The sequence below is a fragment of the Trachurus trachurus genome (genome assembly GCF_905171665.1).
Source record: "Trachurus trachurus genome assembly, chromosome: 13".
In the NCBI taxonomy this organism is placed as follows: Eukaryota; Metazoa; Chordata; class Actinopteri; order Carangiformes; family Carangidae; genus Trachurus; species Trachurus trachurus.
Window position 1 is genome coordinate 29256801 of NC_139892.1, and position 72089 is coordinate 29328889.

At 41.1% G+C, this 72089-nt stretch overlaps 3 protein-coding genes and 1 long non-coding RNA gene across 8 annotated transcripts in view; 2 read left to right on the forward strand and 2 right to left on the reverse strand.

The window, feature by feature from the left end:
• Positions 1-2647, forward strand: part of dusp14 (dual specificity phosphatase 14) — a 15577-nt gene extending 12930 nt beyond the window's left edge. The window contains exon 2 of the mRNA XM_083985858.1: positions 1502-2647. Coding sequence (XP_083841984.1) covers positions 1610-2239 — 630 coding nt within the window. The 5' untranslated portion in view covers positions 1502-1609 and the 3' untranslated portion in view covers positions 2240-2647. The remainder of the gene's footprint in view (positions 1-1501) is intronic.
• An 8728-nt stretch (positions 2648-11375) lies between these two features.
• synrg (synergin, gamma) lies at positions 11376-50003 on the reverse strand. Of its 3 annotated transcripts, none has more exons than XM_083985061.1 (22): positions 49958-50003; positions 44113-44153; positions 42744-42880; positions 42290-42417; positions 41934-42039; positions 41728-41839; positions 40401-40817; positions 38651-38929; positions 37380-37457; positions 37028-37224; positions 35729-35974; positions 35480-35619; positions 33634-33758; positions 32998-33060; positions 30839-31807; positions 23520-24074; positions 20998-21161; positions 20801-20854; positions 20288-20384; positions 19786-19934; positions 19048-19158; positions 11376-12634 (listed from the first exon to the last, which is right to left on the reverse strand). In XM_083985061.1, the coding sequence occupies exons 1-22, from the start codon at positions 49990-49992 to the stop codon at positions 12503-12505; spliced, it is 4335 nt and encodes a 1444-aa protein (XP_083841187.1). In that variant the 5' UTR covers positions 49993-50003; the 3' UTR covers positions 11376-12502. The 3 variants fall into 3 exon arrangements, with proteins under 3 accessions (XP_083841187.1, XP_083841186.1, XP_083841188.1); XM_083985060.1 differs by having other exon boundaries at positions 37380-37460; XM_083985062.1 differs by lacking the exon at positions 38651-38929 and having other exon boundaries at positions 37380-37460.
• Positions 50004-59191: 9188 nt separating this feature from the next.
• Positions 59192-72089, reverse strand: part of hnf1ba (HNF1 homeobox Ba) — a 17376-nt gene continuing 4478 nt past the window's right edge. The window contains exons 4-10 of one of the 2 annotated variants that reach the window (XM_083985281.1): positions 72021-72089; positions 66593-66747; positions 65278-65395; positions 65002-65184; positions 64233-64351; positions 63815-63859; positions 59192-61617 (exon numbers count right to left, since the gene is read on the reverse strand). The exon at positions 72021-72089 is cut by the window's right edge and continues 155 nt beyond it. In XM_083985281.1, coding sequence (XP_083841407.1) covers positions 61597-61617; positions 63815-63859; positions 64233-64351; positions 65002-65184; positions 65278-65395; positions 66593-66747; positions 72021-72089 — 710 coding nt within the window. In that variant the 3' untranslated portion in view covers positions 59192-61596. Of the gene's footprint in view, positions 64352-65001; positions 65185-65277; positions 65396-66592; positions 66748-72020 lie in introns of both variants that reach the window. The other variant, XM_083985280.1, reaches the window with a different exon arrangement.
• LOC310996021 overlaps positions 66675-72089 on the forward strand; it is a 6216-nt gene continuing 801 nt past the window's right edge. The window contains exon 1 of one of the 2 annotated variants that reach the window (XR_014595874.1): positions 66675-67137. This is a non-coding gene — a long non-coding RNA (uncharacterized lncRNA). The remainder of the gene's footprint in view (positions 67138-72089) is intronic. The other variant, XR_014595875.1, reaches the window with a different exon arrangement.

Here is a 72089-nt window from a genome sequence, read left to right on the forward strand (position 1 = left end):
ATGGCTAGCATGTGAGGAAATGAAAATCAACTATGTTGAAGCCTCAATCAGAATCACACTCAGATGATGACTTATTTGTGACCATGTATCAGAATAGTGAACTGAGGTAAATGTTAGCTGGATTAGGGTATTACTGTATGAGACTGTCATTGGTTCCTGGGTAGAAATACACAGCTTCACTCATGATTTGTTTATGATATAAAAAGCGTCACGTTCAGGCGGTTAAAAATTTGATTGTCATTGCAGGAGGTCGTTAAAGGATAAAGTGGTAGGATTGGCTTTCATCACAAAGCTTCCATCAGACTTCCATTGTGCTGTCAGTCATGCAGATGTATTTCAATTCATGTCTTTCTGCTCGAGTTTTTGATTTAAATCCAATCAATGAGAAGAATCCTCCATCTGTTCTTGTGCGGTCTTTGCAGGTGACAGCGGGCGATCGGGTGTTTTTTCTCCCCTTGCGGGTTGAATTCCAGTTTAAAGCAGTTGACCCGTGTGTCTTGTTAACCAGACTGTAGCTGAACATGAAAGAAAAAGACCTGGCGGCCAGACTGCTGCACAAGGTGTGGATGACGCACAACAAGTGCAACAGTGTGTGAAGTAGCGCCTGGAGCTGTGGGCTCTCTGCTGATAACTTCAGTATTAGTACAGGAGGCTGTTTTTATCATATACAGCAGAACTAAGAATGGCACATTAGAGTTCTTCTAATGTCTTTTTCTCCATGCCATGTCTTGTGCATCTTGATGTTCAGGTTACAGCTCATAAGATCAGGCATGGGAGATCATTGTAATGATCCTTTTTGGAAAAACCAAATGAATTTGGAATAATTAACTTTAGCAAATTTGATGCTTAAATGAAGTGTATTATCGGCACACTTTGGTAGGATACAGTATATGATGACTTTCCACCCCACCATTTGCTGCCATCCAAAATGACATTAAAAGCAGCAATAGCCAGAGACGAGAGATGTAATCTGTATGTGGGGGCTGTGGATGGATGAACATGAGATGAGGTGAGTGTATGCCTCCAGGGGGTCTGTGCTCACATGGCAGAGGGAGGCACGTCTCAGTGTGCAGCATGGAGGCTATTGGACCAGAATGTCGAGGCACAAACAGAACGTAGCAGAGATACAGCAGCCTCTGAGAGCAGCTCAGATATTAACCCGATGAATTCATGAAAAAACACTTCGATATTATAGTCATTTGAAGACTGGATCAGTAGGTCGCAGCCTCGCAGCAGCATGTGTCTGCCTGGGCTTGTAACGTTAAAAGACAGAATCAGACTGAAGGAATCGTTTCCTGAAAACACCGTTCTCATCACCGGGCCATCAAAGACGGAAAAAAAGGAATAAGGATTATAGTGCCCTTGTTTTGTCTTTACAAACAGCAGTGATGTTGTTTGTCCTTGTGAAGTGTTTGAATGTTTGTCAGTCTGAGTGCTCAGCCTTCATCGAAATAGAAAAGTGTTTAATTTAGATTGAAAGTGAAATCTGTTTGTGTTACAGGAACTGTCTGGTTGGACCCAATTCTCTGCTATGACTCGGAGCTGCTGAAGATTTTTCTCTTTTTTTTTTCCAATTCACCGTCCTTCTCGAAGCCCTCTTCATTCCTCAATGGGGTCCCGCAGCCAAGGCTTCTTCCACAACCACCACCACCATCGTAGCTCCATGGTGCCTACAGCAGTGCCGAGGCTGCTGGCTGAGAATGGCAGCCTGTTGGGGGGCATCGCGCAAATCACCCCCAACCTCTTCCTCAGCAGAGGAAACGTGGCCTCCAACCGCAGCCTGCTGCTGTCGAAAGGCATCACCTGCGTGGTCAACGCCACCATCGAGCTCCCAAACTTCAACTGGCCTCACATGGAGTACGTGAAGGTCCCGCTGGCAGATATGCCCCATTCCCCTATTTCCTTATATTTCGACAGCGTGGCCGATAAGATCCACAGTGTGGGACGTAAACGAGGGGCGGTCCTGGTGCACTGCGCAGCGGGGGTGAGCCGCTCGGCCTCTCTGTGCCTGGCCTACCTCATGAAGTATCACCGCGTGTCTCTGGCTGAGGCCCACGCCTGGGTCAAAGCCCGCCGCCCCGTCATAAGGCCCAACGGCGGCTTCTGGCGCCAACTCATCGAGTATGAGAGAAAGCTGTTCGGTAGAAACTCTGTTAAGATGGTGCAGACGCCCTACGGGGTCATACCAGATGTTTATGAGAGGGACCGCAGGAGCCTGGCTCCATACTGGGGCCTGTGAGTGAGGCTGTGCCAACTGTCCACAGCAATGGATGGAGTAGGGGAAGCGAAGATGAGCCCCTTTGCCCTTCTGGACTGCAGGTTCGCGCCTCTTCTGGACAGGCGAAGTGAGATGTGTGTGTGTAGATCTGTGTGAAGCTTATTTAATGAATATTGATGCGCTTGGACAGGGGGAGTCTAACCAAACACTGGTTGTTGATGGTGCTGTCACTCATCTAACCAGTTGCTTCTATTTAGTCTTTGATCGGGAGCAAGGCTACTTCAAACCCAGAATCCTTCGGACCAAAGGATCGATTGGGACCATGATTATGTCAGACACCAAAATGAAGAAGAAACGTTCGATATCAGGAAGCCGGTGCCGTCTGTCTCCTGGTCTGTCTTTCCAGTTCCAGCGGAGGATGATGAGAGCTCTTTGAAGGTGTTAGCTGTGTTCAAGACTCCGCAGCTCTGACAGTGATGTGACTGAAGTCCTTTCCCTGACGTGGTGTCATGTGGTGGTGTTGTGCCAGTTTTGCAGTAATCTTTGGTGTCAGGGCAGCAGCATGCTCTCAATTTACGGTAGCATTTAAGATAAGTGTACAGAAAAAAAAAAAGTATATAGACAAAATTATTTTATTGGAATGTACTGATAGTGAGGAAACACTCGTAATGGCACACTTTAACTGAACTTTAAAGATGCTATTATATCTACCTTTTTGAAGGTAATAATCTAAAAGATGTACACTAAAATCAAGATTTAGGGGAAGCTCCTGTGTACCACAGGGTTGACTGTTCTGTCCTGTGACCACACTATGTTATTGTAGTGCTATTTGATGCTGTATTAAAAAAAAAATCTGCTGCCTCAAGGGATTGGTAGCTCTATGATAGATGCTTGGAGGAATATTTTCTATCACACTGTTTCCGCCTTGTGTCCATATTCGAGTGAGGTTCCGGAGAGATCAGTGCAGTTCAGAAAACACATTTTATTTCTGTCAGTAAAATGGCCTTCTTATGTGGTTCAGCGCTTTTCAGAAGAGCCATGTCACACAGGCTGACAATCCTACTCCTTTTGTCGTCTAGTGGTTGGAATTTTCACTTCGCTGCACATCCTGTCTGAGCTTTAAAAGTAGTGTTTAGTGCTAAATAGAGTTGTAGGGGTGAGACAAAAAATGATACCACAGTAAATCACAATACACATGATCATCAAGACGTTACCACCAATACCGAAAACATGATCCATATCCAACTGTATGTAGTGAACAAAAGCAACTTATGGATTTCTGCTCATTAAAACTGTCTTTTTCTATTTTAGAGGTATATTTTCCTATTAAATGTACCCTCTGGAGTTTTCATGTAAGCAAACATCATTGTGTGTATATTAACCTATTGAGTGTATTCTTGTGATCTAATAAATGTTTCGTGTGTTTTTTTTTCTTCCTCATAAAACATTTGCAAGGCAAATTATTTTGATCATCTTAAATCCAATATTGTGTACATGTATGTTTATTACCTACAGTAGCAGCCTCATTTTTATTTTTTGGTGCATTGTTGCACTTTATTCGTTGCATTCACTGCCTTCCCCAGATGCACACATCACGAGGATGCATGTGTGCTAGATTAAATGCATTGGGGATAAAAAAAAAAAACAGGCACTATGAAAGGTCAAAAACTCCACAGGGTACTTTTTAACTTGGAGTTTATTGTGATGTATTCAGGGTTTCAACTAACAATGAACAATTTGTTTCTGTCAAATGTTTAAATGTTTAACTGTAAAATAAAAAATATTAAATGAACCTACCCAACACTCAACTCTTAACTTACATCAAAAGAAACACACTATATTGCAATCTTTGCAATCTACCAGCCAGACTCAACATAAGTACTGCTTCATGGAACAAAAATGGGAAACATATGTCACAAATGATCTTTTTATCCTGACAACCAATCCCACATCAGAAATATTTTTGCCTTCTTTAGTTATTTGCCCCAGGTGACGCCTGATGTTGACCATTTACTACAGGCATGTCCAAACTATTCCACGAAGGGCCGGTGTGTGGCTGCAGGTTCTTGTTTCAACCAAGCAGCAGCACATCAGACTTGACTCATTTAATCATCTCAGTCTTCAGACAGTTGATTGGTCAAACTGCTCTTGGTTTGTTGGAACAAAAAACCTGCTGCCACAGCGACCCTTCAAGGAATAGTTTGGAGATGCCTGATCTAGTATCTTACTGCTTCAGTCACTATTGTCTCTTTAAATCATTACTCCTTGAAGTCTGTCACCTTTCTGATGACATTATAAAGCTTGTGAAAAATGGCAAATTGTGATTGATCAAATCCAGAGTCTGTTGCAATTCAATTGAAATCTTCAAGTTGCTTATTTTGTCTGACAAACGATATAAAGGCAATTACAGTGATGTAAACCAGAGAATTGTCTGCAAATTATGACATAAAAAAAAAGCTGGAACCAGAAACAAACGACTAATAAAAGTGCCCATGATCTTCAAATACCACCTTAGCTGTATCAGATGACTCTGTCCTGTCCTTCTTTATCATGGTCAGGGAAGGTATCATGATTTTGTGTTGTGATTTACCTTCTTTACTCTCACCCCTACACAACAGTGCAGTATAGTATCACCTTTGGCTGTGGTCAGACATCCAAGACCAGTTGCAGCAGTGATGCTGATTGTTGTCAAGACTCAGTGCAGCAGAGTTGACATTTACAACCCACAGAGATCAGTGCAATGATGCTTTTATGCTACAACAGATTGATATTTCAGTTTTAAAGGGATAGTTCAACATTTTATCCCTATAATCATAGGGGTAGATTAATTACATGTATTGTTACATAATTATACATGATTATTTCATAGCGTGGTGAATGTGCAGGTCACAACTTCTCCACCAGAGCGTTTTGGAGTTGTTGCATTGTGTATTTTATGAGTTTGATGAGGGACAGGGGACTACTGTATGTACCGTTATCTGAGCAGCTCACGTCTCCGCCCCGTGGTTCTCAAAACAGCTTGCACCGACAATTAAAGGCAATTAACCTAAGCCTATGACAATAGGGATTATGGCAATGAGTGGATTTGCCAAACTGTCCCTTTAAGAAAAAGAATTAAAGTTCAGGGGGAAATGATTATAGGAAGAGAAAGGTGTAATTAATCTGTCACGTGTCTTTTGAAATAATTTCCCCTGGGACCGTGATATTAAAATAAAAGAGCTCATGTTACTGTTTGTATTGAAATTTGATACACACAACATTCCAGCCTTTTACCAAAGTGATCGTGCATTTACTTCAAAAGCTGACAAACCTTTCTCATCAAAATCTGTTTTTCTAATTCTGCCTGGAGACGTCTCCAGAGATGTTTTCACATGAACAAGCTACAGCGTTTCCTCCCCCAAATGCTTCTTGATGTTCACTCTGCACAGCTATTTTCCCCCAAGAGATGTCCTCAGACGTCAAAGAAATGTTCTGTCATTCATTCTCATTTACTGTGGCTACAGAGCAGCAGGCAGATATTGATGAGCACTATTTGTCTTGTGCCCACACTTCTGAGGGACCTCCAGAGTGGTCCCCACCATGAATTCCATTACCCACAGGGACGATGACAGGCCAACCACTGCAGAGATGCATAAGTGATGGCTCGAAATTATAGACTGCACACACTATTTTCTCCCAGCATAAAAAAAATCTTCTCCTGCCCCCCCCCTTCCTCCCTCCTCACTCTCACTGTGTTAATGTGAGTACAAATGCACATGATTTCAAGCGCATAGTCAAGCACTAAAAGTAAACACATCCCTCACCAGCGTCAATATTATTATCATCTATCATTAAAGCAGTAAGCAGAGCCATTTGCATCATCCTGAGCATCGGAGCAAGCCAGTGGTGCAGGCCATGCAGAACGAACAGCGCTGATGAAGTTTGAAGAGATGACACACAAGCATCTGACACTGGTGAGCTTCCATGACTGTGTTTTAGTCAGACACACACAGACTCAATTCAAATGTTTATTTCATCTTCAGTATACATTTAGGTTTGGCATTTAGGCTCCAGGCTCATCACTCACTGAATAGGATTACAACGAGTACATGGGAGTGATGGGGAAATATCCTAACCCCTGCAGGTGGGGCTGAAACGAGCATCAGTGATGGGCAAACAGGAAGATGGGAAATTTTGCAGTATGACTGGGTGAGGCATGTCATGTGAGTAAAGCAGTGCAGCTCAAGTTTTCTGGCAGGCTTTGCTCCCTTTATGTGTATTTCTTTGTGTGTGTGTATTACATTAGAAATAGTGACAACGTTTATTGCAAGCCCAATGTGGATTTTATTGGCGAAAAAAACATTTAATGCATTTGAGAACCAGCTAATGTTGGGTAGCTATGTGTTGCCAAGCTAACATGTGTTGATGACAATGCTTTTGTCTGTCAGGGGTCATTCCTATGTTCCTACAGCCCTATGTTCCCACAGCCTTATGTTCCCACATTTCTAACTTTTGTTGTCACTGAAAATTAGGCCCTATGTTCCCACAGCCCTTTGGTCCCACCATTGGTTGGGTTTAGGCAATGAAGAAAAGAGTTGGTTAAGTTTAGTAAAAAGACCCGGTAGAGGCTAGACAGGCCAGATAGATAGAGTCCAGATACTGTAGGTAGAGAGAGTCCAGTGGGAACATAGGGCCTAATTTTGAGAAAAATCTTAGAACTGTGGGAACATAGGGCTGTGGGAACATAAGGCTGTGGGAACATAGGCATGGACCCGTTTGTCAAACCATTCACAGCTTCATTTTGCAGCAAAATATTTTACAAATTGTACATTTTGGAGAGGTGATCTCAGATGACTTGATTTGAGTGAATTTACTACAGATAACCAAGAATCCTTTAAATTTGCCTCGAGCACCATCATCAAATCCAAATGTAGACCTTCAGACCTACAGTAGTATTAGCCTGTGTCTTCATCACGGGTTGTCGGCTTTAAGCATGTCTGTTTAGACCTGGCTCTTCTCAACTATCCACCATGACTGACTCAGAAGGACTTAGTGTTTGGTGTTAATTAGCAAATGTTTGCTTGCTCAACCTTATACAGTCCCAAAGAGCTGCTTGCAAGGCTGTAGTTTTAGACATGTTTCCTGTTTTACAGCTGACTTTTTCTAAATTGAGGGTTATTTGCCTACACATGCAGGATTTGCTGATTCTGATTTTATTTTACACTTATACTTTTATATTTATCTATTTTTCAGACACAAAGTATCAAATTGATGGGGTTAAGTATTCCTCCCTCCTATGATTATATTCTGACAGTGTGTAAAATAATTTAGAAACACTAAATGAAACATACTAAAAAATGAACAAATAAACCACACCAAAAAGGATCATCTCTGATTTTAGTAATAATTTAATAATGTCTTTTAATGAGTTTGGGTGGCTCTCTGGGACTTTGTACTTGTGACCTTCCTATTTCTAAAATCCTGGCTATGGCCTTGTAATTATTTCTAAATGCAATCTCAGTTGTCAGTTGTTCTGGTCTGGGCAGGTTTTTATTTCAGCCACACAAAGCTAATATGAACATCTGCTGTAGCAGCAATGAATCACGGAATCATGCTTCTCTGGGCTTCAAATTATACAGCCTTTAATAATTCACCATAATCAGCATGAGCTACAGCACTATTCCTGTATGACTAGTTGTAGATCCTCATCCTGCATTTCCATTTTAACAAGGCCATATGCACAAGGCCAGTTATTAATATAAACATTCTGCTTTGACTGCTGTTGCATATTTAGGCTCACCACCCTCATTATAGGTAGAATTTGACATCCTGATTTAGCCACACAGAAACATATGCTTCAACTGCTGGATGTGATTCATGGAAGTTTTTTTCTTTTTTCTTCTTTGTCTCACAACAGTTGCAAACAACTCAGAACATTTACACAAGCATTGTAGCACAGCTTCTGCTGCGTTCTACATTCAAAGATAAACATTGCACATACTGCAGATTATTTTCATACATGTGTTTTTTTCTTCTTCTTTTTTTAAACAAATGCGTGGAAATGCAGAAAGAAATATTTCAACCAGATGGAAAGCAATTGAGCACTTAAAATTATTCGAAAATCAGCTTTAAATAATACCATTGAAGGAACCTAGATTATTTTGTATTGTTTGAAGATATACAGTACATGTTTGTTTCAGAACAATTTTATGTTATTAAAAACAGCATTATAATATTTAAGAATCTGAGATAAAGACGTCTTTCCAAGTCTGGAATATTAAATCATCTGACATTTTAAATCAACTGAAATAAACTTAACCAACATAACAAAGATGCTGCATCAATGCATCAACTACAATAATCCTGGTTATAATGTAAAATGGGCAAAATGAATGTTTTTACTTTTGAGGCTGTTGATGCATATATTTATTAATAATTACGCATTTGTACGGTTTTGAATGCAGGACCTCTACTTATAACAGAGTATTTTTACTTATACATACTTGTAGACTACACCTTCATCATTGACAACAGCATAAAAACAGAAATAAGAGGGTGAAAGCAGTCCCACAGCAGACCGAGGATCATCTGAAGCACAATAGGAGACCTTGGCTGATATGATTTAGACTGTAGTGAAACGACTCATTGTTCCTCAGTGAACGGCCGACTGAGTGTGTCGTCTCGGTGGTGTGGTGTGTGGTAACACTGTAACAGTGACTCATCTGTCCGTCGCCTTTGAAGCCTCAGCTGTCTGAACTGATTGATAGAACAGACACTGAGGCAAAGGCCTGCAGGCCATGAAGTTGTATTCAATTTTTACACAACATCTCAGCAGTGAAAGTGAATAATGGAGAAAATGAGGCATTGCAAATCTAGCCTACTTAACTGTCAGATGTTGGTCATTTGTTTTAACTAATGGTTGAACTATGGCGAGTTAGTGCTAAAGGATAACTATGTTGTTGTTTCATAATTTTGTTGTTCATGGATCAAATGAAAAGACCAAAATCCATAATTAGTTGTGAAACTGGATTACCAACTGGGCAACTGTCCAAGGTCTAAAAGCCTCAGGTGTAAAAATGCTTCCATTTTTTCTGAGTAATATAATGAACACATAGGCAAGCTCATATTATTATTATCATTGTAGTTGTAGTTTAGGGATCAATATCTGTCTGAGTCATGGCTGCCATATTTTTAAAGGCACAATATGTGACTGAATTAATTTGCATATGTGGCTAACGTCACGTAACAGTAACAGTTGTTTAGTTGCAAGTCTAGAACAATGACTGTATGAATGTATAAAGAGGGACGATAACAATTGCATTATAAACAGTGAAAACCCAAAAAAGTTAGTCTACTAATGTGGAAAACGATTGAATATTCACATTTTAGAATGATTTTTGTTTAAAAGGAATTAATCAGTTATCATGTTGCAAGAAATATTTAATTTCAGTTCAGTTACTCTATTGATTCTTCTAAAAAGATCATCTATAAGTCAGAAAACTTTGAAAATCTGTGAGGCAGAGGTTGATATCTTGTTTTTTCGAACTGACAGTCTAAAACTATAATTCAGTCATGTAAAACAAACAAACAAAACCAGAATATTTGTTAGCTTTACTTGATAAACAACAACCAAATCATTGGTGGTTAAGTTCATGTAGGCTAATGCACAAAGGACACTTGGTATTTTTCAGCTCTTCCCTGTAAACATTAAAACAGCTGCTTTTGCTTTTTGCACCATCCTTTTTGAGCATCTGCGGGTAAATGGAAATATTGGAGGAAATAAAGCAGAAAGCAACTCTATTTACAAGAGTGAAGACAATCAGCACGGCTTAATGTGCAGGAGCAGCTGTTTTTAATGAATAATGAATAATGTGATTGACCATGGCCATGAAAGAGCAGCAGTCGATACGGCGCAGAATCACTCAAATCTCACTCCCTCCCTGAGCGATCATTTCAGCACAGCATCTCAGACAATAGATGTGAAGATGACAGGTTCAGGAAAGTGAGAGACTGTCTGCAATTCAAATTACACAGCCTTATTCAGTAATTGATTTCAGCATTTGTAATTTTCTGTAATCCCGGTGTTCACCGTGAGAGGAGGGGAATTCATTTTCTGCAGGAAATGAATTAGGGAACACTGAGAGATAAAATGTTGGAGAACACACCTGAACATAAGTGTGAGGACGATAATGAGACTGGTTTCACAGAGCCCCCAGACATCTCACTCGATTGGCTGAGCTCGGCTGCCAGCGATGGCTCTGTAGGCTTGTCGAAGGAGAATTTATTCCATTTTGTTACAAAGTGATGGAGATGAGGCCTCTCTGGCTGCAGAGAAAGTACATTATTGAGTAAAACGACTGAGGAAAAATGTGCCGAAACATTCATGCATTTGGAAGAGGAAGCTCCCAGGGAAGTAGAGAGAATAAGATCAAAAGTGAAGCAAATGACTGTCTCATTTTAAAGCTGTAGTTTGTACTTGAACAGAAATTCGCGATGACTTAATCCAGGAAACTGCTACTAATACTTTGAAATGCAAAAAGTAAATTGCTGATTTTAAAGCATGCTCTAGGAATATTTTACATTTTGAAAAATACGCTTATTTCCTTTCTTGCCAAGAGCTGGAAATATGAGGGAAAAGCTCGCCTAGCAGAAAAAAAAATCCACCCGCAGCTCTGCTGAAGCTCCCCAACATGACATACTGTATCTCATTTACTTGTTTCACACAAAATCCAGAAGTGTAAAAACAACAACTGCATTTAAGATATGGAGGCTCCTCATTTTTAATTGCAATGGTTGATTTTGTCATCTGCAACCACAAGTTTACCAGCTGTTATTGTGAGCTAATGCTAAAACTGTGGACTTTTTGGACTTGGTCCAAGTTTAATCTAAAGCTCCTTTCCACTGGTCATAAAACCCACTAAGTCAACTGGTAGAAAACGGGTCAATTATTGGCAGGTTTAACCCTGTTTCAAAAACCTACTTACAGCTGAGCTGACTGATTTAGATGGAACAGGGGTATGAGCTGACGTTTTAATTTTAATTAAAAAAGAGACGCCTTATTATATTTACAACAAACCATTTAGAAAACATGGAAGAGGAATAGTTATATATTTATTTATATATTGTTAGTGTTTCCTACTTAACTTCAAGAGGACATACACATCATTTATCTCTTCTTTACATTTTTATCATTTTGAGTTTGGAAAAGTGATATTAAAACTACACGTGCTTCAACACATACAGAAATCCAACCAGTTGCAGTGAGCAGTGACAGCCTCATTTTAAAACTTGCAAACCAACCCTGTCTGATCAATAGAATAATCGGTGACACACTTTAGGCTATGCATATTTATTTACATACACATTCACATTACAGTTACAATTGCATTGCTACAGCAACACGCTGTCAAATACAAAAAGTGCTGCTGCAATTTTAGTTCAGAATCACAGTCAACTTCTTCTGGGCTTTTAGCTCTGGTTGCACACAACACCAAGACAGAAAAAAACACAACCATTAACAATGTTTCCTTCATTCCCCAAATCACATCAACCCCCCACAAAAATACCTATAAAATACTATTTAAATACGCCCTCCGACAGTGCAAAAGACATTCAGAGCAGTTAATTCAACACAATTCATAAAAAGGTAGATATCTGCCCTCCAGCACGGCAGTAATGGTTTGAATGTTAAAGATTTTTGAGAAGATATTAAAACCAAAACAGCCACAGAGTTTCATCAAACAGACCTGCCCAACAAATGTAATTCAAGTACGATAATAGGCTCATGATTCAACAGCTCTGGTTCAGTGGGAATGAAGAGAGTCATGAATAAAATTCATCACAAATAGACGAGAAGCAACAAGTGACATTAAAAACCCAAGATGTTTACAGAAGTCCTCTGCCAGTCCTTTTAATGATATTGCACATCTAATAATTTAAATAATAGTGACAATTTAGTAATATTCACCTTTTTCTGCAGTGGAGATAATTTGTTAAAGCATCATTTGTGATAGATTAAATCTTACCAACAGTATACAGTTGACCTTCATGATTTAAGTGATTTACATGGACAAATAATGACAATACAATGGATGGTAAATATTTAGAGAATTTAAAACAAACTAACAGATGAATAGGAACACAGCCTGAGTGATAGAATATAAAAAATGAATAAATACAGGGGGATCCAGTGACTTTAAACCTTCTTCTTTTGCTCTCTGTCCAAGGTGAGAGCCTCTGTTGTTCCTCCTCCTATCTGATGTTGATTAGCCTGTGTCTCGTTACCATGGCAGCTGTAGCAAAAGCTCAGAGCAGGTCAGGCAGGATGAGGCCCGGGGGTTTGGGCTCCACACAGTTAATCCAGAAATTGGCGCAGCTGGCGTGGTACTGGTGGCCTCCGTACAGCAGCTTGAAGTTGTCCGTCTCCGAGTTGAACGCCTGTCAGAGTGGAAGGGTGAAATATTAGAAATCTGAGTCACAGAGACAGTGAAGCCATATGCACACAGGGGGCAGAGGGATAGATATGGATGTCATCTATCTTATGTCTGCACCTGAAGTCTGACAGTCTCACTATCACATTTTCCCTGACCGTATAAAAATTCAGTAAAAATGTGCAATGGTTTGGAAATATAAAACCAAAAGCATGTAAAAACCAACCTGCATTGACTATTAGTTCAGGTTAGATCTGGTGAGCTGGTGAGATCTTTTCTCACACACATGATCTTACGATATCTGCTGGGAACGACTCTGAAAGACTCCTACTTTGTTATTTGTTAACAATGGCCTGTATGAAATTGTATGAGTTATTGTACGAGGTAAGGAAGCCTCAAAAAATCCACTGCACTGAAGGTACAAATCTCCATCTACAGAAATTATATATGAGCCAAATTCTGAGAGCATCTCAAGCGTCTAAATAAATCTCGACTTCTCGAACAAAGCTGAATGTCTACTTTTTTTCCTGAAGAATGCAATCATATCTGAATTCAAAGCAGGAGGATCCTACATCCGGTGACACATTTACAAAGTTGGAGAGACTGGTAGAGGCAGCCTCCTTAGTATTCCTGTGATTGTGGTGTAATAAATAAATGTACAACATGAAAGAGACAAAGAGAGCTGAGACGTACAGTGTATGCATTCAAATGGCAAAAGTGATTAATATCTGAATCTTAAAAGGATATGGTGCGAGGTGGTGCTACAGCAGCAAAACAATTCTCTAAAAGGCTGGATGCTGTAGATTAGCTTATTATCTATTTTTGTTTCTGGTATTTCATATATTAGTGATGACTGGGTTTCACCTAATAATCTAAAAAAAACTCTAAGTCTGAACATATCCAAACTCTGGTCATTTTATATCTTAAAACTGGCAAGAACCAGTTCTGTGAGGAAGTTTAGACCATGTGCCGCTGTGCTATTGTTTGACCAAGGATTAAGGCTGGAGCTCTGTCCATCATTGGCTACATTCTGTGCTAGATAATGTGCAGCAAGTCAATTATTTGGCCCGAGACAAAAGGGCAACATGAATCTCCACTCTGACAGAACATGTTTTCAGCCTCTTGCTTCGTAATAAGATCTGCTTTTGTGCATGATTTTTTTTTTCTTGAACTTATTGTTTAAACTTTAATGTCTCTCACACGTTCCATCTGAACGCACCGTGCTGTCCAGGAAATGAAATATGGTAATCTGGCCGTCATTTGAGCGCCGTGATGCCAGTTTGGATTTTTTTTTTTTTTATCGGGGCCCAGCTGTAGGGCCGTGTTTGCAATCGGAAGATGCTAATGTGTATGATGTGCAGTTTAAGAGTTTGCATCCCTGGTGAAATACTGGAGCTGAAGCCAGAGAGAGGAATGAGTCATGTGCAGTGAATCATAGCCTCCCACACAGAAGGAGAGGGGAGACGCATGCAGAAAGCAACAACTGCGTACAAAAAAAAAGAAAAAAAGGAAGAAGAAACGACCACAACACACCATTAAGCCAAATACATTTCCACCTGCCCAAGTGCAGTCTGTAGCTCAGCTGGATCCGAACGGCTTTCTCACAGAAACTGAATGACACATTTCCACTCTCTGCTTTTTCTCACACACTCAGATTTCACAAGCAGATAAATTTCCTCTTAGAGCTCTTTTGTGCCCTGGCCTACTTGTTTCCACAAACCTGCACTTAGGACTGCCAACGCTGGGAATGCTGGAGGGAGAGGATGCAAAATGAAAGGGTGGTCACACAATGACACACTGTAACACCTCCTGCTCTCACTGCAGAGCCTCTTCCCTCTCCGACTCTCCAGCTTCTCTTGGACTTCACCGGCATGGTGCTGAATAGCGGCTAATTTAGTCTTTTTTAACGAGACTGATGCCGTACATTATTAAACCTTTAAGCCTCTGGGAGCTCCACGCTGAAACAGGGATAAGAGTATTCATGCTGGTCAGATAAAACAGTGACTAATTCTCCTGACCTTTGTAGCTGCATGTAAAGGTTAGGGATTCTGACTGAGCCTCTACCTGGTTAGATCATTTTACAATCTACCCCTGAATCTGCACTGCTTTTCTACTCTGTTTATTATTTCTGAAAAATAATAAAAATAAATGGAGGCATAATTACCCTTGACCTCCTGTCACTGTCTTTAGTCAATGCCTGTAAGCATAAGAGGAGTCAGCATGTTGAGGCGTATTCATGCGATGCTCAGAGTGAAGGAAAATGTGCACAGAATGAGCAGCAAGCAGCAAACCCAGAGATCAGCTGTGTCACCAGGACAGAGCACCCTGTTAGCAGCGTGTTTGTGGGCGAAAACATGAAAGAAACATGAAGTTATCACCCCGAAGGCTCCTACACATTCTCTATCTCACTATTCAAGAGATTTGATCTTGATTCATCTGAGATATTGATTTACGATTAAAGTCCGGTGAGGGGGCTGATGATAACAGCCTATCACAGTTCAGACAAATCGTGGCTGTGGACAGACGCAGACAAGCTGCCATTACTGCGATGGAACTTCATTTGTTGACCCATGATGAATAACACTGTGATGTGAATGGGTTTTATTGTTAAGTGGTTTTAACAAGGAATAAGTCCAGAGCATCCTGTAGCCCTGGTAACATGTTGATTATACTAAAGGGAATGAGACAGAACAATTAAGCTGATTAAGTGTCTGGTCAACCGACAGAGAAATATGTTTTCAGTCAGCCTCTCAAGACTTGTTGCTTTTCATTTTCCCCTGGATAAACAATTGCTAGAAATCAGGAAATTAAACATAATGATAATGACCACTAGTTGCAGCCATGGTTACAATATACCACAACATGTTGTCCAGTTTGAAGAAGTAAAACTCTTTGATTCAGAGCTGAAATTGACTAATTACTTGATTGGTATAAACTTAAAGCAGAAGTGAGTGGTCCGGTCGTTTTCGCTAATGCTGCGTTCCAGGCAGGCTTTTGAAATCATAAATTACAGCTTCAAGTCACAATTTACGACTTTGTAGCGTTCCAGGCAACCCACTCGTGTTTTTTTTTTACCTGTTTTACCGGTGAAAGTCACTATAACGGCCACTCGTAACTTCCGACCTGTGAAATCGTACCAGTACGTCTTTTTGTACAGTCTATGTACCAGATCGAACTGGTACGACTTCACAGGTCGGAAAAATACGAGTTTCCTTGAACGCACCATAACAGTCCTCGTCCCTACGTCACCACATTCACGGCGTCCCTTGGCTGCACACACAGCCCTGCATGCCGTTCTCTCTCCTCATTGGATAAAAACTGTAGGATACGATAAATGTTTTCTCCTCGGCTCAGAGCAGAGCAGAGGGACTGACAGACCCGTGTTTCAGACCAAACACTCTATGTAAGTGATTGCTGTCGGAAGATATAACTATTTAAGACTTATATTAACGCAAATATATCACTCACTTCTGCTTTAAGTGTGAACTATTTCATATAATTACTTAGAAATTCAGCAAAAAAAAAAAAAAAAAAAAAAAAAACTGCTTTAGTTTTGGCTCAAAATGTTAGTTTTCTATTTCAGTGATACAGCAAGTAACTTTGAATTTTGGGTTGTTGGTCTCATGACTGTCAACTTTGAACATCTCTGCTTCACTGTCAGTGTCAATATTTTGCTCAATTCTCTCCATGCAGTAATGGCAGCGTGGCCTGACACCACAGCACATCAATAAGAGGCCACTGAAATTGTTTGTAGCTCAAGAAAAATATTTGTTACAGGGACAAATAGTCAAAACTTGTGTGTGTTTTTATCTTTTTACTTTTAAGCTTATTTTGACATGCACTTCCAATCCCCAGACTGTTTTTAGGCCTGGTAGCATCCTAGTAAGTTCTTGTCTCGTTGTGTAGGAACCCTGCTAAGTTGAGCCACAATATGCATGCTGTGACGGAGATGGGCAACCTAACAACAGATTTATAAAGTAAAATGTTAAGGAGGCGGGAGCCTTCACAGAGCAGACCATGAGTGTTTAGATCTAAATTCAAATCAGCAGCGCTGTCAAAGCCACACAGACTCAATAATCAATCCAAATCCTTGAGGCACTTCAGAAACCTGCTCTAATATAAATAGCCAGGAATGCTAAATTATTCAACTTATAATCCTTTCCAGTGCTTCTGCCTGTAATTGCTCAAATTAGCATTTATCGTTTAGCGGAGGAGCTGGAGCATCATTAGCTGAAATAGTAGCACTTATGATAAAACTTGTAACTGCTGTCGCCGCCTGAGTCACAATCTGAGATGAGATGAAGCTGCTGCCGGTCGCCCATACAGTACCTGTCACCTAGCCTGAGGAGAAAACAGACACCCACCCAGAAATAGTGGTCCAACAGCAACAAAGTGTGGCTGAGAACGTTTGTGGACAATTTCAACCGTGGCTAAATATGACAATATGATTTTTTGGAGGCCTTATTTATATCAACAAATGGTAAAAAAAAATTGAACGAATCATTTGAAAGGTTAAAATTCACAGCATGAATTGAACAGGAGCCATTACGCTGCCAAGCACTTTTCATATTTCTTTGATGGCACATCAACAACTCCACCCTCTGTACCTTTGGTTGAAAAACAAATCAGTGCCTCTTCACTAAAGGACAATGCAACAATCAGTGCCGTCGGCTGAAGCCAAAGCCGTTTTTTCACTTCATTATTCTCTGAAGGGTTGCTATTCTCCACTTGGCTTTTATGCATTCTTACCAGTGTGGCTCTGACAAAAATGTAATTAAAAGATGGGTTATTAATCTCATGCTAGTGGCACAGAGACAAAATAAAACTGCATTAATTTCAGCCCGTCTGTATGCACACACGAGTGAGAGGTGAGCGAGAGAGTGCGTTTGTGTGTCGAGGTCTATTATCAGCTGTACTCCCTGCTTATGACTAATGTGTAAGCCACATCTGCTCGCAGCCTAGATGCCTCTCAGTCAGCCATATCTTGCCTGGACCATCCATCTGGCTCTGGCTGAGCAGCAGAGGGAACGCGAGAAACAATCTGTGCCACCATCCTGCCCTCTAAACCGCAGGGTCTGAGAGAACCATTAATGGCCCACGTCGATGAAAATCACAGCCGCCGTGGGCGAGGAGGTAGACATACAGCAATTCTGCGCATAGTGCCCCAGTCAGAGTTAATAACTGAACAGTTATCAGAAACACCGATGGTTGTTAGATGAAAGTTACAAGGTGAGCAGTTACCTCCACACAGAGGCGACAGAATAGAGAATGAAACCCTTTCAAGACAAAGCGATGACCTAGTGACCCTGAAGAACCAATCCCAGAGTGCAAAGACCCACCCTGAGGCGCCAAAGTGACAACTCTTCTCTCTCACTTATTTCAAGAGCACACATTATTATCCTTAGACATTTTTTTTTGTCATCCATCAGTATAAAAGCATCACGACAAAGATAACCTAAACTGACAGTTTGTTCAACCTCCACCTCCACCAACAGTGATTGTCCAATAATAGCTTAGCAACTATAACGAAGCAGAACACATCTGTCTTAGTCTATCTACTGTACTGTGTTGTGTTTGCTGCCTGCTGGATCGGAAGCTATCCTGGATGCTATCAGAGTTTAAGATGAATTTAGTGCCTTTATCCTGCTCTTTGGGGATTAGAGGAAACTTACACTCCAGCCAATCTTTCCTGAATGAGGGTTAGGTCGACCAAACACATTGGTTTGCTCTCATCCCTACAAGTCTTTCCTCTTTGTGTTAAAACTGTTTGGAGAGGAGTGCCAAGCTCTAGGCAGCAATACAAGCACTATTCTTTTTATTTATGAGTCCCTGACATCATCACCTGAAGATATTTATTTCTTGATTAGTACTATATCACGTCAGGTATGGATCCCTCAAACCAGTGAGCATAGAAACGTTTTAAATGGTCATCTAGAGACCAAAAGTTACCACGAATTGTAAGTGGTAAATCTGACACAGTTTTCATTGGAAACTGCATAGAAACTGTGAGTAAATGAAAGTCCTGACTGATAATAACTCTGGTTGGTGGGGCTTAGGCACATGTCTGATGCGTTCTATCTGTTACTGTATGTTTCTAGACAGACAACTGTGAGAGAGAAGCAGCAGAAAAGACATAAATCCTGTCACTTTGGCCCCCCACTGGGTCCGTCGGTAAGAGGAGAATAGGACCCCAAGGCCCCCGGCAGGAAAGAGTGGAATGAGATTTGGTTGACAGTTGACTGTCTCATACTCGTTTAAACAGACGTCCAATAGTGCTTTCTTCTTTGTTCTGCAAAATGTTTCAAAGTCAAAGAAATGTCAGTTGTCGTCCGCTGCGGATGAACACGTCAACATTTATATAAAAATTGCATCCACTAACAGTTATTCTGTGGGTGTGTGCGTATGTATGTGTACACAAACCTTGCTGCGAGCATCAACATTAAGCAGACACACCCCACAAGCCAACTCCTTGGCATTTTTGATGCCGTGCCTCAGAATGCAGGAGGAGAAATCCAGGGAGCTTTCATCAGGCTACACACACACACAGACAGACACACAAACACATACACAATTTTACTTCCTGCTACAGAGGAAAATGTAGTCATTTTTATTCTTATACTAACACCAGTGAGAACAAACAATACCAGCTCATACTGTATATCCTTATTCTTAAAAAAAATAAAATACCTGCCTACTTCAATTAAACAGTAGCTCTTTTTGTGTGTTTTATCTTGTGCACTTTGAAAGCATTATTCCCCCTCTGCTGGCTCTGTGGATGAGGACAGCCCTTCACCTCCCTGTTTCTGTGTTCAGACACTGGCAGACAGCTGGATAAATAAATCTATACCGTCCTTGTCAACCCTGTTGATCTGAACACTGGCCTATCAAAAGACTCCAGCTACATTGCATCCAAATCAATGGATCATTGATTTTAAACTAATGGACCCAACAATACTGGATTCACTAACATTTCATTATGTTATTGGCAGGCTTTTTTATTGTGATTGACCTTCACTGCTCTATTACCATGGGTGTTTTCCTACCTGCACTTGAGCCTGAGATGACAGAAGCAGTGGAAGCAGCTGCATGCATAAATAAATGTGTGCTTTATAACTGTCCTGTGCTCTGGCAGGTTTATGATTTTGGGGAGTATCTTACAGCGAGCTTGGCCAACGACATGAAGCCCATGAGGTTGTTCCACACGCGGCTGATGTCCTTCAGCTGCTGCTGCAGCTTCTCAGAGCTCACTGCCGTGGCCTTGATGCCCAGCTCCACACGCCTGGTGACGCGGTACACTTCCACCACACCTGACAAGACAAAACAAACATGTTTTGTTGCGCTTTTCGTTCCAATTTCAAAAGGCACGCTGTGCTCAGTCCCTTCTTGTGACATGTTTGCCACTCATAGCTCATTAAAAGCCGACAAACACAATAAGGGAGCAGGACCTTGTCAGACCAGGCAGAGATAAGCCATCACACCGCAGCTTGTTTTAATCTCGTCCTCTTTGCACCTCTGTCCTTCAGAAGGTGTAAGGCCACACACAGGGTTCTTTAACAGCCTCTTCTTCACAATACACAGCTAGCACGGGCTTGTGTATAGTGCTGTGTGTGCATGAGTGCGTGTGTGTGTGTGTGTGTGCGTGTGGTTTGCAATTCCTCACCTAGCAGGTACTCCATGCCCTGAGCAGACTGGATGACCTCGGTGCAGACAGACGAGCTGCTGATGCTGTTCAGGGTGTTGTTAGCTTTGGTGATGACCTTAATGTGGGAATACAGGCAATTAGAGTGTTTTTTATCTTCATAATCACCATTATCATACAACAGGTGATCAAATATGTTGCACCTCACACCTCTTGCCTCAACTGATACGAAGTTGTGAGCTAAGAGAAAGCTGCTCTTATTTTCTGGGACAGATAACATCAAAATGACTATTTTTGTTTTAAACTTGAGTCAAAAGAAAACATATACGTATTGTCTTGCCTACTGCTGTTCAATTAAGCTGTAACTTTTAACATTTTTGAGGCTTAAGTAAAGATTGCAAAAGTTAATTAAAAAAAAAATTCTCCAAAGTATAATTGATATGAAAAATGTCCTTTCAATGCCTTTTGATTTTCTTAATTATTCTACTACTTGTATAGTCCCTCTAATAATCAGGTCAGATACAGAACACAAACCTCAAGAGCACTTTCCAGGCACCTCTGCCACTCGTATCCGTAGCGCTCGCTCTCCTGCAACAACACGGCAAAAGATTTTCTCAAATGAACACAAAGGCAACACAACAGGGGTAATGTTCCCCGAGTATTGCGCTGAAATCTGATGGTTATTGACCAGCAGCAAACATGTGGTAGAGTTATCACCGCGCCCTCCTCACCTCCACCTCCCCAGTCAGGTCCTTGTACTTGTCCCTGATGACAGGCAGAGCGGGTTTCTCATTCAGGGTGTTGGATCGGTCTCTGAAGGGCTGCTCTGGAGCCGGAGACGGGGGCGAGCGCCCAATCTCCTTCTCGCCCAAGCTGTGACTGCGTTTGTGGGAGCCTGAGGCGACGACAGGAGAGAAGAAGAGTAGAGGGAGATAAATAATGTTAGAGAGAACCACAAACAACTCCTTTTTTTGTACTTTTTCAATTCCACAACCTGTGGTGATGACTCATTTTGAGATATGCACCTGTTTGTTTGCAACCATTATACTTTCATTCTGTTGCAGCTAATTCCTGCTGGACAAGGACAGCATGAGTAAATACTTAATTTGTGACAAACCATAATTACATACAGACACAAATACACTGGTATGAATTATTCATAGGGACTCGCACACGCACAGTTCCTGGCACAGCACCACAACAAACACCACCAGGTACAAACATACACATTACTTTTCCAGTGGGTCTGCCAGTTAGTGTGTGTGTGTGTTGTCCAGACACAGGTAATCCTCCACACATGCTCTTGCACCACCACCCATAGAGACATGCGTCATCCTCCCCATAACCCCCCCCCCCCCCCCCCCCCCCAAAAGCCCCACAATGATCAGATTACTGTTCCACTGGCTGAAGAGGAATAAGTAAAGTCCTCTTCTTCACACAAATTAAATCTAGCACAGGGAGATAAATCTACAGGGCAAACAGGCTTTTATCACAGTGCTATTTATTGTACTTATTTATTTTTATTTATCTTAGTGGGCTGGCACGGGACCAGGGCATCGAAATTTCGTTCATCCCATGTTTTTAACATGTGTTGTATGACAATAAAGAGACCTTTGACCTTTGACCTTTGAGGAAACGCTGATAAATTATTTGTGGAACATAACACCAGAAAACAGTGGTTAAAAATGAACAGCCTTTAAGTGGATACGGCTAATTTCTGCTCATGGATTTGTTGCCTTCTGCTGATCTATCTCACCAGTCAGCAGCGCTGTCATCCCAACACTGCCATCTAATGTCTGACAGCTTTATTGCAGACACTGATGGACACTACAGTGTGGGGGGGAGAGGAGGGTGTTGATCCATTTTAGGGCAAAATATATGTGGACCAGGGGGCTCAGGTATTTAAATAAAAACATGTGAGGATTGATGACATTTACATATAAACATCACATGTTAGTGCTGGAACTATTCCTCAATGTTATTTCCATCTAGAAAATTAGTGAAAACTGCAAATTCTCACATTCTTGCTGCACAAAACTGAGGATTTTCTGGTTTTCTGCATTTTATATTGAGGAGGATTTAATACATTTAAATTCTGAAGGGTAGGGGCGGTGCGTGGCGCAGTGGTTAAAGCGGCCCCCCCATGTAGAGGCTACAGTCCTCAACGCAGGCGTCCCCGGTTCGTCGGGCAGACCTTTCCTGCATGTCATTCCCCCTCTCTCTGCCTCCCCCTTTCCTGTCTATCTCTACTGTGCTATCAAATAAAAGGCAAAAAAGCCAAAAATGTGATTCCCTGCACTGCCACGGGCATGGGTGTCATTATGTAGCTTCATCAACGTCTTCAGCATCATGTGGCCACAAAATGAAGTGGGTTGGGTCAAGAGTGTAGAATTAGTGCATGTCAATGTAAAACATGGTGGTTCTTGTTTCCAAAAGGGGGCGCTATGAGTGACACTGAATATTAGCATATAAAGGCTTCCAGGACGGGACTCTTATCATATCCAGAAAATTTGAAGCAGTTTAAACAAAATATGTGGGAGTTGAAACTGTTCATATCCAGACATTTTGAAGCTGTTTCCATGAAATATGTGGGAGGGAGAGCTGTTTGCGGCGCCACAGTGGCCACTCCCATTGATGGACAGATTCATAACTTTTAATCACAAAGGTCTTGTACACCACAAATGACGTAGGTCACCAAATACGAAGTATTGGTCAAAATCACTTGGAGGAGTTTTTTCAAATATGAACAAAAATATTATCAAATATTTTCTGAAATACGAGGTGTGGAAACCGCAAAAGCAGCGCGGAATTTGAACATTCAAATCAAAATGGCCGACTTCCTGTTGTGTATAGGGTGTGGGTTCTTGAGGCTTTTCCGTGTGTCTTGGCATGTTGTATGAGCCTACCAATTTTCATGCATGTAGGTGAAACTCACACGAGGGGCTTAATTTTACAAAACTTTGAGGGGGCGCTATTGAGCCAATTTGCCCCATCCAAGTCCAACGACCTTAAAATCTGTCAATTTTCATGTGCGCAAAGTTTCATGAGCTTTTGAGCATGGAAAAGCTCCCACAAATGCGGGCCCTAATGAGGAGTACAGTTTCAATATATTTTACAATGACTAACACGGAGAAAAACAAAAGGTCTTTGCATTTCAGACACAGCAACCAAAGTTGTTTCATTTTTTTGCATTTAAAAACAATCATGAAAATAACCATCACTTGGACTCAAAAACATGATGACTGCGACTCACCTTGGACAGACAGGTCAAAGGTTGCCAGTTCGTTCTTGATCATCTCCTCACTGGACTTGACCTTGGCCTGAGTGCTGGCTTTGAGGAAGTCAGACTTGCCAAACTTGGGCTTGTCTCCCTGGAAGGCGCCAAACTCATCCGAGGCCTCGCTTTGGTTTCCCTCAGAGCCAGCCTCCGCGGTGGCAGCTGGAGAGTCCGACTTTTCAGAAACAGTACTTGCAAAATCTCCGAAGTCGTCCTCATCGTCGACGCCGCCGCCCCGGTCACCTGCGCCGAAGTCAGCGAAGGCTTCAAACTTGTCATCTGTGGATGAGCCGTCTTCTGTGGGGAGGGAGGCGGTGGTCTTTGCTAAGGAGCTGCTGGGGATGCTCTCTGTGCTGCCAGCCTTCAGCTCCTTTGTCTGTGCCTGGACTAAGGAGGGAAGGGAAGCTCCTTCTAAGACCTGTGGCTTTCTGACCTCACTGGGCAGATATTCCTCCCTTTCTGACCAGTCATAGCTGGTCAAGGTGCTGATGGCCGATGTCCCAAAGGGGTCAAATTTCATGTCGTCTCCTTCTGCAATGACAACACAAACATACCAGTGGTTCCTAGGAAGAGCACAGTTGCTGTCATGATAGGAGCTGGATTATCACCAACTATGTCACTTGTCTATGGTTCATTCATGTGTTATCTCTTTTCTTCTAGTGGTAGAACGGAGCTGGGAATCTCAGAGGGTCAGTTCACCCAAAGACTTTTTCTCTTTACCTCTAGCAGTGTCTAGCCATGCAGATAGTCTTAGTTTTATTTGTGCCTGTTTGATTTTTGTCTCCAGCCCAACATGGCATGGAGGTGAATGAAATGTTGTTTTCATTTTTCACTTATGCTCAAAGTGTTGAACATGTTATAACCACAAACACACATACATTCACATACTAATTATGAACTACTGTTAATTGCATTGATCAGAGAGAACTGATTGGGAACTAATTCATTACTGCAGACATTTAAAAGCAAAAATACCAAATATTTACTTTGAGATCAATGTATTGTTCAGTATCCCCTCCCCATATTTTGTGCTTTTAAGATGTGAAAACAAATGCTGCAATTAGCTGCCAATCATGGATTTAGTTATTCCACACAATCATGATAGAAGCTGCTGATTAATTAATGTTGTTGTAACACTAAGGACATACTATGTTAGACTCGGCTTGTCACGATACCAGAATTTCAGGAGTCGATACCAATACCAGTGAATTTCCACAATTCTCGATAGTCATTCGAAGCCATGGTTAAAAAAAAACAAAAAAAACATGCACACTGTGCTTCAAAAACTTCTCAGACTGCACAGAATTTCCCTTTAAGGCTGTTTTCACACATACTTGCTCGAAAATGATAATTAGTTAATTTCTCAGCTTGTTCGGTTCGAATTCACACACGTTTGCTTTCCAAACGCCACACAACTGGCAGAGCGTCTGCTGACCAGAAAAAGACGTATCGGTACGTCATGTTTACATGAATCGACTTGTGTTTTACATGACATGTGGCGTACACCGGGCGGTTGGAGCGGATCAGGGTCCAGCCGTGTTCCCATAACAAACTGACTGCACCAGAGTTCGACTGTAGCTACACCGAGACCACCTGCTCAGACTCATGAGTGTATACCGCCCGTTTCAGTTCTGACAGGAACTGGCACGGCCCGCTGACGGCAAAAAAAGAGGCACGTACCGACATATTTTTTGGGTGTTGGCATCGACTCATGATCTCATGGCAACCCTAACACATCCTCAGCCCACATTTTTGTGAATTGTGTTTGGTAAATAAGGGTAAATGTTGAGTAAGAGTTGTTTTGATGTCTGAATCATGTTTATGAAATGAAAATCACTGCCATCATTTCACTCGAACGCAGTGAACATGAACACTGCTTGTTTTGTACTGGACAGTTCCTCTGTTCTGCTTTAAGCGGTGACAAACAGCTTTAACAAAAGCCTAAGAGCTGATCTCTTTATGCAACCTGAAGGATTTTGTCTCCTGACAGCAACATTAATAAAAGATATTTCCTGTCACTACCTCTGCTCTGTTTCTTACACTGCGTCGTGCTGTTTGTGATCAGTTTCTTTAAGACTAACGCTAACTGACAGATCTTTACAGCCTTCACACATTTGTCAACACTTTAGTATTCAGGTCTCCCTCTCAGTTTCTCTCACACACACTTACAAGCACACAGATCGTCTTTGTTCAACCCTTCTTATTTTGCATGACAAAACCCTTAGATACACAAAGCAATTTGTGAAATTGACAAGGATCTAGTGCTGTAAGCCTCGTGACATTAGATCACTTTACAGCCTCTCAAGAAAGGAATGGAGAAAATAAGACGGTACGCATTTCAGCAATACCAACAGTAATATTTATTACGACAACATGAGTAGAGAGAAAGAGAGAAAGGTCACAAAGTACTGTGAAAGAGGTCTATCATTACAAGAGGTTTGTCAAACTAACACTTGTTAAATTAGATTTCAGTCATTTAGAATACAAGGGCATGCAGAATCAGGAGAAAAGGAAGAAAACAAACAGCGAGAAGGTAAAACAAAGATAATCCGAGGATATAGAAGCAGAAACCAGAATGAGAAGGCACATTCACAGACTAAAATCAGTTATTCTGGGGAGATGACAAACTTTGCTTTAATGTTAGGATGTAAAGCAACAGGTGTTTTTTTTTGTTTTTTGTTTTTTTTTTGGAAAAGAGATTTAAGTACAGAACACTTGAAAAGCCAGGTTGAAAAGATATTTCAAAGAACAAGCTCAAGGCAGGAGGCATCAACCCTTTGAGGACCTGAGGGGAGAATTTGGTGAAGAAGGTTTTGCACAAACTGCATTTAGAAGCAGCGTCTAGCCACAACCTTGGAGGCTCTTTTTATGCAATTAGTCAATTATGAAATAGGATTAAGTCCTGGTGCTCATGCTAACAGAAAATTAAGGGGAGGAGATCACAATATCTGCATTTCTTTGCATGTAAACATGTGAAGTGATCTTGTTCAAGCACTCAAAGGGTTACAGAAAACAAAGAGGGCCACCCTTACACCTGACATCCCAGAAAGGGCCTTAATTACATCCAATCACAGATGCAGAAACAGATTTAAAGAGACAGTATCCTTTTTCTCTTGCTACAGTGATTGTTTGTCAAAAGCAGACTAATGTGCACAAACTCTTGTGATCCCGAACTTATAACATGTCATTATTTTCTCAAGACAGCAATGTCCACATTAGAACATTACCCTAAAATACTTGAATGAACATATCAGTCTTACTAAATACTGTAGGCTACATTTAATTTACAGAATTGGCAAATCACAAGATCAGGGAGCCTTCCTAGTCTCAAAATAAGAGCTCATATTCCTGTAATAAAAATACACTATTAAATCTGTATGTATACATTTTTCCTCTGATAAAAACAACTTGTAGTCCTGTTATGCATAAAATGGTTATCTTTTATTACGTTCTTGTCAATTTCACAAATTGAAAAGGCAGGCACACTGCAGCAAAAAGCAAGGCAGGAGGGGTAACACTAACTTCATTGTGTTCTCAGAGAGCCAGACCATAGAGCCACACATGATAAATTCATGCTGCAATATCAGAGAGATAACGGTATAAAATAAATAAATAAAAGTAAGATCATAGATTCCTTTTGTGCGCCAGACTCAAAAGGAACCTTGCAAAAGAAATACTGTCTCTTTAAGATTACCGATGTAAGTTCAGAAACACAGTGCAAAGCGTGGTGAGGCGCTCAAACTGCTCGGCCTGCTACACTTTTAACGACAGGTGTGTCCCAGAGCTCTCTGAGAACAAGAACAGCAGAAAAGTGTGAAAGGGAAATATGGAGCAGCGTAAAAGCTTTTAGGAATGTGTCAATGTTAAACTGGGCACTGTCTCTGCCCAATCAGCAGGAGCCTAAGTGTTTAGCTGCATTTCCATGGACTATTTGTTTGAACACATCGTTTTCCTCTCTGTACAGAGAGGCCTGTTTGGGTTCAACCAAAATCTGACCACTGTACAGAAACTGATATAAGGCAATGGGGATGTTTTACATTTATGATTTCCTTTATTCAAGGAAATGAATATAGATTCCTTGGTTGAACTGATATGGTAGCATTACAAGGTGATTGAACTGATAAATAACTGATATCTTGAGATACTTTAACATCCATGCAGACATGTGAAGGCATGACTTGTCAGGTGAGGACCTTGTCAACTTGTACATATTTCGCAAAAAACCATTCAAAACTGTCAAATAAAGTTTAAAAATGAAAGGCATAAACATCTGAGTTGCAAGGTTTCCATTTGAAAAAGATTGAAACGCAGTCTCTGGTTACATGAAGAGATGGTCTTGAATGTTTTCTGTGAAACATGAGCCGTGACATGGAAGGTGAGGTGCTTGATGAATAAATGATGAGCAGTGGAGAGAGGAGGAGACGGGAGCACTGACATGGACGTTACCTGATTATTACGGAAATTAGTTGGATTTCCTTTTAAATAAACGGCCCAACAACAAGTTCTAGGTAAACTTTAACTCCACTTACATGGATGTGAGGTAGGGGAGAAAAAGCTGATACACGATTATGGAAAAGTCTTGTAATTAGACGGCCAGATGAAATAATACTGCATTACAAGTCGGAAAATACTGCAGGGTAATACAATAGCTGACGCGCTCACATTCAAAACACAAAAATTGTACTGCATCCAGCTCTAATGCACCTAACATCTCAGCTGCTTTTGTGACACAAAATATTGTAGCTCTATTTGAAAATAGCTTGTTTGCTGTTTCTGCATGCAGAATTTCCTAGTTACGGTACTATTTCATTTTTAGCTACTCAAAAGTATATTATCTGGGGTGCAATCGGCACAAACCAGATGCTTAAATAGTTCAAAACAAATGTGAATGATGGCTTACAGATTATGCCTTTGGTAAACTGCAGCCTATTGTGCAAAACCTGTGATTAAAATAAACAAGAGGATCATCACTGTTAAACCCTCCTGTACTCGTCTGTATTCAATTCAGCCTTTCTGTTTGTGTTGCAAGACACATCAGCAACACACACACACACACACACACACACACACACACACGTACACATGCGCACACCTACGCATACACACGCACACACAGACTGGCCTGTGGAGACAAAAAGGTACACTGAAGGGACGGAAAAGGTCTGCGCTGCAGCGTGGACACAACAAACAGGGAGCTTATCCGAGTCACGCAGACAGCAGCTGGGGACTTTATCTACAAACTCTGACTGCCAACACATCAAGACCGAGGGGGCTGTTCCACCGAGCTCGCTTAGCTGAAAGTCTGGCTTAAATGGCCGAGTCTCGCTTATTCTAGTGAGAGTTGAGTTCCGTCAACGTGGCTAACATAATCTGTACCTCGTTAACGTACTGTATCTCCACCTCGGTAACCATGGAAAGCATAGTTCTGCTAAGCCTGACACTTCGACCTAAACTCCGACTTTCCGTTCCATCACCCTGAGCTTCAACTCCGTTCCATCAAAGTGGTTAACACGAATGCCAGACTTGTAACCATGGTGACTTATGCTGCCGGGCAATCCTGGTCTGGAGCAAGACAGTTCTGTCGGTGCTTTGACACACTCACCCTCATGTAATAATAGTCTACTTGCCAGCCCATAGGGCCCCATTGTGAACCCGGAAATGTTGAGTACCCCAAAGTTTTATGTTAGAAATATATAGTGTGGGTCCCCAGTATTCAGAAACTGCCGGATGCTAACTTATATATATTGGGCAATTAGCACAATTGACATAATTAGCATAAATTAGCATATTTTGCCTATATAGGCAATATTTCAACAAAATTGACTTGGCTGATCTGGGCAATATTGGAGTGGTTTTAGGGGTTATTGATGATGCTGAATCCATTTCTGACATTTTCAAAATTCAAAATGGCTGTCTAAACCGGTAGTGACCAGATTTAAACCGCCAGTGGGCCGATTTTGATGGATTTCAATCTGGTCCCTTCCGGTTTAGACAGCCATTTTGAATTTTGAAAATGTCAGAAATGGATTCAGCATCATCAATAACCCCTAAAACCACTCCAATATTGCCCAGATCAGCCAAGTCAATTTTGCTGAAATATTGCCCATATAGGCAATTATGCTAATTTATGCTAATTATGTCAATTGTGCTAATTGCCCAATATATATAAGTTAGCATCCGGCAGTTTCTGAATACTGGGGACCCATACTATATATTTCTAACATAAAACTTTGGGGTACTCAACATTTCCGGGTACTCATTTTTGGCAAGTAGACTATAATAAAATGATAAGGTATAAAATAATGAAATTCATTACAATAAATAAAATCTAATATCATGTACACCAATACAGATAAAATTAAACTTATAAATAAATTAATTGAATTTGAATTTAAATTTAGGTCGTAGGCTAAATGAATTAAATGTTAATAGGTGTCACTATCTACATTCACTTTGTACCTTCGAGGAGGGTTTAAAAGTATCTTTTTGGACTTTTTCACCTTTATTTCAAGAGGACAGGCGGAGAGAGACAGGAAACGAGGAGTGAGCGGAACACAGGAAAGGACCAGCGGGGGATTCGAACTCGGACTCACTGCGGGGAAGGAGTAAAACACTCTCCAGCATCCGCTCTACCCAATGAGCTACAGTATAAAGACACACCTAGATCAATGGTTAACAAGATGCTAAAATAGAAGGAACTTTGGGTCATAAATCTCCATAATGAGCCTTTACTCCGCTGTGGTTAAGCTTCGGTACGTGCGTTTCCTTTGCTTTCGGCTCTCGACTGGTGTGGGCTTGGACCAGGTGAGGCTTACAGGTGTGGAGTTCGCCCTAATTCAAGCTTCAAGATTAAACCATAGTCTGGATGAAACACCCCCAATGCACTCATTTGCAAATAAACAGAGATATGGGCCCAGACCTTTCTGTCACTACAATAACAGTTATAATCATCATAATCATAATGTACGCAAAGAATGAGGGAGGGGAATGAGGAATTAAGATTAAAATAAATACATAAATAAATAAATATATAAATAAATATGTAAATAAATAAATATGTTGAGATGGAATGAAATGTAGAATGAAAGATATGATGCAACTAGTATGATATGTTACTCATGTAGTGTTATGTCTGTCTTCTGTATTTGAGCAAATTAAACTCATCATTTGCCCTTTGACCCCTTGTCTGGTGGTCATAAGTGGGCACTGAGGAGGAGAGGCCGCTGCTGGCCCTGGAATTAATACTGTGTGTAACCAGACGGGGCCTCACCAGAGCAAACGCACTAGTTCCTCACCTGTAGCAGGGGGCTGGTGGGCGGAGAGACCTGGCAAATCCAGAGAGCTGTCCGACATCACGTGCTTCAGGTCTCCTGAAGCCAGGTCGCCCATGTCCGACAGCTTCATGTCCAGCTGCACCGAGAGTGCGTCCTCAGAGTCGTCCTTTCCCACACTGCTGCCCCCGATGGACGGGAGGTCGAGCGACTTGACGGAAGCAGAGTCCTCTTTGCCCTGTTTGAAAGCGGCCACCTTGTCCACCAGGGTCTTCTCCGAAGCCCCGAGCGCCGTGCAGAACTTTGAAGACTGAAAGTCGGCAAAGTCGTCCGTGTCGCTCTTGAGGGAGGAGAAGGAGCCGCCGCCGCTCTCCTTGGTGTCATCGCTGGCGAGACCTCCTTCCAGAGACAGCTGCTTGAATATGTCGTATTTGTCTGTGCTCTGCTGAGGCCGCTGCTGGGTGGAGGTCTCTCCTTGGACACCCGCACTACTTCCCCCTTTCGGCTCCCCACCAGAACTGCCAAACGCCATGAAGTCTGCAAAGTCGTCCTGAGGCGCGGCTGCAGCGCCACCTGCTGCTGAAGCTTGCGTGGCGTCAGAGGAGGAGCCAAAGAGGGCAAAGTCACCAAAATCATCTGCCCCCGCCCCCCGGGGTTTGGCTCCACCTGGTAGGAGCACTAAAGACGGGGGCACAGATACAGAGGGGAAGGTGGGTTTTGTCTCGGTGGGGGCGGGAACAGAGGGAGCTATAGAAGAGAAAAGGTCCAGGTCGGCCATGTTTAGAGGGTTTTTGGGCTGAGAAAGAGACACTGCTGGCTGCTGTTGCTGTGGTAGTTGTTGTAGAGATTGAGAGTTTGGGAAAGCAGAGGAGAAGGCAGGCTGGAAGATTTTGGCCTGTTCTGAAGGGTCTAGTGGAGAGACGCTGTCGGCGGTTTTAAAGTCTGTGAAGCCGTCATCAGCGCTGACAGACTTGAAATCTGCAAATACTTCCCCTGTGAACCAGAGATAACAACTTAGGATCAGTGAAAAAACATTTAACATGGCAGGCAGATCTAATGGGATATCAGACAAAAAAATCCTCTGCGACAGCCACGATTCTGTCACTTTACATTCCTACAAGGAAGGAAGCGGGTGGATTAGTTTGCCTCGGCTGCATCGTGAATGCTCATGGTAAACTCCCAGCCATCAGATGAGCTGTGGGCTGCAGAGTGAACACAGAACGGCAAACATCACTGCACAACGCAAATACATCTTAAAACTAATTCGTCCCCACTACCATGCAGTCAACTGTTCAAAATGGGACAGAATATAATTGAGTTTTCTGCTAAACAAATCTCCATCTTAAAATGTTAACTTCTCCTTCATGTCTTACATGTGAAGTTGGTTTTTAAAAGACAGATTTGACTTCTGAGCCAATGTTCAACGATGTTTTTTTTTTAGAAAGATTACATTAAAGATTAATTAAAATTACTGGTTAAGATGGATATTTTTGTAATGAGAAACCTCATATATACACTAAAATTATACCAGAATTATTTGTCTTTTTATGTCAAAATGATGCTACATGACAGTGATAAAATAAATAAAAACACACAGAAAAAATTCAGAATGCATTGTCGTGTTTCGGCAGCTGTTAATCCACTGTGGTATGCATGGACTAAAATAGAGAGTCTGTTCACACTGCTAGTGTGCAGCGGAGAAAAATAACTAATGGGCTCATTAAGGAGATGGAGTCTGACAATGCCAAGGAAAGGTCACTGCAAAGCATGACTTACTGGAGTTGTAAGAGACGTCCCCATCGGAAACTGTTCTAATGAAACAGGGACGGGAAACACACTTATATCAACACTGCAGACTTGCAAAACAAGATAGGGTGTAAATATGGAACAATACTAACATGTCATTATAGTGGTCTGACAGCTTTACCCAAGTTTAAATAAAAATGTTTAATTAGAGGGAATCTAAAAGTAACGGCACTCTCTTCACAATAAATGTTTGTTTCCTGAGGAGGTTGTAATATCATTTTTGTTCCTCTAGCCACTTACTTACAGGGACCATCTCAGAGCCCAATCTTTGTTGTTTGGTTAAAAGGAAAAAAGGAGGTAAAAAACCCCAAAAGCTATGGATTCACTAATATGTACGTAAGTGCACGAGTGTTGACCTAAATGTGTAACTTTCTTACCAACTGGTTTCTTGTCGGCGGGTTGCTCCAGCTGTCTGAAAACACTGTATTTGTCTCCAGTATCTGGATTAAAACACATAAAAAGAAAGAAGACATTTACCAGACCGGCAGGTATTGCTGTAATTAAAGTTGTCCAACAAGTAACACACTGAGTTACTGAGTTTTTAAGTAGTTGAGAAAGATTTCCATAAAACTTTGGACTTTGGCTGCTTTGGAAACTGCTTCCTCTGCATTACAGTTTAATAAGACTTTGTCTTGTAGGTTACCTTCAGGAATCAGTATTATTTTTGAACTCACAATAAATGCTTTATTCGGTGAATTGGATGGGATAACAATTCAGAATCTACAAAACAGTAGTTGGACTATGCCTTAGCTGTGTCTGGGTGAAATGTGAAATGAAGCCTGTTTAAGTGATAGATACCAGAAGTGATGTGTCACTCTCTGCTTTCAATCAATCCTTGCCTGTTATCCAACTATAAAATAATAACAGGAATTATGTTATCCTCTGTGTTGCTGTGGCTTAAATGTTTCCTTTCCTAACCTACTAATCTTTTCTTCCCATGGTTTACTTAGCTGCAGAGCAGACATTGTTCCTAACACACCATAAAGCCTCTCTGAGGTGTATGTATGAGGTACCTGAGGCATGTGGTGTAGGCTCTGCAGGCTGATCCACAGACAGCTGCTTGAAGACAGCGTACTTATCAGAGGATGTGACGGAGGCGGAGGAGGAACCAGACACTGGAGTCAGCATGGCAGGCGCGCTGCAGGGACACAATAGCTTTAGTCAGACATCAGGAAGAGTGAGGTTTAATAGTAGAGTTTAATCCCCATAAGCTGCCTGAGCTGATTGAACATTTGCTCTGGGCTCCAAAAGTTTGGAGTCACAGGTTTTTCTTTTTTTTTACTTTCTCATTCTACCAACCATTATACTGACTTTGATGCTGATGCATGCTGAGGGAGTTTTTATCTATATCTTAACTTTATATAGAACAAAACATGATGAAAAGAGACTTAATCTCTTGTGAAAAGCTCTACAGGCATGGGTCATATATTAGTGTTTATCTGGTTATGATCTTTGTTGTTCAACATTACGCTGCTCTGATTATGAGTAAGGTTTGCCTGACATCATTAACAGCTTTGGGCACAGATGACTGAGCTTCTTTAAGCTATGTTGCTGTCAAATGGCATGAAATCAAATAGCTCTGTTCAAGTATATGAAATTGTGCTCTTGGATTTTCAAAGTCAAAGTCCTGTGCCTGAAGTTAGGAGTTAACTCGTCTACTGTACTATCTGCGCACAGATACTGACAACATTGAATTCAAAAGGAACAGGTTGACATTTTGGGTTTATGTTAGATGAAAAGATTGATATACTGTACATAAGTGGTGTCATTTAGTTTTGCTTAGCTAGGTACAAAGACTAGAAAATGGCTCCTTTATTGGGAGTTATGTGGCAACAGTTACCAGACAACAATCAAAGACAAGACAATATAAAATCCGACACATAACTCCCCTGTCAAAATATAAATTGCACTTTGGTTTTTGTATGGATTTAACTTAATTATTTGTGGTATGCTCTGATGTTCCTGTGAGATACAAAAACAAAGCTGAGCATGCGTAAAAAGCTTCCTTTACAGAGCACAAGTTGTTGCTGATCTGATAACAAGAATCAAGCACTTAGAGGAATCTGTTAGCTCTCTTTCCAGTGAATATTGGTTTCCTCAAAGCCCTTTCTCAGCATGACATCTGACAGTAAGTTATGCCTGCCACTTCAGACTGGCACTCTAACAAGACGTTCTCAGGCTCTCATTTAATTAGATACCAATCTCAGACTGTGAAATTCTTGTTACACTGCTGAAACAGCTAGGAGTGTGTGTTTTGAGGAGAATAATAGAATTGAAAAATAAAACGCCCATGCCTCTTAAGTTCTACTTTCTCTTTGTCTTTCAGTTTATAATTGCCTTTCAGCTTCCTCTCTGTGAAAGGACAGCCTCTCCAAATGAGCTGGAAAGTAATATAAAGAAATGAGCTTATCTACAGTACTGTCCACTGAAATGAATTCATTAAGACTTGACCAAAACTCATTGTTATTCTGGGGAGGTTATTGCAAGATATTAAGAGAGTATGTCTGACTATAGGGTTTCCAGACAGACAATGTAAGAGACACAAATATTATGCAGAATAACCTGGCTATATATAATCATCTAGGGCTGAATATTAGATGTTCATCACTGCAAACACTTATATCATTTCATCAAGAATAACAGAAGCAGCTTGAGTCAGAAATATGAGGAACACTCAAGATACCTATTGAACTGGAAATTCAGCATTTGGTAATGGTTGCTAACTAAAACTTGAGCATTTTGGAGACACTGTTACTAATGCAGGCAAAATTCAAATTGCAAGTTGCAATATTTTTAATCCAAAAAATGAATAACCTATGTAGGCATATTCAATATCTCTGCAGCACTCGCACCCTGTACCTATTCTGGTGCTGAGGTGCTATGGTGGTGGGGAAACTTCCTCCTGACTCCCCCTGGAACTCAGTGAAGGCCTGGTCACCTGCTCCCACCTTTGGAGCCTCCTGGAAGTCCTGGAAGTCATCGTCATCTGCTTTGGTTCCCTTTATACACAACGTTAGTTAATAGGATGGTTGTTAAGATAACTACAGCAATGAGTGCACAGAATCAGCGTCCAAGAAAAAGGTTAAACCAAAAGCTTGGCTGTGTTACCTGTGTGGGAGGGAAGCTGGCGATGAAGTTAGTGTTTGTGGGCGGTTGTGCGGGTGCTGCGGGTGCCATGGCTATGACCGGTGGTGCTGGTGAAGGCATGGCCATGGAGACTGGGGGCTGGGCCATCATTGGCTGCTGGTGCTGTGGCATGACAGGAGCCATGGCCATAGTCAGGGCTGGCAGGTTGGGCACTGGAGGAGATGGGAACTGACTGAGGATTTCCACATTCATTGCTGGGAGGCCGCTCTAAAACGGAAAAGAAACAGGTTTAAAGGACACCACTAGTGACATTTAATGTTTTCGTAATCGACAATGAGCTCCTCTACAAATGAACAGGGCCACTGTTTTTATTGAGCCATGAAAATATTCACAAGGGCACCAAATACGTATGAAGCCAGTCACTGCAGAAAATAGTACACAATAAATACACCATTTATTCCTGGTTGAGCAATGTTTGTCAGCTGTTTGAGGAAGTTATTATTAAGTGCTCTAAAAATGTCGCCATATATATTTTTGACAATTTTAAAGATCAGATGAGAAGAAATGTAAGACAATCACTCGGAAACACAGACAAGGTAGGAGGTGAGATAGTATTATAAGTTTAAACGACTAATGTGTTGATTTTGGTCAAATTTATGACTTAATCTTTTATGGTTTCATAACTTCATTTATATGAATGTTAAATATAAAACGCAGATTCCGATTAAATTCGACAGTTACCCAAATGGGGTTATCAGTTAAATTGTGAGATCATTTGAAAATGACAAAGATCAGGAGAGATACCACAGCTGAGTTCCTACTTGTATCCACTGAAGTATAAAAAAAGGCCAATGTTTGCATATAAATTATTCAACACAGTCAAGTTTCTTTGAATAGATGTCACTGGCAGACTCAAACTTTTCCCCCCCTAGAGAATCCACCTTGTTGTGTTTGTGTTTTAAGGCTCTTGAAGATTTACATCTCCAAAGACGTCTTATTATTCCTTGCATGGAAGCAGTGCCATGCAGTGTTTTGTGAGCTGCCTGCAGATTTGCATCCTCCCAGGGGTGGTGGTGACAGGTCCGGGCTGACGATGATAAGAAGCCTCCTGCCAAACCCGCCTGATGTGGACTCAGCCATATATTTGGCTTACGATGCTTCACAAGCCCTAGGCTGATTCACAGTGCTGCTTTTTTCTCCCTATTTCTAGCTAAGCCTGTCAAATTTCATTGTGGAATTTATGGCACGCCTCTTCAGAAGCCGGGGGGGGATAAGTGAAGTTATTCTCAATGGACAATTTGTCTTGACTCAAGTATTTACCTGTGCCACACCAATTAGTGCAAGTACAGTGTAAAGCTCCTCCTTGGTCAGCATGCCAGGTGTTGTGCGGTTGGCTGATGCCCAGATTTGCCCCAGTGCTTCTCGTGGAAGACCTGACGACATTAATATCGGGTAGAGCTTGGCCGTGTCTATCCCTGCCGGAGTCATGGTGAATTCAAGAACTTTCTTGAACATTTCTAAGGTTAGAAAAACACAGAAAATAAAAGAAAATGATATGCTACACTGAAGGCAAATTAAAGGTTAAACTGGAAATCAGCATCATCATTTCTTTACACAAAATACTAACTATTTGGTTATGTTACACTGGATGTTTTCATGTGTAAATGTTTACCTGGGACAAGGCTGTCATTGTACAGCCAGGCTGGCAGCATGGGCTGGATGTGCTCTTGTTGTGGATACACGCCAACACCTGCTGTCACAAACAAATACACACATGCGTGCACACACAGTGAGTTGTTATAGCAAAAGCCTTGTTCAGGAACACGATTTGCCGAGCCTCCTGGCAGCTGAGCCCTGCTTTGTATCAAACTCTACAAAAAAAAATCATACACCTGATGTCTGGGAGGCTGAATGCAGATGTTAAACTCCCCTGCACTGAGTCACAAGCATCCTGCCATGTCAGACATCTATAAATCAGTCTGTGAGCTATTTCTAGATTCAAGGAGAGGGGAGAGAGGAGACTGTTTTATATGAAAAAATAACCAAAACAGATTATTTAACTGCAGACACTGACCTAAATAAACTTTCTGTCTAACTCCAAATAAGAGACATTTTTAAAGAAGCTATGGCTCGTTTTGAACCAACACTCTGTAAGGCAGACTCAGGCAGCAGCTTTGCACATAATACTCCCATCAGTCCTGGGCAGTTAAATGAATCTTATTGCAAATCTCTCTGGTCTCCACGATGAGCCTATATTTCCCTTGGTGACATGGAGGACATGGACACAGACAAACAAATTACAGCGCAGAGTAGCGGAGTAGCATGCACAATCAGCCTTGGATTATGTTTGGGCCTCAGCGACACCTGCCAATCCATGCGCATCCCTGTTAGACCAAAGCAGTGCATGCACCAGAGGTTGTACTTTGAGAGGGTGTGACACGGCGAGAGAACAGACGGCAGCAGTACTGGGTCGGCGAGGTATCACCCCAGGACCTCCACAGACGCAGTCCATTTCAACAATGTGTGCAGACATGATCTGGCATGAGGTAACAGGTGTAAAGCAGGCAGAAACAAGAGCAGATACTTTGCTTAGGGGAAGATGTAAAGAGACACCGGGGAGGGTATAACTCAAAGACACCAGCAGTCCAATATAATCTCAGAGGTGAAGAGGATGTCGCTGAGATTTCATTCAACAGACAACATTGTCTACAGTAGTAGGATGCCCAGTTCAGAAAGTTGTAAGAAACCAATTCAGACCAAAAGAGAAAGAACAGATTAAACTGTTACAAAAAGGTAGACAATTATTTTGCCAGGGTTAGAAAGAGTGAAAATATTTCCCCAGGACAGAAAGAAAACGACTGCCTTGATTGGGTGTTAATGTCGTGGCAAAGCATGGGAGAGAAGAAGAAGCTATGAAGTCTAATAAACAGGCACTTCTCTCACCACTGTCACTACTGGTATGGGAGGATGAGTCAGCAGCTGATGAGGGGGCGCTGGGTGCTGCCACTGGGGCCTCGGGTGGCTTTTCCGCGATGAAGACAGAACTCAAGTCCTTGGGGGCCACAGCCCAGTTCCTCGCTTTATTGCTGGACTGAAACTGGGTTGAAACTTTGGTTCTAGGGCCAATTTCAGCCAAACGCTGCCTGGATTTAAAGCTAACCTGGGCCATCTTATCAGCAGTAAGATCACATGATGAGAATAGCTTCTCTTCCAGGGACGGGCCTAGAGGAACAAGTGAATGAGGGACAAGCTTCTTTACAACACAGACTAACTATACAGAGCAGTTCAAGTTTCCTATTCATCTGAAGCAAAACTGGCAGCTGTTCATCAATCATGTCTTAACTTAGCATCTGTGAGTAAATGGAAGGAAAGCAGCAAAAGAAACAAAATTGCTTCTTTAATTTTACTTATGGGAAAAGCAGTAAAACTTGTGGCTTTATCAGATACAGAAATACCACAGTTTAAGTGAGCTAGTGAATAAGAGAGTTCCTATTTTACCTGACCTATGGATGGACTGTAGAAGGTCGAGTTCAACGCAAAGTAAAGCAGCTGAACTGTTGAAGATTCAGATCTCAGTTAACACTATGGTGCTGTTCTTCTATGGATGGGTCCCTTTTTGTTTACACATAGGAATCCTACCATGGTGTCACCATGTTCTTCTAATCAACAGGTTGAGGTAACACACAAATATATGTTGCAATAGGCCAACATGGGCAGGGAAGAAGAAGAAGAAGTGAGCTATTGACATTAAGAAAATAATGCCACGTTTGTTGTTGTCTTAAGAACCAAAAAATATTTTGTTTTGTTTACAGGGAACTCCACAGGCCACATTTGACATGTTTAATATTGGAAAAGGAGTTTACATTTTTTATGAAAGATCATATTTATAAGCTAACATAACATTCTTGTTGAGGCTATATAATGTTTATTTCCCCACACACAGCCTTCCTCTTGCAATATAAATACATGCTTGGAGTGAGTTTGCCTCATCCACTATTACGAGGTCAGCAGGAGGAAAAAAACTTTCTTCAACGCAATCTTAAAAACAGGCCTCTGTCTCTTCTCTTCTGCTTTATTACAGGCAAGCAATCCTGATGCCGTCTAATCTGCTTATTCCAGATGCTAAACAAATAGGTCAGAAATGTCTTAAGAGGATTGGGGGTGACACTCGATGGAGGGATGGCCGTTGTATTGCTCTGGTCAGAAGACGATCTCACTGTGCTGTCGTTCATCATCTAGAGAATGAGAGATGTCACAGACCAGCTGCTCGTCTCAGCGGACAGACAGCAGACGACACAAGAGAGCGACTGCCTTCTGTCACTGCAGAATCCATAAACTGATTTAGCAGTGGATTCAACAACTACATGGTTAAAACCTACTGACAAACAACGCCTCTAAGGATGAAGCAATTTGGGTTTCTTATTTATTCAGCATCTTATTTAGTTTGTAGTATCTGGTAGCTTTAAGGGTTTTAGGTAATGAGGCCATATGCTGTGCTGGCAGCATGCTCTCACACTGCAACGCAGGCCAAGACCGACCAAAACCCACAGGTAAAAGTAAAAATACTCGGCATCAGCAATAGAAGCAGCTCTAAAAGTACAAAACTCCCTCTGAACAAACTCAAAGCGTAAATTGTTGAGTATAAATTATGGGGATGGGACGGGAGGTGTCAACAAAGCAAAAGAAGAGTTACCTTGAAATGTAGATTGGGAGCTGGTGTTGACAGCAGAGTGTTGGGAGGCAGTGGGAATGGACACAGAGGCAGGAAGGGACTGAGGAAGGGATTGTGAGGAGGGGAACGAAGGTTGCACTTGGCCTTGAGAGGAGGGGTGGAGGTTGGAGGAAGGGAGAGTGTTTACAGGACCCTGAACAAAGTCACTAAATTCATCATCGTCCTCAGAGAAACCTGGCCTGGGGGCAGGGGGTGAAGGCTGAACGTGAGCCTGAGAGGAGAGGCCAAAGTTGGCGGAAGTGGAGGAGGGGGAGGAGGACGGAGGGAAGGAGGCTGGGGCATCTACAGGCCCCTGAAAGTCACTAAACTCGTCATTGTCCTCAGACAATGCTGGGGGGAGGGAGTGAGTGGTGACAGACGGGTGTGATGGCGATGAGTCTGCAAAAATGAAGAAATAATGATGATGGCACAACACAGGACACACTACAATGGAGAATGAAACAAGGGCTGCACAGTGAAAGAGTGAAATACTATTTTGTGTAAGACCAGAAGTTGCAGAACCCTGCAGATTCAAATAAAATCCTAACATGTTGTGTTTAACTAACACTCAGATATGAAATAGTGTTTATCCATGTTCTGCATTTGTATATGTTGTCACCAGACTAATGATTCTAAAGCAGAGGTTCCCAATCTGATGTTTTGCTTTTTCCTATATAAAAGAAAATCAAAAAACTTTGATCTGCAGCACATATCTATATTCTACTTCTGAGGTTTCTCTCATCTTTTCATTTTTCCCCTGGAGTAGACAGTTTTAGCTTCTTCAGTAACTTCTCCAACAACTAATTATATGTTTGAGAGGTTTAAAAGGTGAAAATCTGATTGCTTGCAACTCACAGTTGTATGAAACTTGTGACAAGGAGCTTCAATCTAAAGTTTCTAAAAGTAAAAAGGACTGGAACTTCTGGTTGTACAGCAATACTAGCTTTATTACTATGAATACATGAGGTAAAGTGAGGGAAATCTACGACACTATGACCTGTGGCCAGTACTAAAAACGTAAATACTAAATACTGAAACATGTACAGAAGAAGTGAAAGACAGTAAAAAATAATATGAGAAAAAATGTTACTAAGAAATTGATTTTGCACTCAGACAGAAAGAAATCCCAAATTTGGCTCATCTGGCTGCCAGCTGGGTGGCTATCATGCAGACCTGCCTCCAATCCAGTTATTAATCTCAGACGGAGGCATAACGACGGAGCCACAGTGAGCAGGTCTGTGCTGATGGAGAAGCACAACAGGAACAATCACAGGGATTACAGGTACGACAAGTGTTTAGGTGAAAGTACCTGGCTTCTTGGTCTGTGATGATGGAGTGGGATGCATCTTTGCGTCTCTACTGAAGCCGTCCAGGTTGCCCTTGATTGCTTCCAAGGCATCATCACGGCTCTTCTCCCCTGTCTGAGAACAGCACAATAGAGTATCAATATCCCAGAGAGCGAGAAAGATGGACGGTGAACACCTCAGGTGATCAGGATGTATCAGAGAGACTGGCCTTAGGCTTGACACTGCTGAGCAGCCTCAGCTTCTGTTTCTGTTCCTCAAATTGTCTTCTTTTCCTGTCCTCCTCCAGCATCTTCTGTTGCTGCTCCAGGCGCTTTCTATCGCACAGGAAGAGCAGGAAAATTGATTTAAATGCAGCACCAAAGAAACACAATATTCTTGAAAGGGTTGAGGGTAAGGTAAAACATGAGGACTATTAATGTATAAATTAATAGGGGGAAAAATCAATATTCATCCATGTTTGTCAGAGTTTACATATTAATACTATGCTCGTGTTTGTTTGTCTGATGTGAGCATTCGTGCTTACACACAGTCTCCATGATATAAGTGTAAAAAAAAATGTCTTACTGGTGCTCCTCAGCCATTTGTTTCTGCATGTCAGCAGTGTACTGGGGTCCAGCAGGTCTCATACCCATAAACTGTGGCTGACCCAAGAACTGCATCCCAGGGCTCTGCATACCAATCGCCATCCCACCCTGTTAGTAACCAAAACATACAAAAAAAAAGGGAGCAGATCAGAAATCTCATTAGTATTCCTACTATCACACACTCATTTCTCTTGAGTCAAATACTCACACTAAGGAAAAAGCAAAGCAAATCAGCATCATGTTAATGGTACTAATGATGAATAAAAATGCCAAGCAGTGAATGAAGTCAGTTAAATCAATACAGCATATTAGCAAGTTCGTTAAAACACCACAAATGCAGATGACAATAGAAGGAACTAGAACAAGAAAAACACAATCAGACAAAGAATCACAGGATGAGAAAAAAAAAAAAGAAAGCAGATTTTCAGATTCACCTGCATCTGCATGGCTCCCGGGGGCATTTGTCCGCCAAAGTTCATTCCCATCATGCCCTGCATGTTCGGCTGCATGACTGGAACAATGGGGAAGCCCTGCTGTTGCTGCTGCTGCTGTTGCTGCATGGGTACCATGCCTGCAGAAACACACGCAAATACTGTAATGATGTACTGTGGACACGGAAAAGAATAGTGTATTCGATTACTATTTGAAGCATGACAGTAAGTCCAATTTAAAGTGCACTGAGGAAAAGTTAATACAAGTCTGGGCTTTGGGGGGGGGAAAGCCCCCAGAGTGTAGACATAATTCAGGATGGCAAATCAATTTCAGGGGTAGCTGGAAAATGACACAGGCTCAGCAACGACCTAATCTGTTTTTTCTAGTGACCACTGTGACAGCTTGGAGCAAAACAAGAGGATGGAGTGGGGGGGGGGGTTGAAAAGTGTGTGTTTGTTTTCACGGACGCTGTGTAAGCTGACAGCCAGCTCTAACTCGAACCTCCTGATGATTCACCGCGTTAGGGCTCAACCGGGCTGAATAAATGGCTTATTTAGGAGGCTGCACATATTCTAATTTGTCTGCCTAAAATGACATTGCTAACGGGAGCATGTAATGACCCCTGAGAGATGCCTGTCCCAGTGGTGTGTGAATGGTTTATCAGCAGAGTTACTGCAAAGTCAACAGCCTAAACATGATGCACACACGGCTAAATGATAGCACATCTGTGGCCCCGCGGTGCACAGCGCTGGGGGTGACAAAGGTATGTGCTCCTTGCTGCAGCTTACTTCTGCCTAATGACTCATGGAGCTCTTAAGTGGCAATGACCAAACGTTAACAGGGAAGACTAATGAGAACTAAAGCAGAAGCAATCTGGCTGGAGTTTTTTTTCAGACTTCTATTCTGAATCTTTAATGAGCGATCCCTGTTCTAGGTCATTTGTGACACCCGGCAAATTAAACATGTTCTGCATTTGTGTGTAATCAATCACATCGCATGTCGTGCCATGAATCTTAACTTTTTAATAGAGGTATCGACTTTTGGAAATCAGCTCTTTAGTTTCTGCACTAGTTCCATTCAAATTTTTTTTAAAAAGAAATAAAAAACATAGCAACATCAAGAAATTTTATTGATGTTTTAAACCTTTTACAATTTCTATTCTCAATCCAGAGATAATAACTGATTTAGGGTACTAGATTATCAACAAGTGACCTTGAAAACGCAAAAATCTTATAGCCACTGAGCACACCGAAATTCCTGCATATTTGGTCAGCATTTGATGAAATCTCAAACACATTAAAATAAAGATTTGAAAAGTAAAAAAGTTTATAAAAGCTGGTAATTGAGAACTGCAGATGCAGAATGACTCACCTTGTGGCGGTCCCAAACCCCCTCCGACAGGATACATAAAACTGAAAGAAAAAAATGAAAAATGCAAGTTAGGACATTCAAACTACAGGTAAAACAATGTGAAGTAACTTCACTAGGGTAAAGAGATGTTTGACAAAGCTCATTTTAGTCACTTTTATTTCAAAATCATTACAACTTTTTTCTCCATGAAATGATTCCAATGTGCATTTGAGTTTGACTTTTTGTCTGTGTGGTTATTTCTTATACAAATGGATAATTGAAATGACATAAAAGCCTTGTTTGCCTCGCAATTAGCCTACATAATCAGATCCGTTTACACGCAGCTGCTTGAGAGTGACATCATGTTCAGTTTCTTGTCTCTCAAACCACATTTGAATGCTGTATGTACCTTATTGTGCTTTTGCTATTGTTCCGTCTCGCGGTGAGCCTTTTTACTGCAATCGCACAGCAGTTTCAGCATTATCACAAAAAAAAACAGTTTCAAGGTCAGCTTTCAAATACCCATCCTTTGAAATGTTAAAATGAATGCTAAAAAAGCATCCAAACTGGCACAGTTTAGTTTCACAGGCAACTTAGACTCGTCACTGGGTCTGTGCTGAGAAACAAGCCTTTAAGAATTAATCAGAGGGAGTCTACAAGTTGGCCAAGTCTCTCCCTCAGCAGAGCCAACCCACACAGGCCTTCAGCTATTTGTCAAATAACTTATTACAGCTCTGATCTTCAGGCTGAAACTGACGATGCAGAAACAAACAGAGCAACAAGCCAGCCAGGCCCCGGCTACCCGTGACTGCAAGTAGCCTTCTGCTTCTAATCCAAGAGGTGGGCGACATTAAAGGCAAAGGACTAACTTTAACACAGTCCAAGCAAATATTTTGCAATTACCAACTACCCTTGGCAAATATTAAGGAATACGTTTGGTTTATATTTTTACTTCTACTTGCATGATTAGGATTTGGAATTTTTTGTTCATTTATTATTTTCCCAGAGCTCAATGCGATGTGTTTTTATTAGATGAATTAAAGCCTCAAAGATTAACAAGCATATCAAAGAGAAGCAGAACATTCACATGTAATGCTGGTACAAACAAGGGGATTATTAGCTGATAAATGACCTAATCAATTCTCAAAATTGTTGAGTCATTTTCATTTGTCAATTAATTATTACAAACTAAATATTGCAAAACCACACTACAAATATTATCAGGACAGTAAAAAGTTGTTAAAGGGATAGTTCAACATTTTGGCAAATTGGCCCATTGCCATAATCGCTATAGTCATAGCAGTAGGTTCGTTACCTTTATTTGTCGGTGTAAGCTATTTTTAGAACGGAGGAGCGGAGCAGAAGGCTGTTCAGAGCTACACTATGGAGGCTAATGGAATTTCTTGGTTTCCCTCATCAAACTCATCAAATACAAAATCCCAAAACTCCAAAACGCTTTCGTGGACAAGTTGTGACCTGCACAATCACCACGCTATGAGATAATAATGGAACGTTACGAAACGGAGCCGTTTTCGAGGTAAATACAGAGTCTGCTTGCTGAAAAACTGTCCCTGAACGCAACGCGCATCAGCGGTTTTGCATGAATTTACCTCTAAAACAACTCTGTCTCGTAACGTTCTATTATTATCTCATAGCGTGGTGATTGTGCAGCTCACAACTTGTCCACGAAAGCGTTTTGGAGTTTTGGGATTTTGTATTTGATGAGTTTGATGAGGGAAACCAAGAAATTCCATTAGCCTCCATAGTGTAGCTCTGAACAGCTTGTGGCTCGGCTCCTCCGTTCTAAAAATAGCTTACACCGACAAATAAAGGTAACGAACCTACTGCTATGACTATAGCGATTATGGCAATGGGCCAATTTGCCAAAATGTTGAACTATCCCTTTAAAGCCGCTATTGTCAGTATCTTAAAATGAACAAAAGATCTGTGGGGGATGTGAAAATGGTTCCTGTGAAGTGACTGATTGAGAGCTTTTACCAGACAAATTTTACCTCTCAGCCTACTGTTTTGGTTTACTGGGCCAAACGTTTTCATCAGGATTAATTTGCCAAATAAATCCTGTCCACGACTGTCGACTGGCAGTGAGCTGGTGAACACAATGGAGCAGCGAGTAGCTACAGAACCAGGTGGAGCTGGTATTTCATGGTATTTCATCAGCCTGCAAACTAGACAGTCTGCTGATTCTAATGTTCAATATTGACCTCAACTAAGGATTGTTTTGTCAATTAATCAGCTGATTATTTTTTGATTAATTGGTTAATTGCTTGGCATGATTTTTAAAAATAAAAATGCCCTAATCTAAAGTGACGTCTTGAAATGTCTTTGTTTGTTGGATTGAAAGTTATTAGCCTATACAACAAAGACAAGTAGCCATCAAATGTACCTGCTATTTGAAAGGCTGGACCTTGAGAGAGTGTATTTGATCTATTTGAATATTTTTAATAGTTTTAATGAATCTATCAATCAAAATGAATGATCAATTGGCCAATTATTGGCAAATCGTTTCAGCTCTAATTGAATGAGATGATATGAAAAGGAGAGCATCTCTCATGGTCCAAATGTCAATGTGAGTATTAAAAGGCGACAAAAATATTAATAGCTTTACATTTATTTTGCTGAATCATTATCTAAAAATAAAAAGCGGCAGAGGTTACCCTTCACAGTCCACTGACGCATGACTGGGTTTTTTTATCTTCAGTGATGCTTGACTTGTAGGGTTTCTCACATCTGCTGCCCGTAAGATTTGCAGCTTAAAAAGCTTTTACAGGAGCACTATGGCACTTCTGCCCACTATCCTGCAGCAAATAACAGGTCATGGCTGAGCAGATTAACATAGAAGGAGATAAGCAGTGATAGCAGCTGGGGCCGCCAGGCAGGCCAGTGGCTTGTAAAAGACCTGTAATCATCCAACAGCTATCATCAAACTGCTGGAAAAGCTGGGAGACAGAAGGCAGGGTCAGGAGTTTCAGTCAATGTCATCATCACAGAGGACGCCAGTACTCGCCCCAAAAAATTACTGTTGGGTTATTCTGAGACAGCTCCTTTAGTGGAGTCTACAGTGGATAGACAAGTGCTCTTATACAAAGACAGGCGGGCTGAGACTTCACTGAACCCATTACATCTGAAATGATTAATTCAATGGCTGGTTTGAGGCACAGTTTCCTGCTTGATTAAACATTTTAACCATTTACTCATTGTTTAAGTGATTTAGCCTAAATGTTTCTCCATTTTATAGAATTATAGAATTTGATGGAACGTGAATATCTTTGGATGTTGGTCCAAAACAAACATGCATCACGTAACTCTGACCAGCGAACCAACTAATCAAAGCTCTGACTTGGATCATGAGTGACATTTGTGGGCAGGGACCAAGTTAAGGCGAGCTTTAATAACTGGGTAAACCAAAGGCATTGAAGGCCCCACTCAGGTTACCACAGACTAAGATGGACAAGACAAATTAAGCCGACTATTGACATTGTGACCCAACATAAATTCAGAACTGGCTGCCATTACTTAAAATAAATGTATTAACCGTGACTCTAATTCTCCACTCGTGACAATGAACAGACAAGACTAACACAATCTTGACTAATGGGATTCACAGAAAGGAAATCATCTGACATTCAGGAGGTCAGCTGTCTGATGAATGGTGTAATCACATGGCCAGTCGAATGGGGCCATCATCGCCTCCTCATATAGACATGATACGTCTCTGTCACAGGCTCGCAAGAGGGAGAAACACCCACTGCAAAACCACTTTGCCGCCTTCATAATACTGACACATTCACACGGCAACTGTTGCCTCGGCTGTCAAGCAGGTTTTTGTAAGCTGCACCACTGCTCCACCTCCTGGATTTCCACTCTGGTGCTCCTGACACATTTTACTTTATTACTGCTGAATTATCATGTCTGGCAGGGAAAAACACTGTGTACCAAAAGTATCCAAACCATCTGCTCATTCATATCCATTACATTAGAATAGCTTGCAAAAAGATGAAAATGGATTTGAATGCAGAACTGACAATAAATGTCCCTGGCAAATATCATTTTTTAAAACAGAGCTTCTCATAAGGTCTTATCAGAAGCATAAAGTACTTTATTTGTCACATAGCTACAGCTTGTACAGCTTATCACCGTGTATTGGTATACACTTGAATATTAAAGGCTATATTCAATAAGCATATCGTTGCTGATTTTAATGTGAAAATAAGTGAATACAATCACTGCAGCTTTTCCTCAAGTGTCAGCCTAATGTAATGTTAATCCAGTGATTAAAATGTTTAAAACACAATAACCATATCCAATATTATGCCATAAAACAGTCATGCTCTATAACCTAAAAGTCCATCTAATAGGAAATGATTAGTGACAGCTGCTGCCATATCAAGTAGAAAAATATAATCTAATGGCATTCACTATACAGTAGCTGCAACAATCAAATAGTTCACCAACAGAAATTAATCAAGTAAAATTTCAAAACACAGACTGTTTTCAGCGCCTTAATATGGTGGTTTGGTGTTCTTCTTTGTCATTGTTTTGTTTTGTTTTACAAAAACAAGACAGAGGAATATATCAGCAGGCATATTTTGCAATTTTTGTTTTGACAAAACAGGCCTTAGTTTGATATCATTTACTTGATATTAAATGTAATCTTAGATTCCAGCATGTTCTGCCTTTTTCACAGTTTGTTGTTGTTTCATAACAATTATATTCTAAAGCAATAACACATTGCATACTATGGTTCAACAACCACTGACCCTGTTAAATTAAGTCAGGTTTTCCTCCTCAACTTGGGAATACATTTTGAGGATTGAGATTCTACAAACCAACATAAAGCAAACAAAACAAAAAGAAATGTGACTCACGTCAACAACTAGCTATCATACATCAACAATCGTCTCCAGCTCTTGTCATCATATCTGCTTTTCAACTACTTCTTTCCTGCTGCCCGCACTCAGTTACACAGTCTTGAAGGTCTTGGTTTCACCTGTCGGATCAGTATCACCTGGCTGGTCTGCTTGTAGCCAGAGCACATTTATTATTCAAGCAGCTCCAGCTCAGCTTATGAAAAAATCATGAGACGGGTCTTTTCATCTCCTCTGCACACCATTATCCTGCTACTTTAATGAGATACCTGAGCATTACCTGTGCACTAGCAACTTCTTATTGGCTGGGGATGTGGAGGACGCAGGAGTGGAGTGACAGAACTGATTACTGAAGAATTATTGATTACACGTACAGTTGAACTGTCTAAATTTGGAAAAGGGGAATTAGGTATTAAAAGAGAAAATATTAACTAATTTAACATTTATGTTAGACATAAACGTGCCATCTGCTTCCAGCTTTAGATACTACAGTGTACATATGCATATTAAATGGATAAACGGATAACAGAGGAAGATCGTAGCTGATGAGGCCAAATATCAACAATATGAGCCGTCCACAGGCCTGAGACAGTTGTGAGCATCTATTCCCAATGACTGTTGTGGTTGTATCGCTGGATACGGCAAGCTCCCGAGATAATGAGTGTTACAGACGACACGACGTTTTTATCTTATTTTTTTCCCCCCACGTCGTACATGTTAGTATTATCGACATTAAGGCGTTATTTCCCGTCTACTTTGACAGGAAGGAGCAGGACCCGGCTAGCTAACGTTAGCTGTGACACCTGACAACCAGCCATCTCATCTCAACACATCAGCCCCGACTTCAAAACCAGCCTTCAGCGCCGTCTCCCAGCTCCCTCTCGGCCTCTAAATGCGAGGCTAAGCCGCTTTAAGAGGTGGCTACTGAACCAATACAGCGTGTTTATAGGGCCAGTGTTCATTTTAAAAGAGTAAAATACCTGCTGCCTCCTCCAGATCCTGGCCGCAGCGCCATCTTGATGTCAGTGGTCACCAGTAGGAGGATGACGTCAGCAGTGACGAGGGGACACTGAGAGTTCGAAGCCCTGAGATTAGTCTTTCAGGTGCAGCTCCCCACCTTAGATACTACAGTGTAATAGAGCTCATCTGCCCTTTGGTTTTGGGAGTTTAGTCTGCCAGGCACATCTCTCCTAAAATTAATTTCGCGTCTACTACAGCTCTGAGTTCAGCATCTCAGGCACCACGGGCCTCCGCCCTGGTGAATTTGGCAGTTAAAGCCCTGAAGTAAGCCTCGAGGGCACGGCTCTCCCTGTGGTGTGGTATTGGTAAACCCTGAGTTTAGTCTGTCAGGAGCAGCTCTTTCACATGTCGTTTCCATTGATAAAGCTTTACAGTTACAGTTCTTCACGCTTGTCTCTCCTCTTCTTCTTTTTCAGTGTTTTGTGGCAGCTGTCGTCTTTATTGTAGCATTACTGCCACCTTCTGGATTTGGTGATTGTTAATGTCAGAATGAGAATCAGCTTTGTTGGCCGGCCCATTTTGTTTGTGCATACAGCGATTTGACCTCGACTTGGCTCTCACTGTACAAACAGTAGTGTTCAGGAAGAGACAGCCAAAACAAGCACAGCATGGATGAATAAATAAATATATGGATATTATACAAGCTAGTAGATGAGAGAAAATCAAAGTAGACAGGATACAGTTAAGTGAGTAGCCTATAATGTGCATACAAAAAAGGTTAAGCTATAGGATACGTAAATTTCTGAAGTTTTAAGTAGCCTTAGTGTAGCTGTGCAGGAGTAGGCCTACTAAAAAGGATATTAAATGGTAGCCTACTTGGTTTATTTATGGCCATAGCCTTCTGATTATGGTATGAATGGTACACTATTTCACAATATGAGTTGTAACTAGTAATAGCCATAAACAGTTGGTGTTTTTTTGCAGAGAGGATTGTTTCTGATAAAAAGTGACAGTTTGAGGTGTTCATGCTGTCAATGTTATTTTGCCCAGTTCTCCCACTGCTCACTTTTGCTCTTTCCTTCTATCTCACCTGTTTCCCATTTACATTCAGCAGGTTCAACAATGAATGTAAATGCTTCACGATCCCAGTTCTGTTGCCACTGTTGATTAATTTACTTCCACGCAAGCTTTTTAACTTTTTGACTTTTAGAAATTCTCTTTAATATTCTGCCTTTTCAAAGTCACGGCCAACAGAAGAGATTGAAATCATGTGCTCAATAAAAGTTAGTCTAACTTTGTTATATTATAAATCACAAAAGTGACCTCTGAACAAAAGTTTCGGGTGAAACTATGAAATTCATGAAAGCTGCTTTAATGATAATGAAAGAAAGTTTTTCTTTTCTTTTTTTTGCACAATAAAGAGAATGTTTTATATTCTTCCTCTTCCTACCGAGCAGAAGGAAAGATATAATTGAGATATGGTTGGGTGAGTATGGTTTGATATTAGCTGGAGTTAGACTCAAACCTTCAGGGGTAGATTCTAGGAAAGGTTAAGTCTGTGTCCCTGTCAAATTGTGTTTCCTCTTACCTTTATGATGCTTGACCTGACCCTAGCCTTACCCTATCTAACCATAAACAGTTATCTCGGCCTACCCCTGAGGCTTGTAATCTAATGTTTGCCATTTGATTTAAGGGAAGATCTGACGGTTAGAACAGAGGGCAACAAATTCCCAGCACATCCACGTCCTCTGTCAGCAGATGTCAGTGTTTAGCTTGTTTGTGGCTTTGCTCTGCCCTGGACCCTGCTCCATGCTATGGCCACACATAGATCATAATAATGGGAAGTTGTGTTCTGCATAGTAGATGGAGTGAGTAAACTAAACATCAAAGGTTTGTGACAGTTCACTGCAGCAGACAAACATGTCCACTTTTTATATTGCCTTCTTTTACTGTTCAGTCTATTTCTGAATATGTATGAGCCAAGATGATAAGCAATATATTCTTGGGCAAAAACAACAAAGTGTTATTCTTTAAGTGCACTCCATCATCTGTGTAATCTTTGCAACACTTCTGCTCTATCCAAAGTTTAAACAATCTCTTTACAGTAACTTGTTTCACTTCCTGTTGCACAATTGTTGTTAGATTATCATCTCTGTTTTGTCTCATTAGCAGTATGTTATATTCTTATTGGTAGCTGTATTTGACAGCACATGCGTATATAACCCGACATCTTGTCTAACATTTTTACTGGCTGTTTGAAGTAGTGAGGCCATTGTGGTTCCGGACAGTGATTCAGTTGGCGGTTTCATTGTTACTCCAATGACAAGGTGGAGCAACAAGGAAAAGCCTCTCTAGCATTGTCTTAGCGGGAGTTGTTGTGAAAGATTTACAGCTTAATGAGATCAGTGTAAGGCGTTGGATGACAAAACCTGCTGCTATCCATCACCTGGTCTGTCCTCAGCCTTTCCTACACCTCAACTCTATTCAGCAGCAATGACTCAGAGTCCGTATACATGACACAGGGACAAATGCAAGCATTTAGGCCTCAAAACTCTCAGTTTTAATATCAACAGATTGGAGACAAAAGCATTGTTTTTTACTGTATTTTATGCAGGTGGTGACAAAAGTGGGAGGTTTTTCCTCAGGACTGTATTTATTTTTCACAAAATAGTCATTAATCACACCCAGTCTCGCAAATCGAAGCTGCAATTTAGCATGTTGAAGTTTTTGCTTTAGTCTTGCAGTAAATCCATGAGGAATCTGGTTGGACCTAATGAATGAAAAGCTTATGGTGAATAATTCCAATCTATTCAGACATTGTTGTCCTGCTTTCTGGTTGTATGACAGATCATTTTGACTACTTATGCTATTGAAATCATCTTTCAGTATTTGTCTGTGGGAATTTGAGGGAAAGTTTCTCCACTTATATGTAAAATACAAAAAGCCAGTTTTAAGAACTAGTTCTATTAATGTTTTTACCTACTATTTAATCTGAACAGTTTTAGAGAAGAAGAAAAAAAGATAAAAATGAAATTGACAGATTTTGTATTTCAGCAGCAGAATATCTCCAGCAGTGTGGTTGAAACAAATCAGTTGAGTAAGTGTAAACATTTGTGGAGAAAAGTGACTAAATAAAAATGGGAATGGGAATTAAGACTCTTAACTCAGTATACATCAGTGAGAATATGAGTATTTTCAATAAAACTCAAAGGCATGAGGCAACATAAGCTACAGTTGTATAGCTACCCCAAGACAGCTAGAGACTCAATTACTAAACAGGCATTCAAGTACTTGACTCACAACAGGCAGGCAAAGTGGAAAACTGCCCTGAGGCCCCCTAATCTCTCAATTCAATATGGGTAATTTGATGAAATTCAAATGCATTTTACAGTTATGTTCTTATGGCATAAATTGGAGAAAATAACATATTCAATTTGTTTGATTTTACTGCCACATTGTGAAAATAATTAAAATCTAAATCAGATCAAAGTGGAGCAGAAATCTACATACTTTCAATACTATACTGACTAAACAGAGTATTCCTGTCCTCTTGTCATCCCTAAAACATATCGGAACATGCTTTGAGTTTTACAAATGATGTTTCACTGAAAAGCTGCTACTTGTGAATTTTCAGCTTTGCTTAAATGACAGGATTAATAATTAAAAATTAAAGTCAAATTTCTGAAAAAGATAAATGTTCCCTCTTCAGCAGACATTCATGAAAACAGCATTTTAGACACTCTGCACAGTGAAGCTCACATATCCAAGTGATGTAACAAATAATCACAACAAATTCCTAAGCGAAGGGGACTTTAATCACATTAGTTTGTTTATGTGAGCTCATTACATGTGTTTGGATTATTTTCTGCAGGTCTTTATTGCTTCTATTGAGACTCATTAAAAAGACGATTAGGCCTTGTCAGCCTCCTGCCCCCTCTTCTTCTCTCTGTCCATTCACATGGGCTTCCTCCCTGCTGTGTGCGCCGGGTTTAGCTGGAGGCCGGCCGAGTCAGTCAGTCAGGTCCCCCCCGCGACGGCTGGATCTGGACTGGATGTGGGCAGCACCCCAGAGGAGGTCCGGCGAGAAAGGTGAACATTAACCCAGGTCCCATTCTGGGCATCCCACTACTCCTCATAAATCACTAACCCGTCCGGCATCAAGTCAGTGACAGCATCAGCATGACAACATCAATCTGTCAGGATCCCTGTAAGCCATGAGCTCTTACAGTTTCTCAGACTCAGATGCAAATACAGTGAATCTGAACTAATTCTGGTGAAAGCAGACTTGCACTTTTGCCCTGCATAGACTCATCTGAAACACCTCTTAATGCCTGTGCTTTGACACAGTGGTTTATTACTGTAATTATATAAAACTTGCTGCATAGTTTCACTTACTGTATGTAATTAGTTAATGTATGGTCCTATTATAACATTAAGAGGCAATATCGAAGAATATAGCGTATAATCAATAACTCTTTGACCGTTTTGTTTCTGTACAATGACTTTAGATTTTGAACAATTTGCATGTAATACTCCTATCTGAAAACAATAACAATACGCAGAGTAAACAAAGGTGTATCAGTGTCAATTTAAAGGAAGGTCTGAACATCTAACTGTGATGTAATTAAAAATTAGTTTTCTTATAGGACACATTGTGGTGAATAATATAAATAAATGAGCCTTTTCCTAATACTGTAAATAAAACAGTCTGGTTCACATAAAACATTCTAATAATAATAATCTATAAACTCTCTGTGCATTGTACAGAGGGAATGTTATATTTGACATACTGTATATTGAACAGCGAAGAAAATAAATGCAAAAGCATATTCAGCTTAGCTAAAGGACATGTTAAAGTTAAAGGTATTAAATCATATAGCCAAAATATCTGAATAAATTCAACAGTGTAACTTGAGATCAAAAACCACCTATCTTTTTGTGAGTCCAGCCTGGCTGTCACTGTAGGTGGTACTGGTGTCAATGTACGGTGAAGGGCGCTGATTGTTACTACGGAGCCCCGACTGATCTCCATCACTGTGCAGCAGCACAACAGAGGCCTCCTTGATCAGGGCTTTTGATGGAGGACTCCTGTCAGAGCAGCTCCATACATGTGTATGTATTTCTCCATAGAAAGGTCGGTGTAAACTCTGGTCGCAGTGACCAATTAGCCCTGGCAGAGAGTGGCCTCCTGACCTTTGACCCCTGCTGGGTAGTCTTATCCATTAACCCCTTGGGCCTCAGCTGGAGTTGATGTAGTGGCCTTTCTTCTGGCTCTGCTAAACACACGGCCACATTCACCCTGCAGCTTCCATTTTCTGTCTCTTTGTCCCGCTCCTCTATTTTCCCTGTGTGTCAGCTCGCTTCTCGTGTTGACCTCTCGAATCCTCGGCTGAACTGAACCGATCGATCGACTTCCATCACAGCAGCAGACAAATAGTTTCACTCTCTATCAAAGCATCTTCTGCACGTTGGGGCTCCATCTGTCATCTTGTTCGTGTACGAAACATTCCCTCATGAACGGTACATCTGCTTTACATGTTGTGTTTCTTTGTGTTGAATTTAAAAACACATGCAACATGGTTTGTGTTTATGTTCCTATGTTGGATTTTATCTGCAAACGCTAATTCCTCACAGCATGGCACTAGATCCATACAGTAATTTTTGCATCATGTCCTGTTGCAGAATGAGTTGTCCCTGTCAGACAATGTCCTGTTATTGAACCCAATTTATATTTAGCCTAATTATACTAAATTTAAACATTTAACCTAAACAAACCTTTTATTAGGGTATTATTGTGTAAAGTTCTCAAAACAAAAAACATACCATTTAATACATGGTTGTGTTGTTTGTTTTGAAGAGTGTAAAATATGACAGATGTGGGGTTAATCTAGATCGCTGATTGGTTATTCCCTCCCAAAACAAATAAGAACTGCTCGAAGTTCAAAGTTGTTTTTACAGGAGGAAGTCACTATACTGTAGATGTCTTTGATTTATTTAATTTTTTCTCAGCCAAGAACTTTTTCACTAAAGTCGGCGCCATCATATATGATGGCACAGGTTATGTTTTACCTCATCGAGGATATCTCCAGAATGACAAATGTTAGCGACTTAATATTTTTTTTAATTGAAAACGGGACATTTCAGCCTTTCCAACGAGACCTGTGCTGTGTCTGTAGTTTAAACAGAAGCTGAGTAATCCAGCCTTAAAATCCAAGGTCCAATAAGAAACCCATGTGCCAATATCTAATTGGAAATGTGTGTGCATTTAAATCAAGATGGCTGCTCCGCTGCCTTATCACTATATAGTATAACAGCATTAGCAATAGCTGAGACCAGCACATGGGCTTCATATGGAAGGAGAAACTGTGTTCACTGCAAGAAACATGACACAAAATAAAGCCAATGCACCCGATGGAAATATCAGGTCTGTGTTCTCTTCCTCATTGCAGACAGACACTGTTTTGAGTGGGACATTTTTGTAATGTAAATGTTATATGCTGTATCATAGTTAGGGCCCGTTTATTTTTACCCCTAATCCTAATCAGTATAAGTATCAATTATCAAAATCACAATAGATCCCATAGTGGCAGAAGTGAAACTTCTTGATTTGTCCAGATAGAGCATGTGAATCATTTATGGCCAAAGTTGGGTGATATCAGCCGTGACCTTCCATGTTACGCTCTCCTGCCTATGAGTCATGCCTTTACCTCTCACAAGAGGTAAAGGCAGAGCTGATGATTCTGTTTCCTGGATGTTTTTATCATTGATCAGACAGACTCTGCACTAAACCAGACAGCTGTGGAGGAAGTCATGTCTATCTCATCAAACCACTGTCCTAAAGACTGGTTGAAGATGAGTGTTAATGAGTGATGAATGTGTGGACAAATAAGTCACATTGTCGGGGAACTGTAGCAGGAACAACAGGGGCTATTTTGAGCACTTTGTTAAAAAGGCAGTCTAATCATCAAAATTATTCTTACAAATGAAATTGAAATATTACATGATATAAATCCCATCTTGATGCTTAAATGAGCTTTGTGTAATCTGTTATTTCATCGCAATAACCCACTTAATTCGGTAACCTTGAGTTTCTAAATGAGTTATGGTGCCCCCTGCTGAAACACACATTGTTAATCATAGTTAACATACTGGAAGCATTGCCTTCATTCTCCCTCATCTAGCCATTCAGTAAAAGAACAGCATGTGGCAGATCTTTATAACTTTATGCTTCACATTAACATTTATCATGTCCACATATGTGAGCGCTGGAGAAAGGGAAATTACGTTTAAGTTTATAAATGTTTAATGTTTAAGTTGATTCCATACAATCAAAGCACTGCATGGCTCAGTTGGACAAGCTGTGTGTCACAGAAGGTTGGCAGAAATCTGTCAGTCAGAGTAAAATAGATCAATCAAGACCATCTGAAAGTGACCCACAGTTCACCCCTGTGTGTCCTGATCAAACATCTCAAATAAGATTTACAAAGCCTAACCAGTGCACTAAGCCTCGTAGTATTGTTACAAATTAGTCAGCAAATATGAACTGTTTTTTAGCCATAATGTTCTTAATGGCATGTTTTTAAGTATTCTGTTATTCAAGATCATGCAAGTGAATTGAGTTTGTATTGAAACCCTAATTCAAAGCTGAATAAAAAGTGGTGTTTAGAGAGTTTAGTGTTGTATCTCAGTCTTTAACAGATGCAAATGAGCCTGTCAGTATTTTAGTTTCTTTTAGAGAAAAGACCCAAAGAGACATTGGTTAGATCTTTAGAGACTTCCTGGGTCTGAAAATCAAAGGTCTCATTGAAAACCAAATAGAGCAACATCAGAGGATTACAAGGCTTGTCCCAGCAGGGCTCTGTGATGAAGGCTGCAGGTCAACACAAGGATAGAAGGGCAGAGCTGGACCTTTGGCAAGTAGCTTAATAGAGTCTCAACCCAGTTTGTTTATAGCTTTAAAGTGGTTTAGATGATGATTTTCTATGATATAATTCAAACTTAAATCTTAAAGTTTTTGCTTTTACCATTAAGACAAGTAGACAGAGAACAAAGTCCAGGCTCATTATGTCTTTATTACTTCAGTAATAAAAAATAGTATTGGTGCCCATATTGTTTGGCTCTTTAGTCCTTTTGACTTCCTTTCTATCTAGACTTCAGAGAGGGAAATATTTAAAGCTGTTATCAATAATATTTTTTGATATAACAAGGGATTATGTGGCTACCTTTGATTTAAAAAGTGATCTATAGTGACGATCCCACAGAGGCGTCTGCCTCCACAGTTCCCCCCAAGGCATATAAGATTTATAGTCTTTAACTCGTTCATTTGGTTTTAAAACTACTACTTTTTTGTTCACTCTCACTGCTCACATCTGTGTCAGGCTTAGCTTTCCTTGTTTTGTTTTGTTTTGCTTTGTTTTGTTTTGTTTTTTGAACATATTTTCTGTCATAAAATACATTCAAAACACTCATTCAGATTGCACACGGCTAAACTAAACAAATAAATCCATTGCATAAATGCTATGCAGTCATTTTCCTCCTTATGTGTAGTAAGTCAATGTTTAAGTCATATTGAAATTAGGCAATTTATTGACTGTAGGCTACTTAAAACTTAATAGAAATAACGTCATTGGTTTAGTCCATTTTTTAAAAGCGATTTTTAAAAGTCTGATTAAACAATAACTTCAGATGGCATTATAAGGGCATGAAATTGTTTATATATATTGAAGCGATATTTCAGCAGTACCCCCAATTTAAAGCTTGGTCACAAATGGATTTTCCAAATGGACAGTTATGGAGTGGCCGTCATGAAGGTCTCACTTCAGTATACAGTAGGGCAAGGAGGCCCCCAACACTGACTCAGTTTCACAGTTTAGATGCAATGGACCAAGATTAGGCAACTGACTGTGAGAAAACTATTTAAATGCTACCAAATGTGTACAGACTTCCGTCATCTGTGTTGTGATGAAAGAAAGCTATTGTTGTTTGACAGTTAATTTCACTTACCTGCTTCATACTGTGGTACTTTTAATTCTATAAATGATAAATGCACTATTTCACTGTATGACTGCCTTGCATCTATACAATGCACTCCTTATCCACTGGAAACCGCATTCACCAATCACACAAACAATGGCTCTTTTTCTCTTCCTACATACAATACATGCACACACCGCTGATACACTGGGGGGAATGTAGCAGTAGATGATTAAATGTGTCCCAAATGAATACAAAATAAGCACAACCATGTGTTCATTTCGGAAAAAAAACTTTTACTTGAAATATCAATATTTTCTCAGAAAGTATAAATAATGATTTATGATTGATTTCAATTTTATACAAAAATAATACATTAGGAGAAAAAAAATCACTTCCTGCCATACAAGTATGAGTGCCCTCTGATCAGATGGCAATAAATGTGCCTATAACAGTCACAAACCAACCAACATAATAATAACAACAATGTAATGACCTAATATTGAATAGGAGACTGGATCTGCCACACTTGTTTGCCAGTGTTGATAGTGATGTTTGATTGCCATTCTTTTTTCATACATACGTGGGTAGACATGGTGACATGAACAATTATTCTTAAAGCCAGATTTGGTCCCTATTTTAAACTTTCCCACCAGAACCTGTGACTGTGTTCTGTCAGAAGTCGAAGCAAACTATGTGAGTCAATGATCTCACAATCAGATCTCCAAAAACATACACATGGACTGTTTGGTTCCGTCGTTGCCAGGTTTGACTGCTGAGTTTTCATTTTTATTTGGGATGAATGGGTGGTTCTTCACTGATATGAACAGATGTAAAATTTAACAAGAGAAATGAGCTGATGTCGACGAATGCCAAAAGTTAAATTAAAATTTGCAGCTCCCGTTTGATCTATATCAGTGGAAGCTCTGACAACTGTAAATAATTTATAAGTAAAGAGGGTTTATAGTTGTTGATTCCCTCAGAAGGCGTATGACAAAAATGGAATAAATATTTGTATCGTTTTACAAAAAGTGGGCCAAATTATAACAATCCATGATCCCAAATAAGCTTTGTCAAATTTAACCAAGAGTAATCGAGATGCTCTTTAGAGCAGAAGAGTCCAATGGTCAAATTTGTGCGAAAAGACACACGGCAAAACTTTGCTTGGCTTTCTGACTGAACACACCTTAATACTGTCTACGTGGGCGTGTGTACCAAGAGCAGCTGCTCCTCTCCCCAACATTTCTCAGTCTTTGTGGATTCCTGTAAGATTAGAGCAGCTGCTGTCACAACATTATCCTCTTTCATGTCCCTCTCCTTTACAGAATACCAGACTATGATGACTGTTTAGTTTCTGAATACTTGTCAATATTTTCATTCTACGCTGGGGGTGGGGGGCGGGGGGGGGGTCTTGTGCCATGATTCTAGATGAGGAGTTATTAACAATATTTGTCCTATTTCTTCACATTCTGGCAGGAAGTGGGAAAGGGAGGAGGAGGAGGAGGAGGAGGAGGAGGAGGGTGAGTCCCATTCCTGAAATTCACCTGAACCTATGTGCAAACAAAAAGCCAAAGGTTTCCATGGAGGGGACGGGCCGCATTTAAAGCGTGTGAGTCAGTCCCCCCCCCTCCCACAAGGCAAGACCAGGTTTATAGAGTGGCAGACTAGCTTTTGAGAGGAATAGAAGTTGTAGCTACACGTCCATCCATCTGCTTTTGTGTTATTTTACAGGCAGCTTTATCAACAGCAACTCCAGTGTAGCATAATAATTGTTGGTCACTTCACTGATAGTGCATATTCATTCCCAGTCTCACGTGTGTGGAGTTCGTTGCAGAACCCAGCTATATAAAGCATCGCATACACCTATAGACACATTGCATAGTCCTTTAAAGATTGTCAAAGTCTTTTCAATCACAGTATACACGCTGAACAACTCGACATGATGAATATCACCAGCGACAGATGGCGTTCATCACCTGCACTAACGCTAGTACAGTAAACTAAGTGTGAGAGAATAACATGGAAGACTCCTTGAAAGCCCAGTAAGGATGTCAGGTGCACGCATAAGATCAATACAGGTGATTGTGATTGTCACACAGTTCAGCTCACATGCAAAGGCTTCGTGGTGGTACTTTGTGTGAGTGAATCGCCCTCACTGGGTCCTTGAACCGTCACAGAGGCTGATCACTGTCTCAGTGTATCTTCATATTTCCACCTTAAATCACAGTGTAATATACAGTAAGTTGTCCCAGAGACTTTTTTCAGGTCCAAGCAGTTTGTGAGCAGTTCTTTTTTTGTGCTCTGTTTTTGTTCCTTTGTAATGTCACAAAAGATGGCTGTACACTTTCTTCAAAAAAAAAAAAAGGGGTTATGAAAAAGTGAATACTGTTTTCAGAGATTAAAATCATACATCCTTGTTGATCATGTGTGTGTGCGACAGAGAGGGGGGAATCCAATCTCTTCACTTTCAGGTTCAGTGAATTTTCTTTCTGTTTTGTTTGTTTTCCTTCTCTGTCCCCATTTCTCATTTTCACCGCCTGGCCCACCGCCGTCACTCCTCCTGTTTGTTGACTGACTCATCATCCAGTGCGCTGTTGCCGGTTATTAAGAGTTGCCATGGTTACCGCGGTGAGAGGGTGGAAAAATGTGCTCCAGTTGCCGGGCACCGAGGAAGTCAAGGATGCTCTCACCAAGCTTGAAGAGGACACTGGGAAGAAGGAGAGGGAGAGAAATGTCAGACAAAGTAGGTCTGTGTTACATAAAACAATAAATACAATCTGTCCAGTAACACAGGTACCTATATGTGCATCATTTCATGAAAGTGACCGGGTAAATTAAACTCATGTGCATGTTAGTGGTGAAAGTAACTTAGTATATGAGTACTCAAATACTGCAACGTACTGATTAAGGGTGAAAATACAAAACACATCATGAGTAGCTCTAAACACTCATCCCAGCTCCAGGCCTGTTCATTCACAGGTGAAACATAGCTCCCAGTTAATACGCCCCCAAAATAAGTGTAAAATATATTACAATAATAGTATATTTCAAGCAAACCTGTCTGTTTTTTGAGAATGATATAGTATCAAATACTGGGAGTTGCACAAAAAACTAAATAAAAAAATCTTAATATGAAATTCACTCATTTTGTTTTTTTAAGTGACATAATGAATGCAGGACTTTCAATTGTAATTGATTATTTTCATAGTGTAGTGATCACTGACCACTTTTTCTTAAGTAAATGACTTGAATACTTTGTCCTCCACTGGTAAATCCATCACCCTTGCACCTTCATGTGCCACACCTGACCAAATACATTCCTCATCCCTCTTGTTCTGACTCTGAAAAGCCTTGTCTCCATTGAAATGGTCTCTTTTTTTTAGATTGTTTGTGGAATTTATTTTTTCCAGCGTCGCCAGGGGTGGGGGCAGGTGACCCTGGTGTGACCCTGCGGCCAGCAAACAGTTTCACCTGATAAAGCTGACCTGCAGGTAAAACTCTGAGTCATTAGACACCGGGTCTTGAGCCGAGGTGAATTTTAAACAGTCAGGTATAACGGAGGGTCCTCGGTAAACAATGAGTGTCATAAAGCCACAGCGTGCTGGTCGTGTCATGAGAAGAGGGCTAAACCCACCCAAATAAAATCCTGATAAGAAAATACCAGGGAGAGCCTGCTGACTAATTGCTCCTTAAATAATAGGGTTTGTGAAATGCCACATGGTGATGATATGATGAGGGGTTCAGCCAGTGGAGGAAGTAAACAAATACATTCACTATAATATTTCAATTGCAATACTTATTACACTTATTGCATATTAACCATATTTAGAGCTACAACAATTAATGGACCGATCAAACTGGTCAATTGACAAATAATTAATCTACACCAGTTTGATTTCATTCCAGCATTGGAGTTAATTGGTGCTTTCCCTGGTTTTACATTAGAGTAAACTGTATTGGGTTTGGGTTTTGATTTACTGTTTAAAACAAGACATTTAAGAAAGTTCAATGATGAATCTAATATATATGAAAAACAAAAAACAACAATTGGCAGATTTCCTACCAACCAAAAAGTAATATGATTTTTATTATACTTTTACTACTTTTAGTTACACTGGGTAGCCTATACCGCTTTTCAGAGCATAATGTAACAACTTGTTTTGTAACAGTGGTAAATGAACAGCTGATTCATGTTCATGGAGACTGTGTTACAACCGGGATGAAATGTGTCTATATCATGTATCACAGCCTCTGGGAGATTTGTGACCACACGGAGGATGCACCGTGCACTGAGCTACACCACCATCAACCCATCAGTCTGTCAGTAGCAGCTTGGTGGGGATGAGCGCTCTGCCTCAGCGTGGGAAATTGAGCGTGTGAAAACACCACGGTCAACATTTCAGGCTAGAGCGATCACCGAGAGCAGGGAGAAGTAGGAAAGAGGAAGAAGTGTAATTACTAAAGAAAAAAGAAAAAAACTCCAACCTAACCCCCCCCCCCCCCCCCCCATCAACCTAGCCCACCTCATCTCCAACCTCACTGTAGCATGGAGGAGAGTAACGGGACACAAGGCTTGAGAGCTTTGATTAACAGCAAGGCTCATTTCCTGATCACAGAGGTGACTCTCACCCCAGGAAAGTGAAAGGAGGGTGAGTTAATCGAGAGGCGTTCAGGCCGAGGGAACAGGTGATTGATTAGACTGTGTGAAAGGAAATAGGAACAAATACTATCAATGAGTCTATCTCGTCTGTTAGTTTGAGTTCAGATGAAAGCTCTGCAGCAAACCCAAACAAAAATCTTTAAGGCAAAACAAAACAAAACGTACATAATACTTGATTTGTGTGCGATGTTGATGATTTTACTCATCTTTCAACTGTGTGACTGAACTAATAAAATTTATTTACCCAGGAGAGACCCCCAAGTTGCACCATCTTGTTTACAGGAGCGTCCTAATGTGACAGGAATTAAACAAGTCAGCACACAATCATAAAACACACACTTCTCCTCCCCTGTCATTACCCAGTTCCTGCTGCTGGAGTGTGCTTCGATTGTGTCATTTTTTTTTTTTTTTTTATGTGAGGGGGGAATTTATTTTTGTGAATCAGTAGGAAATGAGCGAGTGATGAGTGATTAAAGCTCTCAAAAGAGACAGTGCAGTCTGTTGCATCAGTATAAGAATTACTCAGCAGCAGAATCCCAGCAAATTATTAATAAACAAATAAACAAATTTCAGGCAGATTGTCGTGCAGATACAAGCTGATGATGATTAACTGGACTAAAATCTACAGTGACAGGCTCAGAGAGGTGAGATGTGGGACTGACCGTCTTGCTGGACGACATGGAGCTGAGGGTGTTGATGCTGTTGGCGTCTGTGACCACCATGGCCGAAGGGAAACGTGACGGGTGGGAATATTGTGGGGGCTCCTGCTTGTGATGATACACTACAAATGACAAACAAAGCAGGTTATTACAGGTGTACAGAATGAAAAAAGTATATAACATAGATGGGTTATATCAGGCAGGTCTAGAAGTGATTTAGAATAAAATAAGAGTTAAATATTTACTGTGTTCTTTTGAAGATACTGAATTCATAAAGTAAGTGGGTTTAAAAAAATATATATATATATAATAGGTGAATACAGCTTTTATTTTCTGCTGAGGAATAGTTTGGAAACTTAAGTGTCCATGCATCAAACCGACATTGAAAGAAAATCGAACCTAACAGATCATAACTGGATGTTTCAGCTTTCCCTGACAATCCTGTGAATCTAAAACTCAGGATGAGTCTGAGAGATCACATGATGATAAACGTGACAGGAGGGAATCCATCTGCTCCAGTTTCTTTTTTTTCTGACTTTTCTCAAATTAGAATTTGTTTCTTGTGAAACACATTAATAAGTCTGGACGTTGTTCAGATGAAAGATGCTGCAATAATCACCATGTTGTATAGGAAACTGCAATTTTTACTTTTTACGGTTATTTTATTTTAGAAAATGATTTGTTTTAAGGCAACACAAGCTAACAAAGCTGAGAACTGAACCCTGATTTACACAAAGGGCAAAGTAGAAGACAGTAGAAATGTGTTACTGACTGTGTGAGTGTGTGACAGTAGCCATGAACGGCTGCTGGCTCATGTGGCTGGGAGACTGCTGCATCAGGCTCTGCTGGTGCGGGCTGTGGAGCTGCTGGGAGAACTGCACCGGCTGCAGCGCCGCAAGGCTGCCCGCCACACTGTTGATCACTGGCACCGTCTGAGACTGCGACGTGTTTAAACCTGGGGAGACACAGCAAACGGTCAGACCATGCTGCGATGCAATAAACTCTGTTTCATTTTATGCGTAAGTGAATGGAGGGATGGAGGACTCACTCTGTGCTATGGCCATGAGAGGCATGATGAGGTTTTGTGACTGCTGATGGCCGTGATGGGAACTGTGGATGTTTGTCAGTGTGCTGACAGGAGGAAGTCCTCCGCCTGAACCTGAGATCTGGAGAAATATGAAGAAAATACACCGTAAATGAAATGAAATTACAGTTTTCTTAAACCTTCATATTAATTCACATAAAATTCATTTTCAAAGTGAAACGGATTTTGTCTGCAAAACAAACAACAGACATAAATGTTGACTTAGTTCGGATTCTTTTGTATAACACTTCGCTTGAGTAACACACACGGCACACAAGCAAATACTGATAAGGAGCAAAAGGTAAAGAAACGAAAATCATTCTAAAAAATGTCAGCCGAGAAGAGTGTGGGTTATTTCTGTGAAGCACATCAGTGTTTGTATCTGTGTGTTGATTTATACAAATGCTAAATTTGCAAAAACAAAACAAAAAAACAGCTGTAACCAAAACAACATCCTCATATTTAATGTTTATATGGATCATGGTCCTCGTGCTTGGATAGACTGTGTGTGTTTAACTACTGCCAGCTGCTCACAGAGGAGGGTTTGGCCAGATGCACATCTGCAGATAAGAAACTGTCAGCTCTAACCTGTTGCCCTCACTGTGTCCATTTCACATAAAACTGTTCCAAAAGGCAGAAGTGTCATGAATCAACGAGGAAGTTAGCACAGTATTCAATAGTAATTTGCATAATGTATGTATTTTTTTTGTGAGTATTTGTTTTTATCTGAGCAAGATTAACGTTTGGTGCTGCAATGTGATTTACATGACACTACACTTCTACAGAATAAGCATCATATTTCAAATGTACCGTTGCACCACAACTCAAATGCTGTGGGTCCTTGCACAGGTTTCCTTGTCACTGATCAAATATTGGACTAGGGCAGAGGGGAGAAACTCTGAAGTAGAAAAAAAAAAGAGAGAGCCTCGGGCATAATCAAATGTTGGCGTCATTTTACTGGCAGAACAAGCAGCACTCCACCTGCGGCTCCTCTGTGCGAGGCATTTAATCAATAAGAACTGAATGTTTCTTTGTCAGGTTTATTGGCCGAGTGATGCACATGCTTGGTGCACTCTGGTGAAGGCTGTGTGCTAGTCCAGCCATGGCCTGCCACCCCGGCTCCACCTTCCAAACACAGCAGCACAATGTGCTAATTGTTGGCGCTGGCCAGTTGGTCCATGGGAGAGGAGGTTCAGGAACCTGCTTTGTACGTTTATGCTAAACGCAGGCCTGGTCTTATCTAATCTGAGGCCACGAAGGCCCAGGTGTGTTCACTCACCATCTTGGCATCAGGTGACAGCAGACTGTGGCTGTGGTCCAATCCTCCCGGAGACACCTGTTGGAGCACTGACTGGCTGGTCGCCATGGCGTTGCTGCCGTGATGACTGATGGACGTGGAGGAGGTGACCTCACCGGGGCCTTGGCTGTAACGCACTGAGACAGAGAGGCAGGGAGGTTAGTTTCACTTGTCTTGGCTGCTGTGTGCTTTAACACTTATATAGGGCAGAGCGATAGCGGCGCGCTGGCCCGAGCAGCAGTCGTCACGCCAACCGGCTAGGCTCACCTGCTCTTTGACTCAGACGGGAGAGGACAGAGCAAACAAACATACACACTGACCCGTCCACCGCTGCTATCAGTGTAGCTCAGCCAAGGCCATTCCCTGTGCACACGCACTCACAACAGCAGAGCTCCCATCACACTCTGTGCTCAGAACACAAACCAATGATACTGAAAATATCGTCATGTTTCTCTAGCGGCGGGATAAGTAAAGCAGCAAAAACACGCTGTTAGCAGTTAATATACTGGACGCAAATTTCAACGTAAGTAAGTATTATCAACAAAATGTTCTGTAAATGTAAAACACCATCACACCAAAGGGTGACCACTAGATAAATTGTCGTGGGTTGTGAGGAGATATATGGGAGAAAAAGAGTTCTGCTGTATAAATGTGTATTATCTTTTCTTTACATTTCTTTCATGTTATTTTTTTTCATGCAGCTCAGTGTAAGTGGTAGTACAACCACCCATGTGTATCTTGTAAGCTTATATTTTACTATGAAAAAATTAAAAGCTAAAAGTAGGCCAACGCAAATTAGGTTGAAAATGTAGGGTAGTAAAAAGTACAATATTTACACCTGAATGTCCTGGACTGCAGGTATAAAATAGTGGAAATGGAGTGATAAATAACTTTTCATCATTAAGTTTGACAATATTTCCTCAGCAGTGGCGTTGTCACAATAATTGACAATCTTCATTTAATCCTGTGTCTAGACTTTCTACGCGTTGTCTCTCATTGGAGGCCCGAAGAAATGCCTCACCCTCCCAAACAACCAACAACCAAATTACTGTTTGCTGATGCAGGCCCCCTCTGATACCAACAGAGTAAACATTACACAATTACAAGCAATGTCAAACACATTCTTATCCTGTGGTCTCAGCCCCACACAGACAGAGAGATCACCCCTCCCTCGGTGACAGTGTAGAGTAGAGACAGCCTCTGTTTGCGCTCAGATCTCACATCTTCCCCGGGCCCCCGTCCCTGACCCAGGTGTGACAGCCCGGACGCCCTGTCGAAGCTGCTCAGACACGACAGGAACCACTGCTCCGAGCATTTTGAGATAAAAAAAAATGAAAAAGAGGGAGAGGCACTGACGCTATAGTAGGCCTATGTGACTAGTGAGGTAGGGGCATTGATTATTTGTCACGGCTGGGAACTGGAACAGGATGTGTTTGCAGATATTTGCTCCAGGTGTCAGAGAGAACAGATCATTTTTGATAGATAAACTCATTTGTTTGGTTGTACGGTTGAATGTGTATCGATTCAGTTATTCAGTTAGTAGTCAAACAGTTATTTGACATTTTGAGCGATATTTATTCACTTTCTTAGGGAGAGTATGGGAAGTAAGGCCACAGTGTGTTATATATGAATAGCCTGGATCTTTTCATCTTTTCAAAGGTGACATAATTCACCAACAAGCATTTAATCAGATTTTGTGCTGATTAAACAAACAGTTCAACAACAGCTCAAAATGATTATCAAAATCAATTGCTGATCTACTAATTCATTCACTGACTAGTAGCTCTACAGAAGATACAATATGTGAATTGTTGAGCCAGAGATGTTGGTGACATTAGTTGGATTCTAACACCACAGGACAGTCTCAGGCTTACTGTTTCCTCCTGTTTAAATGCTAAGCTAAGCTAACTGTCTTCACATTTGACACCAGTCTGCTCAGCGAGACAATAAACAAGTGAAATCTCATAATGTTGAGTCGAACAAAAGATACCTAAAATACAGACACGATGTTAACCGAAACACAGCACCATATTTCATCCTCAAACTACCTGTCCTCCATTTTGTTCAGCCCACAGACTTCATATTGTCTCCTGCAACATACTAGCAACCCCACAACACTCCACTATGCCTTGTAAACACAGCCACAGAACAATAAAGCACTCCACTGGACTCATGACCCCCATTGCCACACAATAGAAGAGGACTCATAAAAAGGCAGTTATCTCGGGGCTGGGCGACCTCTTAAAGTGTCAGAAGGAGAAAAGGATGCTATTCAGGCCAGGTTTGTTTCTTTGGGGTTTGGCAGTAACTCTATAACTGCAGGGAGTAGGCTATGTATGGAGGACTCCCATGATTTAGATTCAGACACTGTCAGTTTCTAGAAAGCTGAGGTATTTTAACCATATATACGTACATTTTTCAAATCTTGCCTTTAATTTTGATCATTCTGATAAATGAATAACTGAAGCGATGCCACAACACCACAAGAAGTAGGGGTTCTTCTTCGAGAGCAGGGGGAGGGTGAGAACTTCAGAAGTGGGAGTGGTAGCAAGGATCTTGAGGAGGTTTAAAAAGCTCTAGCTCCCTGTGTGACCCATGTAATATCAAAGCCTGCCTCCCCAACCCCAGGCAGCGCTCATTGTAGTAGCGCTGCATAAGACAGACCTCCTGGGTCTCTGCAGGACGTATCCAGCCTCTTCTTTGTGGCTCTCTGGGAGACACAGCGCAGTGGAAAGTGCAGAGCTAGGCCATCCTTTCTCAGCGTGTGTGTGTATGTGTGTGTGTGCCTGTTTCATGCTATAGCCTGAGGTGATGGAAAGCAACACAACCCACGGACAAACCCCCTACCACTGTATCTGATCTGGAACTTCTGAGTCTGCTAGTTTTGTCACAGTCACAATGATGCAGCTCATCTCAGCACTCGTCCAGTTTATCATGATGGAAGATGTCAAATTACCAGAGGCAGGAGAAGTACACTGATTGTTTACCTGAGTATAAGGGACAAAACTATATATATATATAAAAAAAAACTCAGTTAATGTAAATGTAATGATTTAGGAAAGGGGAAAAAAAGAGTCTTTTTTTCAGATTTTCATTTATAACAAATACTTTGTTAAAGGCCTAATAGTGGTCACTGGTTTTATTATTAGCAATGAACTGCATTTTGTAAGAAAAAAATGCAGTTAAAATCTGAATTTTAAAAGAATTTAAAAAGAAGAAAATGTTGTTTCTTCCTCTTTTTTGCTAAAAAAAAACCAAACCAAAAAATGAATAACAACACTTTCATCTCTTTAGGCCTAAACGTTTTATATGAGTATGTCATAAACATAATATATTATTTTATGTAAAACTGTAAAAGGTTGATGTAACTGAAACTTTGAGTGACTAAATGTACACAAATACAATATTTTAGGGCTGAAATGTATACAGTGGCATGCAATGGAAATACTAATTTTATATGTACCTAAGTAATAGCCTTCTTAGGTTTTGTTACTTTCCACTACTTATAAAACCGTTCGATTGTAAACAGAGTTGTAAGTTACAATTTAGTCAGCACGCTGTGACCCTAACTGACCTGTTCATATAGATTAATCCCCCCAGATAGAATGCAATAAATAAGATGGATTAGTAAAGCTTAGTAAACATTGTTCGTGAAAGAACAGTAGGTAAATATCACATAGGAAAACACAGGGGCATGCTCACATGAGCCAACGAACTATGCAATCTGCCTCAGATCAGTTTCATTTATGAGCGTAAAAAAGGTCACCGCCAAACCATGCATGTTTGAGTGTCTATCCAGTTGTGACCAACCGACCAACGAACTGTAACAAAATCAATAAAAACTCCACAAATAAGAGAAGTTTCTTTGATCTGACCCACTTGTGACCTCTGTTGTATCACTGAAGGTGCAGCGATGGTTGAAGTGGGGGGTTACTAGTTTTCTCTATAGGCGAAGAAGGGGGTCATCAGTCCTGTCTGGCCAGAAAAGAGCCAATACCCCAGTGGACAGCTCCTGCTGCTCCAAGTCTGCGCACAGCCTCAGCAACTATACTAATGCCCATAAAGGTGAGGGGGGGAGGCTTTAAAACCAGTCCTCCTTCAGGCCCAGCAGAGATAAATGAACCTAGGTTACAGTCAGAGCAGTCTTCTAATACACCATGGACAATGGGACCCCCTGCTGAGGTAGAGTATAGAGAGTAGAAGTCAGAGGAGCCCCTTATCAAAGGCCTGGGAGATGTAGTAGCAAAGGGTTTTAATTGTCCATTAAGCATGCATAATACAGGCCGTGCCCTAGCAACGCAATGAGACGCCCTGCTGGGATATTATTGTCCGACCAGGGGCTGACACTGAAAAACAGCTGATGATGTCGGCAGGATGCCAGCAGGACACCTTGTAAGCAGCCAGCTGAGGGTTTTTCTGGTGGGGGGGTAAAGCGCTTTCCACCATGCACCAACCCCTCCACTACTGCAGCCTTATCGCTGACCTCTCTGGCTATGCAACCTGAGGTCAAATGCCTGGTCAGGTGTTCTGAGCAGCAACAACAACAAAAAAAAAAACCTCAGGCAAACAGACAATCCACAAGTGGGACTAGTTTATCCAAAGGTAAAAGAGCAAACGCCAGGGCAAACAGTTTGTTTTCCCTTCAAAGCTCACCTCGTGTCCGAACACGGAGGGACAACAATAGGCTCTGAGTGACTCTCTCAAATCACAGTTTTATGGAGGGTGAGTGATGGCACGGCGCGGCCTATTAGCTTTGTGTTTATGCCGTATACGCCGGGTAGACTCAGTCAATACTAATTACTCCGAATGCAAACATCGGGTCAGGGTGAAATGGTCAGAGCAACGACACACGGCATCTCCCTGGCTTTGGGCGACTCTCTGAGCAGAGTCATTAGCAACCTGCATGGGTGGAGGAAATGTGGAAATGACAGCGTTATGTAGAGGTGATGTGGTTGTGTCTGTCCCCCCCTCCCTGACCCTGGCCTGACCCTGGCCTGTCACAGGATTGCTGCCCTTTGTGTCCTGCTTCTCCATGCTGACTTTGGAGTGGAGATTGCAGGTACAATGTGGATTGTTCTCAGTGTGTTTTCAAAGATCAGAATAACAATGGCATTTGCTCAGCTCACTCACACAGGTTCATTGATCACTTGTCCTCTTATTCTCTGACTCTCTGATCACATCAGCTGAGCCTCTCACCTCCTCTGACAGTAGTTTCACCCGCAAGAAAACAAAATCATGTCCCTTTTTCTGTATTGTTGTCCAAAAATTTGGCAGGAAACAGCTTAAATATTCTCTAAAAACTGCGGGATCACACAGTTTCTGTCATTTATTCTTGCTGAATGTTTCTATGTTTCACATAATTGCACATTTAAGGCCAAAACAAGAGAAATCTCCTCTCTGTGATGCTTACTTGGGGGTGAAGCGCTGGTCTGGGGGTGATGTGGCGAGCTGTGCGACAGCAGTGGGTTGATGCTGTGGG

What these genes read in the sequence shown, in the direction of transcription:
- synrg (XM_083985060.1), bottom strand. Translation starts at nt 49,992, where the DNA reads ATGGCGCTGCGGCCAGGATCTGGAGGAGGCAGCAG. An exon ending in GCACCTCAGCACCAGAATAG is followed by an intron (nt 33,759 to 35,479) that starts GTACAGGGTGCG and finishes GTGTCCCTGCAG; the next exon opens with CGCGCCTGCCATGCTGACTC. An exon ending in CTTTGACCTGTCTGTCCAAG is followed by an intron (nt 21,162 to 23,519) that starts GTGAGTCGCAGT and finishes TCGTCGCCTCAG; the next exon opens with GCTCCCACAAACGCAGTCAC.